The sequence below is a fragment of the Hordeum vulgare genome, chromosome 7H, assembly GCF_904849725.1.
Source record: "Hordeum vulgare subsp. vulgare chromosome 7H, MorexV3_pseudomolecules_assembly, whole genome shotgun sequence".
Classification (NCBI taxonomy): Eukaryota; Viridiplantae; Streptophyta; class Magnoliopsida; order Poales; family Poaceae; genus Hordeum; species Hordeum vulgare.
The window spans coordinates 601,968,603-602,034,120 of NC_058524.1; the positions used below are offsets into that span (position 1 = coordinate 601,968,603).

Consider the following 65,518-nt stretch of genomic DNA (forward strand, 5'->3'; position numbering starts at 1 on the left):
CCGACACCGATACAACCGACGATAGGTGCTGGGGCGGAAACATCATAGTCGCGCCCAAAAGAAACTAAAAAGAAAATACAAAAGGGAAAAATGCCCACATCGGCGGGTCAACCAAAAAGCGAAGAAACCCCGCGACCACTGCACCCACCAACAATCTCCCACCAAGCTCGCAGACTCCGAATCGCCGGTACCAATCAACACCTTCAAGAAGGGACGCGATGATGACGACGATGTTGCCAAGGGTTTCCCCCGATACACGGCGAGGAGAAGGAAAGGGTAGCCCCGACGCCCTCCAGGAAGGTCTGGAGGCACCCTCAGGCGCCATCGCGTCGGTGTCGGCCGGGCCGACAGGGATTTCTCCCGATCCCAACCTTCACTTAAGGCGCGTCGGAGCCCGCCACCATACCGACTACCATCTCGTGCCAACATGATCTAGAAGCTTCCCACACCGCCTCCCCGAAGCAAATATGTGAGGCCTGAAGGAAGGAGGCGCACACATGCCGAAAACTAGGACGAGTAGTACCGTAGACATGCGGGAGGGACCGACCTCCACCACCACCGAGGTAGTAGCCGACCGGACGCAGCAACAGCGACATACCAGCCGCGCGGGTCTGCGGGACCAGCCAGGCCCCACCCATTAAGCCATTGTTGTCGCGATGTAGCAGGCGCGTCAAGGCTCCGCCAGAGAACCAAGCCGGCCCGCCTAAAACCTAGATGGGGCCCAAGGGCCCAGATCTGGGACGGGGGCGACGCATCGGACCAGCACACCAGCGGCTAGCACCACGCCGTCAACGGGCAGCTCCACCACGATAGGCCACCTGGAGAACGCCGGACCGCCTGCCGGCCAAGGCGCACCGCCATCCGGACGCTCCCACGAGCGGGAGGCCAGGACGAGCGGGGAAGGGGGGTCCCGCCGTCGCCGACAGCGCCCGTGCATTGCCCGGCGGCTCCCGCCAGCGGCGGCAGGGAGGGGCTCGGAGGAAGGGAGCTGGCGGCTGGGCGAGCGGCACCGCCCCGGCCGCCGCTCGGGGCGACGTGGGAGAGCGGGGGCATAGGGAGGGGAGGGGGGAGCTGGCGGCGGCGACGGGCTCCGGCGGCGAGGGAACCCTAGCGCGAGCTCCAATGCTAAGTGAAATTTATATCTTAGCAATGCATGCTGCCCATCACAAACACCAAACTACGTATTGGATTTGGACATGAAAATAAACAGATTATTTTGTACTTCCCGCTAGCAGAAACCAATGCTAAGCCTCTGCCCCTTTTAACCAAACCTCAGTAAGACTGTAGGTGTGCTGAAACGGATACATACCACGATAACAAGAGAAGACATAAGATATGGAGAACCAACCGAGCTTTTCAGGGTCCCGGTGTCAGCAGGTCACTCACACACCGACACCGACACACGTATGGTAACGTATGGGGCAACCCAGTCATGCAGGTTGCCTGCCCAGTTGAGTGTGTATATAAGGTTGCCCCTGCCAAGACCGCATGACAACTTATCAAGCAGACAAGAAGGCGTGCCAGGCTATCGGTGCTTGATCAGCATTCAGCAGCCACGCATATAGTCAGTTGAGTCGAGTAGAGGCAGTTTAGCTGGAGCTTGATCGAGAGGGTCAGTCAGTCAGATAGATCATGGAGCTCGCCGGGAGTTGGAGGAAGGCGATGCCTTACGTGGCCATGGTCTTCCTCCAGTTCGGCTACGCCGGGCTCTTCCTCGTATCCGTCGCGTCGCTGCGCCAGGGCATGAGCCACTACGTCCTCGTCGTCTACCGGAACGCCATCGCCGCCGTCGCCATGGCTCCCTTCGCGCTATGGTTTGACAGGTTGATATCACGGATCCGTGAATCATCCTAGCTAGCTTCTTACTGGTTACTGGAATGCATGAATATGTCTAGACGTTTATACTATCTAACTGGCTTCGTGTAGAATGTATTTTGTTGCCCGGGCCCGCCGTTGCACCGTTAGAAAAGCTGTGGTCATGTCAAATTGGTCACTTGTTTCGTTGTACCTTTAGGAGTTCAGTTTTCGAAGTAGTTGAAAGTCATGCTCGAACTTGTGCATAGTAACCCCTTTTTTTTTTGCGAGAGGTGTATAGTAACTTGGTACTAAGTTGGTGGGGCAATTTCATTTTTGCTTGTTGAGCCACATACATGCATGCATACTCTTATGTCGTCAGATGGGACAGTTTCTAGGTTTAAGATTAGCTTATTATTTGTTTTCACGGAATTAAAGGAAACAACAATAAGTTTCCTGAAATGTAATCCACATAATTACATTATTTTGTTGTCTTCTCATATTTCTTTTAACAGATATGTTTGTCGTCATCACCTAATTCATGTTTACATTTTTTTATTACACCGGGCCTTGAAATAACGGAAATCTGTAACACGATAAAGAAAAAATCTCATGTTCATTTTATACATTATCTTTTTGTAATGTTTTGATGCAAGGATAATTTTTCATTCTATCAGCTAGTGGTAGCACTGCTCAGCATTCAGAAACAGCTCAAATAGCCCTAGCACTTCTCTTTGTCCGTCGTTCGTCAAGTTTTCCTTGACAAACCAAGTAAAGAAAGCGACTTCATGTCTACTCTTCATTTGGTGTGACAGGAAAACAAGACCCAAAATGACCCTCTCCGTGTTCTACAAGATCGTTGCCCTGGCACTACTTGAGTAATGATCCAACACTACACACTTCTTGCATAAAAGTAGCATTTTCATGATTTCATTATCTGATACATTCTTACATTTATACTTGTTAAAATCATTCAAGGCCTGTTCTTGATCAGAACTTCTTCTACATAGGAGCCCATAACACGTCGGCGAGCTTCTCTTCAGCGCTCACCAACATATTGCCTGCCGTAACATTTGTAAATGCCATCCTGATCAGGTGAAGCCCGAACCCAACTGATGATCCTATGTTTTACTTTGTTCGTGTTTAAAGAGCTTCTATTTATTAAGTAGGTAATGAAAGAAATTGGACACCAATGTAGGATGGAGAGAATAAACATAAAGGAGCGGCGGAGCCAGGCGAAGATCGCCGGCACGCTGATCACGGTCGGCGGAGCGCTGCTCATGGTACTCTTCAGCGGCCCTGTCATCAACTTCCCATGGACCAAGCACGCCGGAAGCCACGCCGTCACCAACACAGCCAGCCACAGCAGCGGTTGCTGGCTCTTGGGCATCTTCATGATCCTGTTGAGCTGCTTCTGCTGGTCCGCCTTCTTCATACTCCAGGTGACTTCACACTCTTCTTCAATTAGCTTCTGTTCCAACTGCATCCCGGCCTATTTGCGGTGAAGGAATTACTGACGATCATCGATTTGGTTTGCGATCTCCAGTCACACACGTTGAGGAGTTACCCGTCCGAGCTCTCCCTGACCACGCTGATATGCACCACGGGCGTCGTGCAGAGCGGCGTGGTTGCGCTGGTGATGGAGCGTGACACCAAGGCTTGGGCAATCGGGTTCGACATGAGGCTCTTCACGGCCGTCTACTCGGTAATTGTGACCAATTTGAAATCAGACTTACTTTTATGGATGGTTCCGATGGTTAACTCGCTGCTTAATTAATTTCATTTCAGGGCATAATGTGTTCTGGGGTTGCTTATTATGTGCAAGGGATAGTTATCCAAGAACGGGGCCCAGTGTTTATCACCGCCTTTTGCCCTCTATGCATGATCATAGTGACTGTGCTAGGCTCTTTCATTCTTTCTGAGGTGATTACATTGGGAAGGTATGTATATGCTTCACTCGCAAAACAGATATTCTCCAGCATCTGCATCAATTGATGGCTGCACGTTCACTAAAACCACAACACTTATTTGGGATCGGAGGTAGTACTTGTTATTCATCCATTCACAAATTTGTTTTCATGTAGGATCACTGGTGCAATGATTATTGTTGTTGGTCTCTATGCTCTCATTTGGGGCAAGAGCAATGATCATGTGAATCAAGTTGAACGCGATGACAATTTTGAAAAGCCCAACTCTTTTGAACTACCGTTTACTACTACCACCATTACCAAAGCAAGCAACCTTGATCACATTTGACAATCACCGTGGCTGCATGCAGCAAGGAAAGCTTGATGCAGAATCAACTTACAAAGTGATGGCTTGGGCTCATCGATCTCCCCGTGTTTCCTTGGATATATTCCCGTCTCATTAATGTACCAAGATGTAACTCTAGGATGAGATTCTCATATCCACGGAACTGTGTAATAAAGCGTATGTTTTGTTGAGTGCCTCATTGTAAGGGGTTCGTGAATGTTAGAGCATCTCTGACAGCTGCCCTAAGATTGGCACCCGAAAAGGTTTAAAACACCAAAAAGTGAGTTTTAGGGCATCCGATTTTTTCTCTCCAACAGTTGACCTAAAATAGGACACTACAATTGAAATATGACACAAATAATACAAACATGACATCAAATAAATTGTCAAGTGATGTGAGATGAGTGCTCCAAAGGCTGATTGGAATGGGTGTTATATGGCGAAATGTACAAATCCTCAATGTAACAAGTGACGCAAGGTTTTGTTGGCTATGTCACGTCTGAAAATCAATTTCGAGAAGAGCGGGGCGTTTTTCACGGACGGAGAGGTGGAAGACCGTTGGAGAGCAGCTAATTTGATGAATTGCAAGCTAGGTGAGCTGCCCATGAAATACCATGGGCCTTCCATTGGCCGACCGGAAAATCACTATAGAGGAGTTCTCTCCCATGACTCACAAGGTAGCCACCTGAGTACAGCCATGGATGGGCCCATACATTGCATCTAGATGGAGATTGGCATTGGTTAACTTCAGTCCATCTTCTATCCCAATTTTTGCCATGGGCTTCTACTTGCTTCAGGGCGGGGTCCGTGATCAGTTTGACAAAGTCTGCTCTTTTTTCTTCTCGGCCAAGAAGCACGGTAAGAAAAAGTATCACACGGTGAGCTGGCCGACAACTCCCCCAAAGAGGTGGGAGGTCTAGGGATTACTAACACTAAGACATGGACTGGTGCCTGCTTGCGAAGTGGGCTTGGAAGATCCTGAGAGGGTAGGGAGGTTTATGGCTAGGGATCTTCACGAATAAGTACATGAAGGGCAACATTTCTTCTAGGCAAGGTGCGCGACTCTCACACTTTGCGAGGTAGATTAGGAAAGTGCAACACTTGCTCCGCTTAGGAACCAGAAGCTCGTGATGAGCGGCTCGTGAGCTTTTGGCACAACCGCTGGGTGGGAGAGGAAGCTCTAAGATTCTGTTTTCAGCGCCTCTTTGGCATCGCGAGAGAGCCGGAATGTAAGGTTGCCAATGTGTGTGTGGAGAGATGGGTGCCCTGCCGGCCTTTAGATGTACCCCCCCCCCCCCCCCCCCCAATCTTGACGGAGGACAATGGGATGTGTTGGTCACCACTCTTGCTCCATTTTGTCTCTCTCAGGGGTGAGACTTGGTGATTTGGTGACCTGGAGCCATTAATAGAGTTCTCGACGGGCTCGCTGTACAAGGCTACCTTTGCGACTGATCATGATATGTGAAAGGTTAAATTTCCCTCAAGGATCAAAGTGCTCCTATGGCAAGCTACTCATAACCGTATCACTAGAGGTGACCAGATTGTCAAGCGGAACGACCCGAGCGATGGGAAATGTATTTAGTGTGGAGCCCACGAGACTTGCAACCACATCCTTTTCCGTTGTCCAATGGCTCGGTACCTTTCAAGTTTGTTCAGAGAGGCGTGTAATTGCAATTGGGCGCTGGCTGGTTTCGTTGACTTCATTCTCATCGCCTAGGGATTGTTGGGAGAGAATGTAGACTTGAGTGGTTTGGTTTTGGGGCGGCCGTGTGGGACCTTTGGATGTTCAAAACTAAGGCTTTATTTAAGCGATTTTCCTTTCATCACCAGACTGGCATTACCTATAAAATAACCTAGTTATTGCAGCTTTAGAAGACTCTCAGCTCTCGAATGAATGACGCAAGTTGATGTTTAGAGCGGGAGCTCCTACCTGCCACTCACTGCGCCAGGCAGCCGTGCGCCGCACGGGGGGAACCCCGACTGGGCCGGCCCAGATTTGTTTCTTTCTTCTGTTCCTTTTTTCCTTCTCTGTTTATTTATATTTTGTCCATTTTTTCTTTCCTTTTTCCTTCTCTTTTTCTATTTCAAGAAAACATTTTTTGAATTTGAATAATAATTTTCAAAAATCATGAATAAATTTAGAAGCGCGAACAATTTTTTAAAGCATGAGCATTCTTTAAGTCTTGAGATCAAAATTTTGAAAAGGAAAATAATTTTGAAAAAACCTGAACAAATTTAAAAGCGCGAACAAAATTTTCAAGCACGAACATTTTTTAAATTTTGAGAACAAATTTTGAAACCGAGAACAATTTAAAAAAAACGTGAACAAATTTGGAAGGGTGAACATTTTTTTAACTTGAGAACAAAATTTTAAAAAGGAGAACAATTCTGAAAAACCCCGAACAAAACTAAAAGCACAGACGAATTTTTACAGCACGAAGATATGTAGAATTTTGAGAATTTTTTTGAAACTGAGTACAATTCAAAAAAAAGTAAACTAATTTGGAAGCGCGAACATTTTTTTGAATCTTGAGAAAAAATATTTGAAAAGGAGAACAATTTTGAAAAACCGTGAACAAATGTATAAATTACAAATATTTTTTACATTTTGAGAACAAATTTTGAAAGCGAGAACCATTTAAAAAAATGAACAAATTTGGAAACGCGAACAATTTTTTAGATACACGAACATTTCTTCAATCTTGAGAACTAAATTTTGAAAAGGAGAACAATTTTGAGAAACCCCAAAACAAATTCGAAATAGCAAACAATTTTTTAAAGAATGAACAGTTTTTTTAATTGTGAGAACAATTTTTGAAACCGAAAACAATTTTATAAAAACGTGAACGAATTTGAAAGCACGAACAATTTTTTTGAATACACAATTTTTTTGGAAAACATAAACAATTTCTTAGTCTATAAACAAATTTGAAATCAGGAGCATTTTGAAAACATAGAACATTTTTTGAAATTTGTGAACTATTTTTGAAACGGGAACATTTTTTCAACTTGTGCACACTTTTTAAAACAGTAACATTTTTTGAACTTATGTAGTACACTTTTTGAAACTGGAACTTCTTTTTGAAAAATGAAGAATATTTTTTAAACTTCCGGAACATTTTAAAATCGTGAATAATTTTCGAATTGGCAAACAAAATTTCAACAAGTTTTCAATTTGTGAACAATTTTTCTTAAAAGATAAACATTTTTCATAAAACAGGAACTTTTTTATAAAAATGTTAAAAGAAGAACATTTTTTTCAAAATTGTGAACAATTCATGAAAAAAGGAAAAAAAATTGAAAAAACATGCAGTTTTTTTAATACGAGGAAGAAAATTGAAACACAAATATTTTTCAAAATATGAACACATTTTTTGAAGCACGTCAATTTAAATATAAGCTGTGAATATGAGAATATTTTTTGAAATTCAAAGCAAAAATTATAAAATGTCAAACACAAAAATAGGAAAAAGAAAAGGTAACAAAAATGAAGGACAAAATCGAAAAGCAAACAATAACATTTTTTCAAAAAGAAAGAACATATTCTGAAAAGGTCTGACATTTTTCTAAAATCCCGAATATATTTTGAAGCTAGAAATGTTTTTCATAAACAGCAAATATTTGAATTTATAACTTTTTTATAAAATCAAGAAAATTTTATGAATTTCAGGGAAAAAAATTAAAACATGAACTTAGGTTACAAGAATAACCATGGAAAAAAATAAAAAATAAAGAAACAGAAGCAGAAAAAGGAAAAAAAAACGAAACAGAAGAAAAGAGAAAAACATGAAGCATAAACCGAAACGGCCTGCAGAGGAAATTGTGCGTTTGACTATTTAATGCAAAGACTGTCAAATATGGTTTTTCTCGACCTGCCGCATTTTCCGGCAAGGAGTCGCTCGTACGCACAGGGGGTCGCGCGACTGGCCGGCCCATCCTTATTTTGTCTCAAAAACTTTATATTTTATATTTATTTTTTTCATTCCTTTTTTCTTTTCTTTTTGAATTTGAAGAAAAAATATTTTTTGAATTTGAAGAATGAAAATCCAAAATTTGTTTTTGAATTTATGAACGAATTTTTCAAAATGGCAGATTTTTGAAATTTGGAACATTTTTAGAAGCAAGAACATTTTTTGTAATTTTTTGAAAATACCGAATATGTTTCAGAAAATACTGAACATTTTTGTAAAATATGAAACATTTTTGTACAATGAATATTTTTATAAAATCTTAAACATTTTTTGAAGTTATTAATGCTTTTTAAAAATGGCAACTATTTGAAATTTAGATCATTTTTTTAAAAAGTAAAACAGTCTTCAAATTTGAAGAACATTTTTTGAAAGTCCAGAACATATTTGGTAAATACAAAACATTTTTTGAATTTATGAACAATGTTTGAAAAACGACAACTTTTTTCATATCTGGAATATTTTTCAAATCAAGAAAAAAATTAAAAATTTAAGAACAATTTTCAAACACGAAATTGGTTTAAAACTTGAACAAAAATTTAATATTTCGATTTTTTTCTAAAAATGCCAATCATTTTTTTAAAATAACGAACATTCTTTAGAAAGTACCGAACATTTTTTAAAAATTTGGAACATTTTTTGAAGTTATGAATGTTTTTGAAAAAGGTCACTATTTCAAATTTAGAATATATTTTTAAAAGCAAAAAACATTTTTCGAGTTCAAGGAATAATTTTCAAACATGAACTTATTTTACAAAGATAAAATAGCCTTGGAAAAAGGAAAAAAAGAAAAACAGAAAAAAAGAAAAAAGAAACATAAACATAAAAATGAAAAAGGAAAAGAAAGTTAAAAAAAAGGTTCAAGGAACTCCTAGAAGGTTTCCAAAACCGGTGGCTAAGCGTACTCGGCCGGCCCAAGTATCGTATGGGGGGTTGTGCGGAGCCTCGACTTCGTGCCGAACAATGCGTCCAATAGCATATTCCATTTAGATCATCTTAGTCGGACGCCTCAAACCTGCATACATTCTTACAGGTCGTCCGGTCACTGACTGGTCATAGAATTTTGACCGAGACAGGCTTCTTAAGCGGGTCTCAAACGCCCGGACTGACCTGCGCCCCTCATACCTAGTCCAAATATGAGGAGAATATGGGAGAGCCCGGACGCCCCCACCGTAAATTGCCCTAAATTCTTCAAACCTTCCTCCTCCTCCCGTCGCCCTCCAACATTTCCTGCGCCCGAGCTCTCGCTGTCCGGCACCCTTGCTCCCCATCCTCACCACTAGTCGTGATCCGCCGCCATGATGTTTTCTAGCCCGTCCACGACCGTCGCGACGGAGATGCAGTCTGCTTTGTTCGTCGACGTCCCTTACTTCACTTCGTCTTGCAACCGGAGAACGTGCCCGGAATATGCAGCGTCGCCGGTAGCGAGAAAGGGAGGCGAAGGTTGCATCACAGATAGGTGCAGACATCGTCGAGGAGATATCTCCCCCGCCATGCCCGGCTCCCCACACTCCATCCATCCACGCTCCAACACGGATTATGTCGCCCGACACTCTTGGGATGAAAGAGGATGCGACGACCGGCTGGGCCATTCCAGACAGCTTTCCGCCCACACAGAAACCGACGGTCGACGAATGTTAGTCGTCACCGCTCGTCGGGAGCGGATGAGCACGGGCACCGTCACCGTTTGGGTTGCACTCCACATGTTCGACGGAATGACTGAACAAGAACGTGTACATTTCCTCATGGAGTGGCTGTTGGATGGACCCAACGCTGGATGGCTCATTGACGACCCAGAGCGCGAGTTCGACGACGAGCCCGTGCACGACGCCGGCAACGAGGAACTCGCGGTCGCGGCACACCTTCTGCTGGTGTACTAATGCCTGCGCCATGGCTTTCAGTCGTGCCTCCAATCCCGACGCTCCCTGGCCTCACCAACCGCGTGAGAGAGCTCCGCCTCGACAACTCTCCCGCGGGAACGAGCCGGCGCTGAAGCCGCCGGCCATGGCGCTGACGTGCGGCAGGGCGTTGGTCACGGATAAGGACGAGTTCGATTTGGGATTGAATCGAGGTCGCTCCTCTCCATTCGTTTTTGACCAGCACGTCCAAGCGGTGACAACGCAGGCCATGGGCCAAAAGGCCTAACAGGCACAGTCCAAAACTTCTACGTGCAGATCTACGTAGTAGCTAATTTACTATTTAGGCGTTCATACATATTGTATTTTCTAAGTACAGATCTGCCCCTTTAGCATTAATTAAGTGTGCTATAAATATAAGTATGCGATCCTCAGTTTGTCCTTTAGTCAGCTTAACCATGTATTGTGTTGTAAATACATATTCTAGACCTCATGTCTATTAGAATCTCAAATGTGTAATACGACATGGTAATATATTTGCCTTTAGCATATTATAACATGTTATTTGGTACAACAATTTTTGCAGTTGAAACTTTATTTCTTGTAAAATTTCTCATTAATAAATTATGAGATAAAAAATGTGACTATCTCGAATCATACTTCTGAATCACAAGGTAATGGCATCTACTGTATATTACAGTTTGCCCATTACTCTGAGGCATTTTTATACCTCCATAGTGCTCTTTCAAATATATCAAAATTCGACGATCTTCATATATATGGCTTACAAATCACAAGTGTTCCTCTAGAACATATTTATTGTTTACCGAAATAAATTTTACTATCAAGTAAAATTAATCACATACATGATTATACATGCAGGAAATATGGCTGACATAAATGATTTCAAGAACTGCAAATAGATGGAAGTAACTATCTATCATGGGCCATGGATATGAAAATATTCTTAAGTGGACGTAACCATGGCCCTTGCATTGTCGCACCCCCCGAAAATGCTCCAGAAATACCTCAAATGGTAAAGTATGCATCATTGCACTACATAAGGCACCACCTCCATCATAATTTAAAAACTGAATATTTGATGGAGGAGGATTCATTAGCTTTATGGGAATCCCTCAAGGAGAGATATGACCAACAAAGAGCACTAATGTTGCCGGAAGCCCAAAGAAAATGGTCTCTTATAAGGTTTCAGGACTTTAAGTCCGTTGTTGCATATAATTCTGTTCTGCATAAAATTAACTCCAAACTAAGATTTTGCAATAAACAAGTTTCAGATGCGGACTTAATAGAGAAAACTTTATGCACTTTCCATCCCTCGATGAGGATATTGCAACATCAATATCATCAACAGAAATATGCAAAGTATTCTGAGCTTATATACACATTACTTCAGGCTGAGAAGCATGATGAACTTCTCATGAAGAATCACAATGCTCGCCCAACGGGTGCCATGCCTATCCCTGAAACACATGTTAATGCTCATTTTACTAGTAAATTTGGAAACCATAAAAGGACACCCTCATCTTACAATTCAGAAAGTAGACACTTAAATTTCTTGAACACATCCAAGAAATTTGGAAACCATAAAAGGACTACTCAACCATTTCTAGGACATTTATTCATGGTATCAATAGACATCTAAAAATGATCTTATGCGAGTCTCTAATCTCCACAAAACCATGAATTTCTAAATTAATTGCTCAAATTACCAAATTAAGAGCAAATTATCATAGCATATGGGTTAAACGATTTGAATGTCGTTTTCACGAGCATGTATGATTTTTACTAAGTACCTCATGTACATACCCAAAATGGTGCAGCTAAATCCTTTATCAAAAGAATAAAACTAATCATGTGACCACTTCTACAAAAATTTAATATGCCAACATCTTGTTGGAAACATGTCATCTTACATGTCGAGATCTGTTCTAGATCATAGCAACTGCATATCATATTGCTTCCCCTTGCAGTAAGTACGTGGAAATCAAACAAATATTTTCCATCTGCAATAATTCGGTTATTTACCGATATCACCACTCCAACGTAAATGGGCCCTCACATTAAATTTGGGATCTATGTGAGGTATAACTATTTATTTATCCATCAATACAAAATATCTGAAACTCCCATCAGGGAAATTAGTTATTGCCCTTACGCTAACTACATTTAAAATAAGGACATTTTCGGCATTAGGGGAGATACGTACCACAAATAATGCCGAGAAATTAGAAATGTCATAGATATTCAGTCCTCATATTCACGTACTTCAAAATCTGAACCTAAAGTTCAATCATATATTTGCAACACTTTGCAAATCTGCCAAATACATTTACTTATGACAAAGACATCATGAAATCACATTATGCATGCAAGCAATGTGCCATACAAAGTGGAAGTACCTCATACAGCCACTATTCTCCCCAAATGAGAGCTAAAGGGGGAGAAACATGGTCACATGAGAAATGAGTTATCATATGCATCCGCGGAAAAAGAGGAAATTATATCCTCAACTAGTAAATGTCATTCAACCGAAAGTTGAATAACACATAACGGATGCTCATCATCCAAACCCAACATATATGTGCACACAAATTGAATTGTTGGGACATCGAAACACCTTGACTCCATTCTTATGGAAATTCACAAGGAGTTAAAAGATGTAAATATTATTTCCACAAATTCTATTGATTCAACAGAATCATATAACATAAGACTACATATGTCGACATATATTTGTTCTTAAATTGCAAAAAACCTTTAGGGCCCTGAACCAAAGTCCATGGCAGAATGCCTAATGCATTCATATATTGGTTCAACTAGAAGGAAGCAATTAAATAAGAATAACACTGACTTAGCAAAAGAGAGGTATTTATCACTGTAATACATTCTCCTCATAATTATCTTCCCTTTTGGAAGACAAATGAATTTTATTTCATAACAAAACAATGAGGTGGTGAAAAGCGATGTTTGTAGCATAAGGGTTCATGCAGAGACCCGACATCAAATATAATGTAACGTATCCTCTTGGTATAGGTGGAATTACGTTTCGATATTAATATTATTGGCAATTACAAATAAACTCTCCATGCAGTTGATAGACTCGGTGATTACATGCTCATATGGATCACCCAATTCAGTCATCTATATATAAGTCCATTAAAGGCTTGAAAGTCTGAACTTATGAACAAATCGCAACATATATATTGTGTAAAACATCAAAAGTCACTCCATGACTAAAAATAGTCGGAAAAAATATTGTGTGGTACAATCAAACTACCAGAGTTCCTTCTTCAAAAGGATTACTCACATAATGATTGCTTGATTACATGTAGTTTTTAACAAAATCCCTCGCTGGATTCTACATGACCTATATATATATATATATATATATATATATATATATATATATATATATATATATATATATATATATATATATATATATATATATATATATATGTATGTATGTATGTATGTATGTATGTATGTATGTATGTATGTATATATATAGGACAAATTTTATCTATCATCGATGGTAGTTACCACCACTTGTGTTTTGTATGTTGTATGTAGTATCTATCAAATTGGAGAGTATGTATGCGTAGTATGTAGTATATAATCATGTTTAGGTAGTATATATACTATTTGTTGTTTGGTAGTATGTATCATATTTTGTCTATGCTCTTTTTTACATACAAATATATGCGTATTTCACAAATATAATAAAAACTATGGATCAACTTGTAATTTTTTCATGTAACTCACTTTCAAAAATCTTATATATAGTATATGAACATAATAGGAATGATAAATTAGTATATATGCTCCCGCGTAGTAGTATATGGCACACGTGGGGTAACTATTCCTGGGTGGTACCACCGGTGGTAGTTACCACCACTTGCATTTTGTATGTTGTATGTAGTATCTATCAAATCGGAGAGTATATACGCGTAGTATGTAGTATATAATAATGTTTAGGTAGTATATATACTATTTTTTTGGATAGTATGTATCATATTTTGTGTATGTTATTTTTTACGTACAAAAATATATGTATTTCACAAATATAATAAAAACTATGGGCTAACTTGTAATTTTTTCATGTAACTCACTTTGAAAAATCTTATATATAATATATAAACATAATAAAAATTATAAATTAATATATATACTACCGCATGATAGTATATGGAACATGTGGGGTAACTACCCCTGGGTTGTAGGATGTATTTTTCCTATATATATATATATATATATATATATATATATATATATATATATATATATATATATATATATATATATATATATATATATATATATACATACTCATAGTTTCATCTTCAAAGTATATACAAGATATGAAAGGTGTTCGCAATCATATCAAGACGAAAAGTTGGATGAAACCAAATATTATTCAAGTTCATAAATTGAACTTATTCCCTCACAAATACTTGTTTAGCGGCTCACTTATATTCACAAAGTTTTGGAAAAATTCAATATGGATAAATCGTATCCATCCAAGGCAGCAATGGTCATTAAATAGTTTGATATGAAAAAGGATCCATTTAGACCTAGGGATGATGAGGAAGAAGTATGGGGCCTGAGTTCACATACCTTAGTGCCATAGGAACACTAATGTACCTTGCAAATTGTACTAGACCAGACATTGCCTTTGCAGTAAATTTGCTGTCTAGACATAGTGCATCTCCAACAAAACGCCATTGGACGGGAGTAAAGAATATCTTCAGATATTTACATGGTACTAAAGATCTTGGTTTATTCTATAGGAAAGATCAAGAAATGACTCTGATTGGTTACACTGACACTGGCTATATTTCCGATCCCCATAATGCCAGATCGCAAACAAGTTTGTGTTTGTATATGGTGGAACAACTATCTCATGGAAGTCAACCAAACAAGACTTTAATGGCAACTTCCACTAACCACTCTGAAATAATTTCATTATATGAAAGCTTCACGAGAATGGGTATGGCTTCGCAGAGTGATCAATCATATTCAAACCTCATGCGCTGTTGGTTCATTATAATCACCAACCATTATCTATGAGGATAATGGTGCATGAGTTACTCAAATACATATGTGATATGTTAAAAGTAACATCACAAAACATATTGCTCCAAAACTGTTCTTCCCTCACGAATCACAGAAAAATGGAGAAATTGATATTTTGCAAACAAAATCATGTGACAATCTTGCGGATTTTTTACCAAGTCTTTACCAACAACTGCATTTCAAAAATGCATTCATGACATTGGTATGAGACACCTACGGAATTTGCAAAGTTCAGGGGGAGAAAATCCCTAGAACTGAACTTATTAATTATCATCTAATAATAATATATTGGTTTCTCATATCAGGTTTTATTGAGACAATAAACATACGGTATATCAAATTTCTATATTTTCTCCTTATATTTTTCATAGGATATTTGGAGGATGTCAACAAAACAAGATCAAGAAATAATCAATTATTCAAGATTAAGGACTCTCAAGATTATACAAAGATTTCAGCACTCAAGGATATATGAAGTTTCAAAACCAATGAAGCTTGGAACACACCTTGTCCAAGGGGGAGTGTTAGAGACCAAGTAGCAGTTAGTAGCAGTTAGCATGTAGCGTTAGACGTAGGCTAACTAGGCAGTTATTAGACTTGGCGTTGTCCAAACGATGTGTCCATTCAAGAGACATCACGACTGTTCGAAGAGTCGTGATATCATTATAACTGACATTGTAAGCGCATGTTCAGGCAATATAAAAGCATGGACATCAAATCAATACAACAACTCATTCACTTCATTCCTCTCTACTCTCTTCAAGATGTCCGGTTCATCGAGATTGCGGCGACTAGCAGAAGCACCAGGCTGTGTCGAGCGCTAGGAGAGCTCGGGATTCGGGAACAAGAGAGAAAAGCAAACAAAATGATCGAACAGGTACTGTAGCAATTGTGCAGTAATATGTGATTTGGTGGGAGGGCAAATCTGTAAATTTGTGTTGGATGGAAATTTCAGTATAATTTATTAGTAGGCATGGTATTGATGTATCAACATAAACTACTCCCTCCGTTCCTAAATATAAGTCTTTTTAGAGGTTCCACTAGTGGACTACATACGGATGTATATAGACATAGTTTAAAGCGTAGATTCACTCATTTTGCTCCGCATGTAGACTCTTAGTGAAATCTCTTAAAAGACTTATATTTAGGAACGAAGGGAGTACATACGTAGCATAATGTTTTTTTTATAACGACATAATGAAAAAACCGTGAGTTGAAAATAAGTTTTCTGAACCCTGTGCAGTGAATAGTGAGTCTACTTGGTCAGTACTCATTTTTCTCTACAACTGTGCCACACATCTGACGTTTATGTCGGACACGCTGATTAAACCGTCTGACTGGGCTGGGTACAGCGCGGACGCCATCAGATTGAGCATCGGACAGAAATGGTACATAAAACCGTGGTATGTGCAGCTGTTTCGCTTCTTTAGTCCGTAGTATTGTCAAATAGAGGTGAGAGAACATTCAAGTCCGCACGTACAACTTAGCAGGTTCATGAATTGGGTAGGTGGCACTCATTGGCTAAATAACCGATTGGACTAATTATAATGAATATGTGGTTGAATCCGTCTTTAGTATTAGTACTATACAATACAGTTCTACAATATGGTTAATTGAATACGGTCGACTGCAAATTTTTGGTGGACAAAGTGGCAGCCAAGCTCCCTCCTTGGCAATGAAACTGCATCAACTCGGCGGGTCGATCCTGCCTTGTCAGGTCGGTCTTAACTTCACTCATGATCTACTTCATCACCGCGCTTGTCATTCCACAGGGAATCAATGAGAGTGTAACCAAGATTCAAAGGGCTTTCCTGTAGACCGGAACCAATCATGTTTCAGAAGGGAAATGCAACGTAAATTGAAAAACAGTATGCCGCCCATCCACTCTGGGAGGACTCGAAATCCTCGATATGGACAAATTTGTTCGGGTGCTCCATGTGCCTTGACTTTGGTATGCTTGGATGGATTCTCAAAAGGCACGGGTTGGCTTCGAAACTCCGTGCAACGACAAAGACAAATATTTATTCTATGTGGCGACTGTAATCACTGTCAGGAATTGCAAGAGGGCCAGTTTCTGGCACGCTCCTTGGCTTTGTGGTCGAAAGCTGAACGATATCGCTCCGCGCATCTTCGCCCTCTCTAAGCAAACAAACTCATGTGTTGCCAAGGCAATGAGTAATAATGATTGGATTCGTTACATCAACATGGAAGGGGGGGTCTCCGTAGCCCTTATCCAGCAATTTTTTGACCTTTGGTGCAAAATCCAAGAGATCCACCTCATTCCGGACATTGATGATTCCATTCGCTGAAAATTCACCAAAGATGGTTGCTATTCAGCGGACACTTCTTCTCGGATGCATTTTGCGGGTTTGATTAACTCGGAGATGTCGAGAATGGTTTGGAAGATTTGGGCACCCCCCCCCCACAAGATTAAATATGTCTCTTGCCTCGTCCCTCAAGATAGAGTATGAACTTCTCACAGATTGCAACGTAGAGGGTGGCCAAATTGCATCCTATGTCGGTGGTGTAAAAAGGAGCCGGAATCAACGTCTCATCTTCTGTTCAAATGCCGCTATACCATAAGAGTCTGAAACATGATTTATGATTGGATGGGGATGCAAACTGTGGCGCCCTCATGGAGATATATGCAGACGGCCAAGCAATGGTGGTCCACCAACAAGGGACGACTTGGCTACTCTAGAAAGGCGGGAATCTCCCTGCAAATGCTTGTCTGTTGGAAAATCTGAAACGAAAGAAATGCTCGGGATCTTCCGTAACAAGGAATTAGAGCATGGTTAATAGTATAGCCAACTGCTGACTATAAGTCATCTTATAGCCCATCTTATAGCTAGCGTGTACAATAATTAGCTATAAAAGAGTACTATTTTTATCATATATGCCCGATATTTCATTCTCACAAAGCACCTAGGAGCACGTGCTAGAGCTAGCTCTTCATGAAGAGCCCGCTTCCCTTCTCTCTGCTCTTCTCTCTCATCCAACTCAATAAAAATATAGTATTTTAATTCTTACAGCCTGCTGACTGTATCTTATTGTACTTGCTCTCAGCGATCACGGGAGTGATGGCAATAATCAAGGAGGAGGCAAAGACATGGGTCATAGGAGGGGCTAGACTTCTAAGCAATTTAATTCTGGGAGAGTGATTCCTTTTGTTATCATTGGACCTGTGTGGTCCTTGTCTAAACTTCTTCTTATTTAATGAGATGTGGCAAATTAAGGTTTTGCCCCTGTTTAAACTAAAATCTCAACCTAGCATCAACACAGAAATTAAGTTTGGCGCAAACAAGCAACCCACGTTCTCAGCAACTTGTCCGATAAGCCTCTCTACATAAGCTGCCATCTCTTACGCCCACACACATATACACCAGTTAATTCAGAACCAGTACCAAACGGTCGTGAGAAGAACGGAAGGAAGATCCCGTAGCAACACCATCGAGATCATCAATGGTACGTGAGTTGTGGCTAGCGTGAGAACCTACTAGTACCATATTTGCTAGCTGAAGTCCTTACCTTATTTGTATAGGAAACCGTGACGAAAATGGGTCCTTGCGGTGGCGGCGGCGGCACGAACCGGGATATGGACGTCCGTGCCGTCAACCGTATCGTCAGGGTCGTCGTCCGCCACGGCTACGCCATCGACGCCATCTCCTGCCAGTACGAGCGCGACGGTGTGCAGGAGCAGACCGAAGATTGGGGAGGAACCGGCGGAGCCCTCTCTGAGGTAATTTAGTGTCTAGCTTACTACTAGGAGAGCGCAACGGCCTAGAGGTTTCATTGCATGCGTACGATCCATATATACTTACTCGATGCATTATTGACGGTTCATCGATGTCTAATTCTTGAATGTCCAGATCCGTTTGGGCCCGGACGAGTACTTGACCGGCGTCAAAGGCCACATCGGCAGTTTCATGTTCGTAACTTGTCTGAAATCGCTGACGTTGGTGAGCAACCTGCGCAGCTACGGGCCGTTTGGGAAAGAGGATGGCATGGAGTTCACGCTCTCGGCGCCGCCCGGCGGTAGGATCATCGGCTTCCACGGGCGTTCCTGGTGGCTCCTCGACGCGATCGGCATCTACGTCAAGGCTTGGAACTTGCCCCCTCAAAAGACCAAAAAAGACGGGGAGCGGAGCTGACAGGCATCATCCGGCCGGGAGCTGCGCGTTGACGACTGTGTACGGGATTACGCGGCGGCCCCGATTTCTTCTTCCCTCGTTTTCCTTTGCTTCCAGTGTTGTAAATTGTAATTGTAAGCCGTGTACTGTCTAAATAAAAAGTGTCAGGATCGTGCAACAAGTGCTTCTCTTCTTGTGTCGTTTCCACATGTGGATCGCGAGCCCTTTTTGCATTCTTTCTATGTCTATTTGTCGTACATGTATATTTCGCATCGGCATAATATATTTAGTATTCAGCGACTTTATCAAATTTTATGATTATTGGATTTAAATATGAATTATTGTGTGAACTATGTCATTTGCCTATTTTAACAATTGTATACTAGTACATTATTGGAGTGTATATTTTATCTAGCAATACTTTACGTGTCAAAAGGATAAATAGGACGCAATGAAAAATATGGTTAAAATAGAGACATGTCCGTGTCTGTTTGTGGGGGGCGTTGGGTGCAGCAGATAAAAAGCCCGCATGAAAGTATCCGGCCTACCCCTAAAATGGAAAACAACCATAAAATTCGGACACTATTTGAGGGGCGTCGTTGAAGTTACCTTTAAGCAACTCCAGTGACACCCCATTTGAAACCCCTTTTATCCTTTTCTAATCCGCTTTAGTTGTTTTGGGGGTGTCACGCGGCCTGTCCTTCCGGTGTACCCAACGACGCGTTCCATTTTGGAGTGGGACTACATGCCCATTTTGACTCATTTTAAACCAAAAGTAAAATTAGCTAAACTTAAATACATAAAATTGAAAGTCAAAATATAGCCCACATAGTCCAAACAATTGAAAACATTACATAAAAAATTAAAAAAACTAATAACTATGGTTTTTAAACTCTAGGCTTCATTGTCGGACTAGATGACAGTCAACGGCCCAAACGTCATGGTGGCGGGCGGTGCCACCTTCTATGTGGACGCTTGTTTTGCCGCACCAAAAAATATTCATGAGATTCGAAAAAAATAATCATGATAATATAGAGTTGCATCCTATTTTGACCACCCGCAATGTGGCATCTCTCCAACATCGATGGGGGATCATTCTAGGAGAAGTGAACAAGTACGTTGGCTGCTACGCACAAGTGACCAAACGGCCTCAAAGTGGGATGGAAGTAGCAACTCATGTAAAAACTCAATTGCCTCATCTTATTGTCGTTTCAATCTGCTTCTTGTGCTAATATGTATGTTTCTTGTGCTCATATGCTAGACGGCGGTGGCGGACACTTTGTATCATGAGGTCAAGAGGAAGCCATTTGCTTTTAGCCATTACTGGCTATTATTGAATGGCAAGCCAAAGTGGACACAAGTTGTCGCCGATCTCAAAGCCGGCAAGAAGAGGAATGATGGTTCAAGCTCCCACCAATTCATTGGGTTGGACGATGAGGTTGTCGTCATCAGTGAAAGAGCTACCGCGCCAAAGCATAACCGACAAGTCATAGGAAACAAGTGGAAGAAGGCAAGGATCTCCAGTGACGCCTCTGCTACTAAATTTTCATCCACATGGACGGGCATTTTTTCAACAAGGGGGGACAAGAAAGAGGAGAGATATAAGCTCATGTTGGATGCGCAAAAGGAGAGGATGGACTGGGACCAGATGAGAGGAGAGAGGAGGCTTGAAATCGAGAGGGAGAAGATCGAGTTGGAGAAGCAAGAGGCGGCGATCAAATGGGAACTCAAGAAGGCCAAGACTTTTGGAGAGATTGAGCTAGAGAAGGAGAGGTTGCAACTCGCACGGTACACGAAGGATGCGAAGATCATGTTGGCGGATGAATCCGTCTTGGACGAGCATGCCAAGAAATGTCTTGCGGAGAAGAACAAGGAAATCAACGACCGTAGGGCTCCGGAGGCGGCAGGAAATCAACGACCGTAGGGCTCCGGAGGCGGCAATGGCGGTTGCAGCAGCGGATCGGGCGGTCGGGATGCAGGCAGAGCAGGCTGTCCGGATGCAGGCGGAGATGGTTGTCCGGATGCAGACGAAGATGGCTGTCCGGATGCTCACGGAGATGGCTGCCTAGGCGAAGTCGGACAAGCTGGACGACGCATGGATGAACTCGTCCGACCAGTGATCGGATAAGCACCCATGTCGCTTGGACATTGATTTTATTTTGACATGTCCAGTTTGTTGAACTATGATTTCATTTGCTTTTGTTTTGAACTGTTGAATTCAGACAATTTATATCGGATGATCGACATGCATGGATTTGAGGATTGCATTTGATGTATGTGGATGTGCGGTGCAACATATGAGGAGCCGGCTGGCGCTGTCTGCGGACGCACACGCGGACGTATAGGGACCGGATTTGCCAAGTCCTGCTGTAGATGCTCGTAGACCCAATGTGTATGTTAAAAGATGATGGAAATTGATGTTCCATGAATTGTTCTATCTATATCATTGAACTATGAATTAAGTTGTCTTGACAAACTTGGACCATCCGGAATTGGAATCATCCTGAACTGGAATCAGAAAAGCCAAATTTATGGTAGTGGCTAAAATTGTTTATGAACTGCATTTTAAACTTTCATTTAAACATCCAGAGCAAGGAATTCTTTTGGATCAGTCCACAAATTCAAAACAGCCCACATTCATTTCAGTTAAACATCACAAGTTTCATTCAAATCTTATGATTTGTACAATGTGAAACCACGGTCTGAAACCAGCTTGGAGGTGACACGGCAGAGGTGACACAGCTGGATAACCACGGGAGGAGCAAAGACTTGAGGCAGGTGGGGAGGTTGTAGAATCAGAAGCACTTCTATGGCATCCTCCTCTGGAGATGACCTCAATCTAGACCATGACAGGTTTGGCATCTCCTCATAATCCTTATTCTGTAGTTGGGCTTCTGCTGCATTCTCCTTGCTTAGCTTGCTGATAATATAGATCTTCAATTCACCAAGCTTGTTAATATTCTTCATCAACCTAAAGCCCCTGCTCATCAGTGGCTATAAAGTTCTTCACGAAAACTTCTGGACCTTGAATTGCGTTGAAATCCATCTGATTCAAATCTCTGTAAGCATATTAGACTACTGATGAAGTCATCTGGCAAGCTTTCTAGCATGCATTTCTCTAGACGTAAATCTGCAGATTATAGAGCCGACGGAACTCGGTGGGGAGACTCTTGGAAGGTGAAGGATGCTTCAAGTTGCCATTAGCAGCTGGTAATTCATTAACAGAGACACAAACAATCACATGCACACACACGAGTTGGCTCCACCAATTTTCTCAAATACTAGTTGGAGAATATTGCAATGGACCATTAATGTATGAAATGATATAATTCTACTGCATTGTAAGTAACATCTAAGGCCCGGGTAGATCATTGCTCGTTTTACATAGTACGATTTATCTCTCTAGATTTCGATCACTCGCATGGAAAGAACCACTCCGACCTGGCGCTTTCTAGCTGGTGACCTCCGCCTAGTGAAACTAGACTAACAGTACATGTGTTCATGTCATACACGCAGTAGCTGGGAATACTGACGTGACGACACTCATGGCACTTGCACGAGCTGGCACCGGCGACGGTCCTCTTCAGGTGCCAGTCAACGCCCAAGATGTACACACAGTTCCCCCGTGGGAATCTCGGATGGCATTGCTCTGGCGATCCAAAAGCCCTGCAGCAACTCGTGCTGAGGAACAGAACTTGGCCTCCCAGGTCCTTCACCTCCAACCATTGAACCTTGGGCAAGCACGCCTCGAACACCTGCAGATTCATTGCCCTCCGTTGATCATCAACCACGACACACATGGCCTTTCTGCTCCACCGTACCATCAGTAGTTTTTTCTTATCAGCTGACACGACCAGGTGGCAGACGGTGTTGTTCACGGGTTGAACGGATGGGCTCATCTTCATCACATGCTCGCAGCGATGGCGGGCGAGGTCATGGGAGAAGAGCTCCCCTGAGTGCGTGACGGTGAAGATCTTGCCACGGTAAGATGCCATGTCCACGTAATCATCACCAGTAAGCAAACGGCCTCCGCTCAGGTCGGCCGGCCAGAGGGGCGCAATCATGAAGGTCCCTCCGTCAAGAATCGTCACGAACGAAGAACACATGACGATCTTTGATGGCTCCTTGCAGTGCCACAGGATCTCGATGAGGGCATCCGATGCGTGGAAAGGGTTGCGAAGGTACAAGCACCATCCTCCTCCACCATGGATATTGTCATGGCAGCAGAGGATCCAGCCGCCGGAGGAGCCGTGGCAGCAGCGGCCGAAGCAGAGCACGTTGCCGTCGAGGCTCTGGTAGGTGCCAGGACTGAGGTTGAGCCATGGCGTGGCGCCACGTGTCGGCAGCTGGTGCTGCACAGCAAGGCGCCAGGAGCGGCACACGGCTCCGAAGCTGAGATGGTCGGCGTGCGAAGTGAGACGGCCGAGGATGAGGCCGGCCAGATCCGGAGGGAGGTCCAGCCAGGGAGAAGGGGCCTTGCCGCGGATAAGACCGGCCCGATCCGGAGGGAGGTCCGGACAGGGAGAAGGGGCCTTGCCGAGGATGAGACCCATGGTCGATCAATCAGGCTATCGCCTCTTTCTTATTGCAATCAGACCCATGGTCGATCAATCAGACCCATGGATGAGACCTAGGGTAACTTCGCCATCACCATCTCTATCCAATTCCTCAAAGAATCGCTTCCCTGCAGCAACCATAAAATACCCCGGTGAAATCTTGCTCTAAAGGATTGCAGTGCATAGTCCAAGTAGCATTTACTAAAATTGTAAAATGATAAGATGGCACGGTGTATTGACTGCTAATGTGCAAGTAAAGCTCACAATTCCATGGGGCTGGCTGCTAATGTGCAAGTAAAGCTCACAAGCCTAAAAACCATTTTCTACGTAAGCAGAGCAGAAGAATCTCGTATCAGATATCAAAATCACACAATTAGCACAGATCCTCAATCTGCATACTGGAAGGTCGTCTATGTGAATAAGACAAGTGTGCAGTTCCCAGCAAAAAAAAAAAAAGGAGAACTGCACAGTTAAGACTAATATATACTCCCTCTGTTTCCTTTAGATATCCCACTACGGACTACATACGGATGTATATAGACATATTTTAAGGCGTAGATTCATTCATTTTGCTTCGTAGTGAAATCTCTAAAAAGACTTATATTTAGGAACAGATGGAGTACATCATTGGGAATCAACAGTTATCATACAGTTCTTCCATTTGGAACCATATAAGTTTCTGACAATTACAAAATCATCAGCCTATACACCATATAGGCAAAGTAAGCATAATGCGAGGAATTCCCGGAGCTGGAAAACGGTGTTACTATACCTTGGATTTCTGAATACCGGAAGAAGTCGAAGTCCAGCTTCTTCTTGTCTGGATGGCTGTCCAGTGAAGTCGAGAATCTGCCAACCAACCGGTTGTGGAACTAACTCAATGGGATGTTGAGCAACTGTCCGGCAAACTTGTGTGATGGCTGTGCACTATGAGCACCACCGTACGCCAACCCCGAGGCTCAGACACCACAAATCAACTCTCCGATCCTTGTTGCTCTTCTAAAATGGGGAATTTGGGGGAAGATATTAGTTTACTTGTGCATATATAAAGATCAGGCTATTGTCCATCACTGCCTGCGTTGACTACCTAGGCTGCATGCAATTCGCATAATATCCATCACTAGATGTAATAAGGAGCTGAACAAAAACAGTCTACTGCTACAAATGGGGAATTTGGGGGAATTACCTGTGCTGCCCTGCTGCTGCAGGACTGGCCTCAAAAAAATAAATCTGTCCGGCGGGCAGGGATCGGATATTGGAGCCTCGTAGTTGGAGGAGAGCGACGCAGGGCTCGTCCGCTCATGCGCCAGCAAGCAGTTGGCCGGCAGCACGACGGCGCGGTGCCGCGGCCGCACGGATGGTAGAGAACCTACCTGGCTCGGGGGGGAGGAGAAGGTGCGCTGCTGCTCCGCGAGGTGACGACCGACGGGGGCGGCTGGTCCGCGCGACGGCGGACGGCTCGCTCCGGTGGCCGGTGCTCCCCTGGCTCCGTGGTCCCGCGGCGCGGCTACACAGTCCTGCGGCTAGATTGATGCTTCGAGACGGGGGAGGGGGATGGGGATGCCGTCGTGAGTTCTTTTTTATTGTTGGGCGGTAGTGTGGCGACCCTAAAAAAAGAAGTAGAGTGGCGACTGGCGAGGAGAAAAAGCAGTGGGGCAAAAAAAAAAATTGCTAATCTAGATTTTGATATTTCATTTTTATCACTCCTAGATTTTAACAATTATCATAATTGTTTTATTTTATTTTTATCACTCTTAACTTTTGACAATTATCATTATCGCCACCCTGAACTTTTGTTTTTTGCCACAAGGTGACAATTGTGATACTTTCTCTGTCCTAAAATAAATATCGTTGATCTAGTGTAAATTTTATATTAATTTAATGCTAAATCTTACACTTATTTTGAACGAAGGGGGTAACTGTTAAAAGCTAAAAATGCAAAAGTGAAATATCAAAATCTAGAGTGGGATAAAATATATTAGCAAAATCTGAAATGGCAAAAACAAAATTTTCCCAAAGCAGTGAGATGGGAAAGCAAGCACTGTTGTTGCCAAGCCGCTAGGCCATACAAGGAAAACTGTTGTTGCGAAGCCGCTGGCCGCTGGGCCATACAAGGAAAACTGAATGAGCCCAGATATAAAGCACATATATACACCAGGAAAAGTGCCATTGCTTGAAGGGAAGCTCACAAAGTTAAAAGTAGAATGAGACGTTGTTATTCTAACATACTGACCCGTCATATACCTCCAGCTTCATTACGAGGAGCACAAGAACACACCGCCCATCAATATCAACAGGGTCATTTCTACCCGCCAAAGAAAAACATGGTCATTTCCAAGTATTCGGCCCGATGCAAAAATGCAAATGAAGCCTTGAAATTTTATAAAAGAAATTGTAGATAAAGGATACTTTCACTTACATTATGTGTTATTTTATACAATATTCACATATATATACCAAATATACAATATTCACAAATCTAGCAAATATACCAATTATCTTCCTCAAACAATTCAACCCCAAAACAATAAACATGTAGTGGTTTATTAATTAACCAGAGAATTGATGCACATGTATCGAATGCTCATTAGTCATTAAATTATTGAAAGAAAAAATAGCCTAAAATAAAACTGCTTTGGCTTGGACGTACCTGATGGACATGGATTGGTCGCTGATGCCTAAATTAGAAACCCTAGTCGATCTGGCCTTAGCCATGGCGTTTAGCCAACGGTTGCCTCCTACTTTGCTTGGGGGCGTTGGCCCTTACTAGTTACGGCTGATTCCTCTGGAATTCATGGCGGGAGTTCTGATGTCCTTGTCGATGACAATTGTTAAATCTTCGTGTAAGTTTCCCTAGGGACCGGCGCCCTAGAACCGCAGTCGCTATCGTTGAACCTTTGAATAGATTTGAAGCACCTAACACCAGTAAGCATGAACAAGCCGGTGGGAAGTCTTCGTGCAAGTTTTCTTAAGGACCAACGCCATGGAGCACGCAAAGAGAAACCTTAACCTCACTGCCTCAAAGAGACGACAAGAATCTATGTCGGAGCTCCATCAACTACGTCTAGATGGATGAAATTGCGGAGGACCAAAGCCTGGAAGATAAATTCAAAGAAGAAGCGACGCCTTCCACCCGAGGACCGCATCTGCGAGAACCAAAAAAACCTAACATACACTACTAACCAGATGTCTACTACACAACTTTATTCTTGTAAACGTTGTTGGGCTTTCTAGCGCAGAGTTTTGTAGGACGACAACAAATTTCTCTTAAGTGGATGACCTAAGGTTTATCAATCCATGAAAGGTGTAGGTTGAAGATTGTCTCTCTTAAATAACCCTGTAATCGGATACAAGCAATTTCTTGTGTCCCCAACACACCAAATACAATGGTAAATTGTATATAGGTTCGCTAATTCGATGAAGAGATGGTGATACAAGTGTAGTATGAATAGTAGATATAGGTTTTTGTAATCTGAAAATATAAAAACGAAAAAGTAGGAAGTGGCAAACAACAAGCAAAACGTTATATCAACGCTTAGAAACAAGGTCTAGGGTTCGTACTTTCACTAGTGTAATCTCTCAAAAGTGCTAGCATAATTGAATCATATAACCATCCCTCAACGTGCGACAAATAATCACTCCAAAGTTCCTATCTGGCGGAGAATATAAGATGAAATTGTTGTAGGTAGTAAAACCACCTCAAAGTTATCATTTCCGATCAATCTATTGAGCCATTTTTATAAGTGTCACAAAACAAGCCTAAAATTCGTACTAGAATATCACCTATGATACGTGTCAATCAACTCTAATGTCACCTAAATATTCCAACGTCATCACAAGTATTCGTGAGTTAATCATTTGACATGCATCAAACAATTTTAGATTCATCACGTTCAATCCAACACAAAGAACTTTAAAGAGTACCCTAAAGTTTCTATCGGATAAAGTAGGACGAAAACGTGTACCAACCCATATGCATAGATTACTCTCAATGTCAGCATGGGAATCCGCAAGTTGATACCAAAACAAACATCAAGTGACTCAATAGAATAGCCCATTGTCACCATGGATATCTGCATGCAAGACATACACCAGGTGTTCTTCAATCTAAAGTATTCAATTCAACATAACAAAGCCTAAAAAGGAAAGATTAATATCATCACAAGATAAAGAGGAAAGAACATCATATGATCCAACTATATTAACAAAGCACGTGGTACATCAAGATCGTGACACATCAAAAACAAGAGAGAGAGAGAGAGAGAGAGAGAGGGGGAGGGAGAGAGAGAGAGGGAGAGAGAGAGAGGGAGAGGGAGAGAGAGAAGGGGAGAGGGGGAGAGAGTGAGAGAGGGAGAGGGAGAGAGAGATCAAACACATAGCTACTCGTACATACCCTCAGCCCCGGGGTGAACTACTCCCTCGTCGACACGGAGACCGTCGGGATGATGAAGATGGCCTCAAGCGATGATTTCCCCCTCTGGTAGGGTGCCGGAAAAGGGCTCCGGATGAGATCGCTTTGCGGCGGTGGAGCGGAAGTTCTTTGTTTAGTTCTCGGGTTTTTGGTATTTATAGGAATTTTTGGCGTAGGTTTCACGTCAAGGGAGGCCAAGAGGCAGCGACAAGCTCGGTGGGCGCTCCGTAGGGGGGGGGGCGGGCTTGTGGACACCGGCCACCCCCTGGCACTTCTCCATTACTCTGTGGATCTCTTTTGTTCCAACAAAATCACCAAGAAGTTTCGACCAATTCCAATAACTTCTATTTTCTGCATAAAAATAACACTACGATAATTCTGCTGAAAACAACATCAGTTTGCGTTAGTTCCATTTAAATCTTATAGAAGTGCACCAAAACTATATAAAACTTGGATAAATATGGCATGAATACTTCATAAATTATCGATACGTCAGAGGCATATCAGGCGTTGAGATTACCCTTCCCGCCACCGTCCGCTGGAGTTTTGCACGCACAGGGGAGGTGAAGCCTGGAGTGGAGAGTTTGACCTAGCTTCCAAGGGACAAGGGAGGAAAAGATAAAGAAATAAGCGGAGGATATTGAATGTGGTAGACAAAACCTTTAATGGGAGATCATCACACGTGCACCAATATTGATGGGTCCAACCAAAGGTCAAACTTGAGATTTTTCATCTTTGAAGCTCTGCTTTGAGCCAACACCTCCAACAAGGTCACCACCATGTTAACATTGCTTGACCTATCCAAAGAAGAAAGATCATGGTTTTCACTCGGATAATGTGCCTAGTTTTCATAAAAATGATCATTGTTAGCAACCTCTCTACCAACTACCGCATTCTTATTAGCTAAATCCAGGCATTGACAGAGCCCCAACGCCCTCACCCCACCGTGCGGTGCTAGAGAAAACATCAGGAGTAGGCCGTGAATCTCATTGCCCGCATGTGGCCACTGCCATACCACCTTCAAATCCATGTCGGAGAAGGAGAGGGCCGGTTGACGATGGGTTACAACCACATCAAAAGAAATTCAAATCCGCCCAATGCCAAAGAGTTGGTCATTACTGCAAGCTCCTCGTCCTAATATAGCTTTATTCAGCGCATGTCGTGTTGCTGCTGGGGAAGAGGGGTTGAGAGGAAATGGGTCGAGTAATATTCTTTGAAAGCCTAAAACTACACGAGGGTTAGGAACCATGAGACTAGGATCTCACGGATCATGCGATATCAGAGGCCTTCATGAATCATCGCATGTCGCATGGTGGATGTGCCGAGGAACGGAAGTTGAATCATCTATAAATTGATAAGAGTTGAACAATCTTCTTCGAACCGGCTAAAGCATCCGGGAAACATAATCTCTCCCTAATAATAAAGCATCGATGGCTTCTATCGTCCGTCGTCGGCACTTTTGCACAAAAGTCCCTCCGCTTATGGGTATTCAACCCGCAATCCCTATGTAACTGGAAGAAAACGTTTTGTCATCTAGTCCCCTCTCCTCCCTCCCTCCCTCCCTCCCTCCTCCACCCATCCAGGTCAGTTTCGCCGCTTTGCTCCTGCTGACGGTTCCGTGAGAGCGACGCGGGGCGAGGCTACCACCAACCAACCACGGAGTGGGCCGACGGAGCTTTGATGCGCCAGGCGCGGCCTCCCCCCGTCCTTTGATGGGCAACGCATGCGGAGGTTCCCTTAGATCCAAGTACCTGCACAGCTTCAAGCACCCCGCCTCCCAGCACCACGACCCCGACCGCGACTACGACCACAACACCAACACCAACCCCGCCACCGTCGTCGACTCCCGGAAGAAGCAGCCCGGCACCAAGACGGACGGCCACGCGGCCCCCGCGCAGCCCACCACGGCCATGAGGCGTGGCGGGGTGGGCGCCCCCGCCGACCTCGGCTCTGTCCTCGGCCACCCCACGCCCAACCTGCGCGACCTCTACGCGATGGGCCAGAAGCTGTGGCAGGGCCAGTTCGGCACCACCTACCTCTGCACCGAGCTCGCCACGGGGGGCGACTACGCCTGCAAGTCCATCTCCAAGCGCGCTCCGGGCCTACAGATCGAGCGGCGCTGGATCGAGAGCAGGACGACGACTGCAGGGATGCGAGAGGGCGAGGAACAGCAGGGAAGCAACGGAGGTCGGTGCGAGGCGAATCATGTCGGGATCCAGTGCATATTGTAGGCCGGGGGGGCTGCATGACTACCTGCTCTGGCAAGGGGAACACGACGGTGGTGGTGGCGAGGAGGCGGAGGCAACCGTTGTCGTCGGGGCAGGGAGCTCCTCTCCTCTGCTTTGGGCGCGAGGCGGATGAAACACTTGGGCTACAGAGCTGCGTGGAGGGACCAGAGAGTGGTGCGGGTGCTGGATGCGACTTGGTACAGGTCCCCGGTGAGATGGCGATGGCGTAGAGGGGATCTGGACACCGGCGGGTCCTTGGTCGACGACGCTCGGGCATCAGGCGACCATGGTCGTCTCTCTGTCGAAAAAAAAAAGACATAGAGAGCTCCTAGAGAAAAGAAGCATGGGAGAGAGAAGAAAGATGGAGGAAGAAGGGGAGGGATCACAGAGGACGCGGAGGAGGACGCGTGACTGAGGAAGCAGCAGGTTGTTGTCGTCCATATCACACAGCGCGCGATTTCTTTGTGGTCTCTAGGCTAGCCACATGTAATCCATCAACTAAATGTATTATATTCTTATAAGTGCAACCAGCGTTCAAATTTATTTGATTTTGAATTAACAAGGTTGACTATACATTATGTGTTCTCAATACCTTGATTTGACCATCGTAGAATTGCTAATCCGTTGGAGCGCACCGACACTTTCTTACTCTAGATGAGGAGCCATCAACCATGCCCCGATGACCCGTGGTGTGTAGATGTGTAGACAGTACGACGAGGATGTTTTAACGGACGAGGAGGAGCTTGCGATTTCTAGACTCCTCCTGCCCGACATGCCGACACACTAGGAGTACTAGGGTCCGATGTTTTATTTGTACATGCTCCCGGTGCAACGCACGGGTTCTTTTGCTAGTAGTCCTAATGACGAATCTTTTTTTTTTTTTTTGAGAAAACCCAATGACGATTCTATTTGTTACTTCCCGTCGCTCTTATATTTCTTTATGGAGGGAGTAGTGTTGAGTTGTGATTTCTTAAAGACACCACTGATTTTATTCATATCGTGCAAAAACATGATGTTGTTTTAGAGATCTTAGTGCATTTGGCACACAGAGAGAACAAAAATATGCCATAGCCCATAGGCCAGGCCGAGACGTGTTCTCCCTCCCTCGCTTTCCCCCTGTCAGCTCCCTCCCCTTTCCCATCATCCTCGGGCGGTCTGGCCAACAAGGTCTCCTCCCTCCCTCCCTCCGCCCTCGCTCGATCCGAATTTCCGGCCCCTCCTCGCTCGATCCCCGCCCCCGCTGCGGTCGCCGATCGGCCATTCGCGCCCGGCCTCCCCTCGCCGCGGGGCGCTCGCTCGGAGGGCTGGGGTGCAGCCGAGGCGGGCGGCAATGCCGGAGCCACCGGCGGGCCAGCGCTTCTCCGGCCTCCGCAGCGCCCGGTGGCGCACCGATCTCGGCGTCCTGCCCGGCTCCCCCGACGTCCCCACCAACGAGCTCCGCCGCGCCGCCGCCGACTCCCGCCGCAGGTCAGGCCCCACCGCTTCTTGCAATGCTCTTGCTCCCGGCCGGCGAAGGTTCAGTTTCTTGAAACGCTGAGCTACAGCATACAGTGCTCGCTCCCGTTCTATGCCCCCTGTGTTGTCGTTAGATCAACCGAGCCTTCTACTTTGATCGGCGCGTATGAAAAACACAAGATCAAAATTCAGGCACCAGCCCGGGTTTTTTCGGGAATGGACTGTTGCTATCCTGTCTCGGTGTTTGATACGGCTCGATGTTAACGAACCCGCCGTCATGGTGCTGGACTGTAGTGAAGCTACGTGCATATACGCTTCACATTTGCTAATCATCGCGAGAAGTTACATTTCTCTGAGCATTCATTTATTTAATTATCGTTTTCAAGGAATTTGTAAATCATTTGTTATTCTATACTAGGGGCAGAATATGCAAGTTTGTTAGCTTCGAGGGTTTAGACTCCTGGCTTCCAATTGGTGTTTGTTGTTGTAGGTATGCTAATTTGCGGCGGCGGCTGCTGATAGATCCCCATCTCTCCAAGGATGAGGACGGCGCTCCTGATCTTGTTGTGGAGAACCCACTATCACAGAACCCAGGTGGGTAAGCTTTTCCTCAGCTTGACATTGCTTGCGACACTGGGCTTTCGCCTGAAAAGCTTCCACTTAAATGCTTGTAGATTTAGGCTGTTACATCGGATACTCTGGAGCACCTTGCTCATACCACAATAGTTACTGAAATAAAATAGATGATGATCTGTCACCATCTGTCTGGTTAAATGGTTGATGCTAGATGATTCAGGGGAAGGCAGGGTGGAATAAGGAGGATAAAGTGGTAAGGTGTTAATTCAGATAGGCCTTTTTTCTGAGTTGCCAACAACCATGACTCACCGCAAGCTCTCAGCTCATAATAGACCGGTTACAACCAACAGAACATGCTGTTGTTTTCTAAAGCAGTTATTCATTTTCTTTGCTCCACATGTATCCTCGGCAATGCAAGAAAGAGACATCTTTCACACGTTCTCTGCATTTTTCATGAAAAGCGCGACAACATTCAGTTGCAGCAGCTTTTTTTTTTGTTCTAATCATTTTGTGCCTCATGAATGCAGAAAGCACTTGGGGTCAATACTTCAGGAATGCAGAACTGGAGAAAATGCTGAACCAAGATCTGTCCCGACTCTATCCTGAATTGGGAGAATTTTTCCAAACAACCACATGTCAGTCCATGCTTGAACGGATACTGTTAGTATGGAGCCTTAGATACCCAGAGTATGGATATAAACAAGGTATGTCATCAGTGTGTATTCAGCTATTGTGCACTTCTCATATGGCCTAACATTCAACTAAGAGAATTGGTTCATAGGCCCCGTATTTACTAATATTGAATGCGGAGCCATTCTTTTCAAGATATTTTGCAACCACAACCTGTTTGTTAAATAACTGTAATATATTGATGGCAACTGTAGTTTCGATGACACGAGCATATTGAACTTAAGTTTGTTTGTTAAATTAAGTAGCACCGTTTTTGCTATAGATGCACATCTTTCCCACATGTGTAACTCGGCATGCTATTTTAGCTGCTACATTATTTTTGTACTTACTAGGGGCTCCTCATGTACCCTCCTAATTGCACTAATACCTATCTATTTTTGTTGCACAATTGACAACAGAAATCACTTCTCACTTACAGGAATGCATGAACTCTTAGCTCCTCTGCTTTATGTCCTTCACATTGATGTGCAGCACTTTAAACAAGTTAAGGAGCTTCATGAAGAGCTTCTTGGTGATGATTTTGATGGCCAGACATTTCCAGATAGGTTTTTGCTGAACAGGAGTGACAGGACAAACAGTTCTGAGGGTAGTGCAGCTAAAATTAGAAGTTTGGATGAGCTTGATGCTGGTACTAGGGACCTCCTCTTGATAAATGATGCATATGGAGCAGAGGGTGAGCTGGGTATCATTTTATCTGAAAAGTTTATGGAGCATGATGCCTATTGTATGTTTGAGAATTTGATGAACGGGGTGAATGGTGCTCAAGGTGTGGTCGCTATTACTGACTTCTATTCTCTCAGTCCTGCAACAGAATCAAGTGCGGGTTTAACACCTGTAAGGGAGGCATCATCTGCCATATATCACTTGCTTGCTAGTGTGGATTCCTCTCTTCACAGTCATCTCGTAGAGTTGGGAGTAGAACCTCAGTACTTTGCACTACGATGGCTTCGAGTCCTATTTGGTCGTGAATTTACTCTCGACAATCTTCTGTTTATTTGGGATGAAATCTTCTCTTCGCCAAACCATTCATACTGTACAGACATAAAGAATCGGGGAGACTATCAGTTTAAGGTTTTATGTTCTCCCCGTGGTGCCCTGATTTTGTCAATGGCAGTCTCAATGATGCTTCATCTCAGATCCTCCTTGCTGGGAAGTGAGCATGCGACTTCTTGCCTGGTGAGATTGTTAAATTTTCCTCAAGATGTTGACTTGAAGAACTTGATTGAGAAGGCCAAGTTATTGCAATCGTTAGCTTTAGAAGCGAACCTTCCGTTGTCTCCTCTGACAGGAAAATCTCCCTTGACTCCACCCAATTATTGGGAAGAGACATGGAAGATGCTTCAGATGTCAGGAGACAAACGAAGTGGCAGTTCAACCTTTAGGATAAAAGGAAGGGGATTTTTAAGAAGAAGTGTGTCTAACACGGAATCAAATGTTTCCAGAACAGAAGGTGCAAATGTTGATATCAGCAATTCGACTTCAACTAGCCAGCCCGAGCCTATTGTTGATGAACCGAACGCTACTGATATAGTTCCTGTCAATTTGATAAACAGTTTACCACCCATGCCTACAGAACACCGAAAGGATTGTGTTAGCCAAGGTACTGCAGATATTGTTAGAAGTACCTCAAGCAGTCTATGTGAGGCAGGCTCGCATGATGGTTACCATACAACTTCTGCCAAGATTAAAGATCGTATTGGAGCAGCTCGTGAGTATTTATCGAGGAATAGGCCTCCATCGTCTCGGCGTCATACTGATCATGACCATGATACCCGTCATGAGGAAGAACCATGTGTTTCCCATGATGCCAAGGTGGTTAATGAGCCAGATCCACTCTCTTTGCATAATGATAATACTTATGAACCCAGTCAGAGTGATGGTAAGACTGATGAAGCAGTTACTACAGATCAAACATTGGAATCGGTGGGTTATCAGATAAATCAAGAGCATAGCATATGTTCTGACATAGGCCCAAGTTTGAAGGTGGCTGATAAGGAGTTGGTTGGAACATTAAGGTCTTTTGGTGAATCAATGGTTCAAAATATTCAGGTAACCATGCTTGACTAAAGCTGCTGATCATAAAATTTGAAGTATGTTACTGCAACCTGAACTTATTGCGACACATCAGTGTTGTTTTCGTAAAGAGTCAATGACATATATAGCTCATACCTAATTGAAGGTTTTGCTAAAGCTCCTACTTTATGTTGTTGCTCTATAGATCTATATTCTGCTAATTTTAGATACTGGTGGATTCATTTTTACAGTACATTTCATATATAAATCCCATGTTGAGTCTCCTATACAGAATAATAAAACTGAATTGTGTGTGTTGTTAAGTTTAGGAACCCAAAGCTCAGATCATGAATTGTTTATTCAACAGGTTATTGAACTACACTTTCGACCAAATTTACACATGGCATCAGTGCAAAATGGTCCCAGAAGCACAGAGCAAGCCAAGGCGCTTGCAGCCATCGAGGAACTCAAGAAGATCAGTGATCTTTTACGTCGTGTTTAACTAGTGCAACATCTATCTGCTCTGGATCTTAACTAGTACAGCATAACTATGTCTTTTGTACACATTTAACTTTCATTTGACAAGACCTCCAAATCAATTGTTGAGTGGTGCAAAAATACATCTTTTCCTAAGTAGTGTGTACATGATCCATGTAACATGATAAAAAAAACATAATTGTATAGCTGATCAAATCTTGGCTGGCTGTAAATTATGACTACATTTGATCAAATCTTGGCTGGCTGTAAATAATGACTGTACATTTGATCAATTATTTGCTGGATGTAAATAATGAATGTACATTTGATCAAATCTTGGCTGGCTGTAAATAAGTGGGGCTACAATCATTTTCTCTATTGCTCGCTTTTCTTTTGCCTGCTCTCCACCAATGTTGGATTTGCAAAAAATTGTCAGTGTCCATTTCATATTCTTTCTTTGGAAAGCCATATGGTGCTTTGCTTCATTATCAAAGGGTGTTGCATCTGTCTATCCATTGTACTGGCTTTTGTTTTTGTCGATATTAATTAGATCTAAGATGCCCTTGGGTGATTTTATGCATGTCATCCCGAGCGACTTTTCGTGGCAACTTTATTTGACGCGAGCCGGCAACTTTAGTTGTTAAAACATGGCAACTTTGTTCCAGTTCATTTCTTTTACAGAAAAGTTTGTTAACCTCACGTGAACTAAAGTTGCTATGAAAAACGTTCTGATTGCCATGCTTGAAATCCGAACGTTCGGGATTTATCATGTCTGAAAAGAAAATGTGTCACAGTGTTCATTAGCATCTGAAATGAGGAATCTGGGGATTTCATCGAGCCAGGGACATGATTCACTTAATCCAAAGCACTTGCTCTCATAATACATACGTGGGCTATCAAATGTATATTAGTGAACAGAGTTCCTTGTGAATTGTGATCCTACTGTCAATCTACATGGCATTTCTTTTATTACTAAATTCTGTACCAAAAAAATGTGTATCTGATTCTTGGGGGAACTAAGAACCTGCTGGTGGTGGCCAATGTGGCCACATCAGATTATTTGGAACTAAATTAAGACACTAGTGCTGACATACATTATAGCCATTTGTTTTGTACATATTGAGCTTGTTTATCTGAACACCTATGGCAAGATAGATCGATTTAAATCATTTAACGACTCTCCTGTAAAAAAAAAAAAACGTTTATGCCACTTTCACCCAAGCCACATCACAGATTCACATGCTACCACAAGGCGCAGCAATGAGACCAGAGAGTCACCAGGATTACAAAAACTGGGATTAACAAAAAGAAAATGAGGCACCGATCAAGGACAGTGCCTTTGTACCAACTGAGCAAGTCCACATGGATAAATTCAGTTCAACAACCAAAAGTTGATACGATGCTGCGATTTTTCTCATTCTACAAGTACAAGTACAGATGCTCCCGCGTATGCCAAACAATTTCTCTCATTCCTCTCCCAGCTACGATGCTGATTCTGTCGTCCTGCAAGCAGTGGATGCAAAGGTCAACACTGTCCAAAATGATTGCAAGATGAAGCATGACGGATGACACCGAAAGATTCTGCTGGAACAGAAGTTGCAAACCCTGAATTTTGCGCCGACCAAGCTAGTTGAGAAAAGCTATTGAAATTCATTGTATAAATCAAACTAGACAGAATATACATCTCTTAGTGATCTTGGAAGCATGGGAGGGACATTGGCATGGTCTCCCAGCTCCAACAACCTATGTCGAATATGCAATCATAGATAAACAGCAGGTCATCCACATAAAAGCTCTCAATAAGTGGATGCATCAGGATAGTTCCTACAGGATTACCCCTGAGAATGAGTAAGCTGAAAAACACTCAAAAGACCAACACACAAGGACAGGTACAAAAATGAATTCTCAGAAGGCTCCGATTCAAGTAAACTCAGCCTCCTAGGTAAACTATAGGTAAATGCAGTTGAGGCGTGACTAAAATCTCAAGTTCTCAATGTGTCTTGTCGCACACAAACCAAAAGCTGCTGAACAACACAGTTGTTCTAATTCTACAGGATCTGCCAGGGGATAACAACAATTTAAAAGGGCTAATACTCACTCCAGGTGTTGACATCATCACATGGCCAAAGAGGAACCTATTAATTATTATGCTCATCAAGAAATCCAGCGGCGGAAAGCCTCTTCACCAGCAACCTACCACTTATAACCAGAGTTCCGACCTTGCGGCGTATTTACACTCGACTTACTCAGGTAATGCAACAAAATGAATCTACTATAGTGCGGAATTGGAAATCCAATCTGCAGGGCACAGTAAAATCCAAGCATCCAATTTCCCCGCCCCTTAATCGACCGATCAAAACAGTGGGCATAGATAAGCAGTCGGTCAAGTCTAGAACAACACTTACAGGAAAACAAAAATTTCAGACTTCCATGGATGCACTTCGTAGCTGAAGATAGTAAACTAAGGTAGTTTTGCATTGGTAACAAGCACCAAAATCACGGTTCCCACTTGGACAAACTGAAACATAAGCCCCATGGCCTTAAACCAAAGTTAAAATCTCTACACAGTTATTAATTACTGAACCCAAAATCATACGGTACACAATAGGAAAAAAACTTGTTACAGTAACGCATAGCACGAATCACACAGCCAGATGATTTATTTCCATCAAAATAACCAACGGAATCAGTCAGTTCCTAATAAAACTTCAAACGCCCAGAAAGCTTACCGTCCATGCCGACGAGCCACGGCGGGCTCAGGCTCAGGCGACGGCGACGGGCTGCGGGGCGGCCGGCGGCTTCTGCGGGGGCTCCTTGGCGTCGGCGAAGTCCTCCTCGTTGTAGACGACGGTGAGGAAGAGCGAGCAGGAGGGGCAGCGCGCGATCTCCTCCCCGAGGCGGAGGTCGGCGAGCGTGATCTGGAAGAGGTCGCCGCAGGGGCAGGGGTACGTGTACGCCGCCAGCTCCTCGCTCCACTCCATGTCCTCGATCTCCACCTCGTCGTACGCCGACATCGTCGCGCGTCGCCGCGGTGGCCCAAACCCTAGCTCGCCCCCCCGGCAAAGGTTCTCCGATGGTCTCGCGCCGCCGCCACAAGCGCGTGGAAAGAAGGAAGGGAGGGAGAGGCCGCGTGCGAGGTGGGAGGAAAAGCGGGGGACGTTTCCCTGCTATGACCTTGCTTATCTTGTTATTTACAAGAGACCACAACTTTAAGGACCAAGGCGAAAAAATATTTTTTTAAGCTACTACTCCCTCCATTCCTAAATAGCGTAAGATATGTCAGGGATTACACTAGTAAATTACATATAGATATATAAAAATATATTTTAAATTATAGAGTCATTTATTTTAATTTATATATAGTTTATAGCACTGTTGGAAAAGGCAGTGCCTAGGCGCTAGGCAATGGCCAAACGCCTCGCCTAGGGCATACGCGAATCCTAGATAGGACATGCAAGAAACTTTTAACGAAGAGAGAAATCACACCATATTGCACTAATGTGTCAAACGTGTCGTATTTCAATGACAGTAGCTGATAGTTAACTTATATGTATGCTTTTAATTAAGATAATATACATATAATAACTATAAATACATCCTAATATTAGAAACTATGTTACCGCCTAGGCTACGCCTAGGGCGTTTATGGACCGCCTAGGCACTAGGCACAGGTCAACCGCCTCGCTTACGCCTATCGTTTTTTCCAACCTTGGTTTATAGTAAAAAAATTTAAAAGATCTTATATTTTTGAAAATGAAGATGGTAGTATTATTAGTCGTAAAACAAAATTTTACTAATAAATTGCTACAAGACCCCAAATCTCTAATCTGATGGCAAAATAACAACATTAACATAATTTTGTGGAAACTTTGATTTTTTAGGTGAGATTCGGTGATATAGACAAATAAAAGTTAGGATGGTAATTCTCACAAAATGCTCATATAAATGTGCTAGATTTTTCTCATACTAGTTTTTTTTGTAATTTTCTTGATTTTCTCTTCTTTTTTTCTGGATACTTAGATTTTATATCCAAATTTGCTCAAATATGGACTAATCCACACAATGATGATTCCCTCAAATCGCTCTTCGAACGAGTGAAGTTTTCCTACAAGAATTATTGAACAACTATTATATATCCTTTTTGAAGAGTTGTATTAAAAACTTTTGAATTTTAAAAAAAATATTCTGAACATGCTTGGGCTCATGTTGACAAAGGGAAAAATTTTGAAGAATTGTCATCGCGCGACTTGACAAGTGGGTGCGGTCTATTTTGTATATGTTTGGGTATTGTGACAATCACAATCACCAACATAAATTAGTGACTTTATGATTTAAAAAAAAAAATCAAATTGTGGTATTTTTACACAAGTCTTGTTGAAGTTACGTTTTTTTATAAAATTTACTACACTAAGAAAGAAAGGCTCTCAGGGTTTAGGGTTCTCCTGCTAACTCCCGCCGCTGATCTGCTTTATCTCATGTGGCCTTAAGGCCATGGAGACATGATGGATCTTGGCCCCTGTCAACGGGAGGGGTCATGCTTAGGTGTATTTCTAATGCGTTTAGGATCCATGCTCTACTTAGGAAGGCGAGGCGACAACAATTCCATGGAGATGAAATGTGATTATATCCATCTAGCACTCATCCCGACGATGCGTCTCATGTCATAGGTCTTGTGAAGGTGTGTCTCCTACGATTCTCACGTTTTTTGCTTGGTGTTTGTGTCCGGTTGATCTGCGTGGGTACGGTCGTCTATGTTCATGTGCCGATCCACGCTTATTTCCATCGTCCGCGGTTGTTGTTCCGGTGTGCTGGTCCTTAGAGGCCTTAATACAATGACTTCTCGACCACTTATTATAACAAGGTTTGGTTGACTTTAGTGAAGGATGTGCGATGATGACGGCGGGCCTTCAGCTCGCTCTAGTATCGCAGTCGTCCCTAGGTAGTTTACATATATGGATGTAATTTTTGTTATTTTACTTTTGGTGTTCTTTTGTACTGTCATGATGTCCGATGCATACTTTCATTGATGACCTAAAACTTTTTATATTTATTTTGAATAGATATATATAACTTTTTTCTTAAAAAAATCACTACAGTTAAGTTTACAAAAAGAGATCCCCGGGGGTAAACGCGTCAAACCCGTCAAACAGTCGGCGACACCGACTGAGTGCCCGAGGTTTGGTCTTTTCCGGTGGGCAAAACCGTCTTAAAGAAAAATTAAGCAGCTCCAAGTTCCAACCCGAGACGGAACCGTGCCGACCTATTTGCGGATAGGCCCCCGAGCCGACGTCTATATTTACCACCCACCACCCCCTCCCCCCACCTTCCCAGACCTTCGCGAGACCACCACGCACGCACCCCACCCCACCCCACCCCACCCACGCGCGCCTTCCACCGGTCACGGCAAGCTCCCCTCCGACCACCGCGGCGTGACCATGGCGCGGGCGCTCACCTCCCGTGCGGCGGCGACCCTGTCCCAGCGTCTGTTGGCCCGGCCCGCGGCGGCGGCCCTGGGCGGCCGCCGCGCCAACCACACGCGGCGCCCGGGCGCGGGGGGCGCGATGGTGCTGGAGCTGGACGCGGCGGGGGCGTCGCCGGCGACCGGGGAGGGCGCGGGCGCGCTCAAGCGGCGGCTGGAGGAGGCCATCGACGGCGCCATGGCTCGCATGTCCGAGCCCGAGTGGGCGCCCTTCCGGCCCGGCACCTCCTACTTCGCGCCGCCCCGGCCCGCGGGCGCCGCCCTCGGCCTGCTCGAGCTCGTCACCCGCGGCGGCGGGATCGGGGTGCTCCCGCCCATGCTCTCCGACGACGAGGCCCGCGCCGTCGCCTCCTCCTCCCGCGGCTACCCCTGCTCCTCCTACTTCGTCGACGGTGAGCGCCGCCCCCAGATCCCCCATTCCCCTCCTTCCCTTCCCTTCCCCCCCTCTCCAAGTAACAATACTAAAATAAATAAATAAATAAATAATTCCCGAAACGCCTCAGAATAGGCACAAGGACAGCCTGTAGGATCCACAACAATTTGGAACCTAGTTTTGCTCTGCAATCCAAGATCATGTTCTCCCCTGTTTTAGAAATTTACGGTAAAATTCAATTCTTCCGAGCTTATTGATCGAAGTGGTTGCTGCGGCAAAATTGACAAGGCCTAAGAGTCAAGTGCATTTCATCTCTAGTTTCCATCCTGTCAACAAAACAAAACCAGATGGTTGACTTCTTGAGCTCTTGGAGTGACATTTATCTTTGCAAATAAGGTGTCAACAAAACATACATCGATTGATCATACAACTTGCTTGTGTTGCATCCTTGCTTAAACCTGGATTCATCGTTATGCAGGACGCTTCCCGGATGAGGAGGCGGAGGGATTGGTAGAGGATGCAGATCTAGCCGAAGAGGATTGAACTGGAACCGCTAGTTTCATTGCACTTGGTGAAGTGGGGGATCAAGAAAGACCCGTCTGTCTTATGTTTTTAAAATTACTTATCTATGGTTTCCGCTACTGTACATATGTAGAACACATGGATTCGTGGCCTTTCACGAGGAAATAAGAACTTACTGAATTCGTGTAACTTTTTCTTGTCAAGTGCAACACTCATCAGTATTGTGATCTTCGGTACCGCGTCTTGGATTACCTACCTAGACTTTTTCTAGATTGTGTGATGATGATGATGATAAACATGCTGAAGTGTTTGCTGATACGTGCTCGATAGTCGAAATTGTGTCATGACATTCAAACGATTGTATCATTTCCCAAACATGTTACACAATTTCCATAAGGTTTACAGTATCAACAAAGTTCAAACTATACAAGTTGCTCCTCAGAATTAGAAGAGGAGTATATGACTGACCGAAATTAGAGTACCATACAACAAAGATTGTGCATTCCAGGCTAAATCTGAAGATTGTTTTGCTTTGGCGGATTCGCCATCGTGACAAGGGCGCTGAACGGATCTCCGAACGGGTTGGATAATCCAGCGTTCACGGCATACTGAGCCTGCTGCTGCTGGTATGTTTGGGGTGGCGGCATCGACATCATTTGATGTTGTTGCTGCTGCATCTGGAAGTAGTCATGCTGCGGTGCCTGGTAGTACTGCTGCTGCTGCCCCATCATGGCGAACTGCACATTCGATGGCGGTGCGAAGCTGTTGGACATGGCGAACGGGTCGTTGGGGTCAAATGGGTTCACTGTGACGCCACCGGTGTAGGTCACGCTGGCGATTTGCTGCCTCCTTGCCTCATCTTCGTATAGGCTGTCTAGCAGCAGCTTGTCGAACCCTCCGGGCTGCTGAGCAAATTTAGATAAATCAGTGAAATTGCATTCAGTTATATGCTGCGTTTGGTATTGTGGTGCCTTTTCAAAAGCACTTTTTTTATTTCTGATTTTGGGGATTGAGTGATTTCTTTACTCCTTTGAATAATTTCTGTCTTTTGGGGATTGAGTTTTTTTTTTACTAATTTGAATGTAACAGAATAATATCACAAGTATCGATAAAATTGCTCATAACTAACTAGATTCTGCAGCTCAGCATATCACAACTCAACAAAAATGCAAACTGAGCCATAGTCTTACTAGTGAGCTGTGTAAAATCTTATGAACAGATTGAATCTAAAGATATAGCAAAATATACATACCAATTGGCTGACAGCTGGTTGGCTTGTGTGGTTACTTGGTGCAGTGACCAGTGCCATTTCCCACCCAGCTTTGTCCATGGCAAACAAGTCTAGAGGGGCCGAGGCATTGTTCTCACTCCCTGCATTACTCACAAAGTCATGATGCGGTATTTAGCAGCAGATACAACCTTAAAGATTATAAACAATTCTAGAAATATAAAATAGCACCAATGCAGATGAAACTTATTGGATCACGACATAACTGCTACTTGTGGTTTTGCTGATCACATCCAGTACATACCTGGTTCCACGATAGCAAGAGCAAGTGCGTTGCTTTGTTCGAGATCTGCAATCATGGGGTGCAATTCCTCATCCAAGTTCTGCGAGCGGCATGGGAGCAAGCGTGTAAGATTCAAAGAAGCAGGCACTGATTTGGCACGAAGGCAGAACATAGTGAATCAGAATTACTAATAGATCCCCAGTGGTTGGCGGCAATGGTGGGGGTTCATCTTCTTCTGAGAGAGCGATATATTGTGGCTCTTCTTCAGGTGCAGGTTCTGCTGGCTCTTCTTTCTCCTCTTCAACCGGTTTCTCGGCTTCCAGTGGAGCTTCATCTTCGTGGTCACTAGGTGAACTCTGCTAGCAACAGCAAGAATTAACAGAACAATAGTAGATTTATGTTGAGTGTCTTGATTTCCTTTTTGTTTACAATTTTACTGACAGTGAATGCACTCACCGCACTCTTTCTCGTGATGCTGACACGGGGTGCTTCTCTGATGTACTCCTCCATAGTTACAAGGAATGAAGAAGGTGGCTGCATATCAGTAACCCATCAACATATATCACTATGTATGTCCAAATCCTCTCACCCAGAGATTTAGTGCACATGAATTGATTGACGTGTATAATCAGGAGTATCCAACAAAATAATAGTTGCGAATACAACTATATGGCATGGCCAATTGGGAGCTATTGACTGCTATATACATTAATACTCTTTCTGTATATTATCTTAAGACATGGATGAATATTGAATGGATGAATGAGCACACCTGCCTCAAAGTAGGAAACTGGAAAGTCCTGGCGAGCTCAAGATGTTTGCAGTAGTCATAATATGCAGAAAGCTTTTCTGCCTGTGAAATAGGCAAAATCAAATCATGGAGTCACATGAACTGGTTAGTTTACCAACAATATAGAAGAAGAAGAAAAAACCCTGACTTCCTGTACCTGCTGTCCAGCTCTTTTATAAATTTCAAGGGCCTTGATAGCATCGGTTTTTGCCATATCAAAATACTATCCAGACAAGAGAAAAAGAACTGAACTTATGTTCAAAAATTGATTATGGGCATACACAGAACACGTAGGATGACATCCACAAGAATTGTATAGAATACCATATCAACAAGATTGATGATGCCGTCATTTATCGAACAGTATATTTTGAAGCTCTCCTTCAAAACCTGAGGCCCATAAAACGTCCATACGAACAATAAGAAATACATACTATTTGTGAACTAAAAGGAGAAAAGCATAACAAATTTGGTACTTACAAGGGCTAATGCATATTGTACAAGGTGATTTGTGCAGGCTGCACTTTCAGGCTGCGAGAGTGAAGAAGATGAACAAGAGGAAAGAATGGTATCAAAGAAGTGCGATCTTCCTATAATCAAACCTGGCAAGAAATAAGCCGGAGTAGTAGTTTCTGCAATGCAGGCAACTGATCTAAAAGATCTGCGCACGGAAGGGTTCTTGTTCTACTGTGTGCCTGGGATAAATGTGCCAACATTGCCAGTCATGACAGCCAAATCAGTAAATCATAATGGGTATTGAGACTGTATGAGAAATCATTATCTACCTTGCCAGAAGCCTGCGGTAATTTCATCAGACGATCGGCTTCGACGTCGTATTTTAGGATCCTAAAGCATTCGACGCGTTCATGTAGGTAGAATGCATACAGGCGAACCCAAGCAGAGCAATCCCAAGCTGACAAAAGGGGGTGGAGGAGAGCGTTACATCAGATACCGAAATAGAACAGCGGGAGCTTTCGTTGGTTGCTGCAATTCAGAATGATGCGCAATAGAACAAACCTAATGGGCTCGAGTCATCCCTGAAATTTGGAAGCTGCAAAATGTTTCCTCTGTATGAGTAGCTCAGGAAGTCATCTTTGAATGTCCCGTCGCCTTCCCTCAGTAACCTATGTATCACTATCAATGTTTTAAGTGCAACCTGTAGCAAACATTATTAGTCAAATGCACACCCTTTTCTACGCACCAAATGAATGCTCCTTGCTAGTTATTCATGCATCTCACAACGGACAAAAAGGAAAATTAGGAGAACCAAGAGAGAAAGGATGGAGATGATTGAATCAAGGATCATCGATCAGCATAGATAAACAAATAAGCGAGGAACAAGACCCACTATCCAGTTCTTGGTCTTGGACAGTCTCCTGGCTAATGTACATATGGAGTAGGCGACGTCGGCCCGCGGGCGATTCACCGAGGTCGAAAACATTATCCCTGCAACATCCAGCAAAAAAGATTTTACCAAGGCCGCATAGATGCTGCATTGTATGGTGAGGGAGGGAGGGAGGGGAAATCACTCACTCCTGAAGTGCCGCTCCTTGGGCGGGCACTCCACGTGGTTCGTCGCCTTCACGATGGCGATATCCAAATCCTGCAAAGATCAGAAATTCCCCGGGGCGCGTTAGCAATCGATGTGTCAACAATATGCGGGATAATCAGAGGAATGAAATGCAGGTCGGGAGGAGACGCAAGGGGAGGCGTTGGTGGCAGGATGGGCGGGGCTGACCTTGTACTCGCTGTTGAAGTTGGCGAGGCCAACCTTGGTGGAGTCCTTGAGGGCGCCGTAGGCCTTGCGCCAGGTGCCGGACCCCATGGCCGCCGTCGTCGCCCTCGCCCCGGCTCCGGCCCCCGCCACGCCTCGCCGCGCCCGCGGTCCAGCTTCGGCAGCCGCGCACGCATGCACGACGGACGATGGAAGTTAGCCCGGTGCGCCAATTTTAGCAAGGGGGCGCCAATGGAGGGAAGAGGAGGGAGGGGGGAGGGGAGGCGCGCGTTGGCCAAAAAAAAAAAAAAAGTTGTGCGGAGGGAGGAGCCGGATACTTCGGCACCAACAGCGCGCGCGAGGAGGGAGGCATCGGGCCGGAGGAGTCGGGGGGCGAGCTGGAGCTGTCGGGGCGGCGGGTGCGCCGCCGATTCGCCGGTGACGAACAGTCGCGTGGCATGTCTGCTCTGAGTAGTGAGTCCTGATGATTGGGCATCACCAAATTTCTGTCAGATCCAACACAATGTGTGTTTATATCTCATTTATAGATAACTAGCAAAATGGTACCACGGAAGAAAAAAAACATAATCTCCAATGATGGTGACCACATTATGTTCATATATCATCGTTTAATTTAAAAAATTTGTGCACAAACGCAAAAAAATGTTTCTTCTTTTAAATTTATCACAAGTTGAAGCAATCTTTACATTTTCAAAAAATATAATGAAGCAATCTTTACATTTTCAAAAAATATATATCATGGTTGTCAAAAATCTTGGTAACTCAAAGATTTATTCTGAATATCAATAATTTTTTTTAGAAAACATAAAAGGAGAACACTACATAGCGGCGCCGCATCTATGTCTTGCGGTGCAGCGGCCCAGCTAATCATCCTTCTAATGTAAAAATAGTGCTTTACTAATTAAATTACTTTAAAAAGCATTGCCTACCGCCAAAACCCTTGTCATGCAAATCCAATGATGTCATCAGATTTGGTCTAAAATGACCGAATTTTAAAAAGTTTTATCTCTTAAACCGTTAATTAAATCGATGATCCGTTTTTATCGTTGACTTTGTTTCGACGAAATCTTCAAAACTAGATCACATGTCGATATGTTTCGACAACTTTTTTTTGCTCGGATTTACCACATTTGATGCACTTACTTGTCATATTAGTAACTACTTACTTGTCTGATAAAATATAACTTAATCACCATATTTTTAAAAATTGTGTATAAATATGACGTCTTGACATAATTAAACTGACAATCACAAGCAACTTTTTTTTGGATGATTACGTGCAAAAATATGACAAGTCGACATATTTAAAACCGACGACCACAACAAATCTTTTTTGATAATCGTTTGTAAATATGACAACTCGGCATAGTTAACCTAGCAAGCACACAAAATAATTTTCTAGTAAAGTTGTATGTAAATATGACAAGTTCACCTATTTAAATTAGCAAAACACAACGTGTGACAAAATTATTCACATAGCTTGCCAACAAAATTACACCAAATTACCGGAATTAGTTTTCATATTATGAGTCACTTAGTGGCCAGATTAAAAATAACTTACTTGCCTACTATTTTTACATTTTGGTTGTCTAGTGTTTAGTTGTGTCAAGTTGCCATCTTTAATTCATGTAGCTTGCCAGAAAAAGATTACACACTAGTACTTGTCATTTTTATTGTGTCGAGTTGCAATCTTTAATCCATGTAGCTTGACAGAAAAAAAAATTACACAATGGTACTTGTCATTTTCATTGTGCCGAGTTATTATTTTATTCATATAGCTTGCAAAAATAATTACATCAAATTACCAGAATTATAAGTTGTACTTGCTTAGCTAGTTAGTTATGTTTCTAAAAACTGCACATCTAGTCATATTAAAAATACCTACCTACCAGGTTTAAACCTTTGTAATCCTATACTATAGGCTATGATCGTGTGGCTGTTGCGAAGAAAAAAAGAAAAAAAAAACAGCATCCAGTTTCATGCAAAAGAGAATAGCACTAGCCACGTGCCTGCCTGCAAACGTGTAAAGTGTAGTGCACTGTAGAAGGCTATAGGCAGCGTATTGTGTACCATTTCTCTAACGAGGTTGTTTAGAAAATAAGTACAACTCACATGGCACCTGCTTGCATGCAACCCGAGCGGCTGCACGGGACCGCCAGCATGCGGCGCTTCTATTTAGATTTTCCCAACATAAAATAATAATCCGATCCATCCAACAGTTAATTCTTCAAAATTCACACAGGTATATTGTCACAAAGACTTAGAAGCATTAATGTTTCACTACATACATTAGATCTTTCGTGAACAATTTTATAAATATGGGAACGATTTTAAAATCGAGAACATTTTTAACAATTTACAAACATTTACTAAAAATCGTGAATATTTTTTATATTTCGAACGGGTTTAAATATTTTCTTTTAAATTGGCCACCAATTCAAGAAAAGACGAACATAATTGTTTATATTGGAGGATTTATTTTAAATTCACAAACATTTTTTGAAATGCATGAAGTTTTTCTGAATAAACAAACATTTTTATAAATCAGTAATATATTTATTAAATTCATGGACATTGTTTTGGAATTTGCAAAAAAAATAATAAAACCGCCATAAATCAGTAATATATTTATTAAATTCATGGACATTGTTTTGGAATTTGCAAAAAAAAAATATAAAACCGCCATAAATCAGTAAAATATTTATTAAATTCATGGACATTGTTTTGGAATTTGCAAAAAAAATATAAAAAACCGGTGCTTTTTTTGAATCCACAAAATTTTATGTTTTCGTCAGCATTTTAATTCAAAATTCCAATTTTTTAATATGCAAAAGTTTTTGTAATTATAAACTATTTAAATTAGAAATAAAATAAAATGGAATGGAAAATTTGAAATAAAAAAATAGAAACTATCAAAACAGGCATTAGCTATTTTTAAAATTTTAGGACATTTTTTAAATGCATTAACATATTTTGAATTAGAAAGCATTTTGTTAAATGACTTTAATAATTTTTAATACATGGAATTGTATTTGAAATCATGGACTTTTATTATTGTACAAACATTTTTCTAAAATGGCAAAATTTTATTGTATATGCGATCATTTTTTACAAAACCCCGAGCAGTTTTTGAAGTCACAAACATTTTATTTTTTAAATATGTTGATTTATAATTTTCAGTTTATTAAAAATTGAAAGATTATTTGAAGTTCTAAATTATGTAAAATAAAAAAATAAAATGGAACTGAAAATAAATAAGTAAACGGAACTAAAAGCAGGCGTCTGTGCATGGGTTGGCCCATACGGTGTGCTGGATATTCTTCCAGCATGCAGAGCATAATATAGGAGGTTTTTACATGGGCCGGCCTAGTCCAGGATTTTTGGCTTTGCGAAACGTTTTATATTACTTACCGGTGGCATGGTGAGTAATTTATGCAAACTTTAGGGGTAATTTTCATGACGGACGACCAGAAACCGTATTTGCTTTATTATTAGGGAGAGATTAATCTCTTTATAAACTTGGTAAACAATAAAACTATTTGACTTTGTAAAAATTAAAACACTATATATTTTAAAATGGATGGATTGAGTACTAAAGGACAGATTGAGGCATCTAGCTTTCAACCATAGAAAAACTAGAGTTGAAAACCGTTCATAGAAGAGTTTCTCGCTCGATCACTATTGCTTGGAGCGACAACCTATTTCCTTCGATGTGGCTCGTCTAAGAATGGAAGAAAAGAGGCCTTGCATGTGCTCGAATGGTTGGGGACGAGTTAGCAAAGAAGAGGACGTGCTCCGGTGGTCAGGAATGTTAGGGAAGGGCTCTGATGGTCAGGGAGGTTGGGGGGTCCTGGTGGAGTCCTATGCGGGCCAGGAAGGCATCGACTAGGACGATGACGGTGGTGTAGGGTGGTTGCGACCGAGGAGGAAGGCGGTCGGTGCCCAGCGTCATCGGGTGCTCGTGGCAGATAAGATTAGGGATGACTATTGTGGGGTGAAAGTGAGAAGGGCATAAGTCATCACGTGGGGTTGGGGTGGTGGAACCAGTATGGAGACATGATTCATTTGGTGGTGTTAATGTCTCCAATATTTCCCCAACTACTCTAGCAAATGGAAGAGCTTTCCTAATTTTTCAAACTTGCACTGCGTCGGCAACCAACTTCTCCTTCTCGACTTTGCGCTTGAAGGAGTTGACAACTCAAGGGCTACTGAACTATGCCCTATTTTCTGTGCCTCCAAAGCAAAAAAAAAGAGTGCGACCTTCTCTTCTAGTAGCTGCAAGAGATGGCGCGAAGAGTTGTTTCAAATTATACGAGATCATGAAGTTGACCCTCGTGATTAAAGAGGTACCAATCAAGGTCATTGGGAGACTTGAGGATTTTCCAGTAGCCGGTCCTAGAGTCACAGTGAACTTGCTGTTGGAATTATGCCCTAGAGGCAATAATAAATATAGTTATTATTATAATTCCTGTATCAAGATAATCGTTTATTATCCATGCTATAATTGTATTGAATGAAGACTCATTTACATGTGTGGATACATAGACAAAACACCGTCCCTAGCAAGCCTCTAGTTGGCTAGCCAGTTGATCAAAGATAGTCAGTGTCTTCTGATTATGAACAAGGTGTTGTTACTTGATAACTGGATCACGTCATTAGGAGAATCACGTGATGGACTAGACCCAAACTAATAGACGTAGCATGTTAATCGTGTCATTTTGTTGCTACTATTTTCTGCGTGTCAAGTATTTATTCCTATGACCATGAGATCATATAACTCACTGACACCGGAGGAATGCTTTGTGTGTATCAAACGTCGCAACGTAACTGGGTGACTATAAAGGTGCTCTACAGGTATCTCCGAAGGTGTTAGTTGAGTTAGTATGGATCAAGACTGGGATTTGTCACTCCGTGTAAACGGAGAGGTATCTCGGGGCCCACTCGGTAATACAACATCACACACAAGCCTTGCAAGCAATGTAACTTAGTGTAAGTTGCGGGATCTTGTATTACGGAACGAGTAAAGAGACTTGTCGGTAAACGAGATTGAAATAGGTATACGGATACTGACGATCGAATCTCGGGCAAGTAACATACCGAAGGACAAAGGGAATGACATACGGGATTATATGAATCCTTGGCACTGAGGTTCAAACGATAAGATCTTCGTAGAATATGTAGGATCCAATATGGGCATCCAGGTCCCGCTATTGGATATTGACCGAGGAGTCTCTCGGGTCATGTCTACATAGTTCTCGAACCCGCAGGGTCTGCACACTTAAGGTTCGACGTTGTTTTTGTTGGAAATATGCCCTAGAGGCAATAATAAATTAGTTATTATTATATTTCTTAGTTCATGATAATCGTTTATTATCCATGCTATAATTGTATTGATTGGAAACACAATACTTGTGTGGATACATAGACAAAACACTGTCCCTAGTAAGCCTCTAGTTGACTAGCTCGTTGATCAAAGATGGTCAAGGTTTCCTAGCCATAGGCAAGTGTTGTCACTTGATAACGGGATCACATCATTAGGAGAATCATGTGATGGACTAGACCCAAAGTAATAGACGTAGCATGTTGATCGTGTCATTTTGTTGCTACTGTTTTCCGCGTGTCAAGTATTTGTTCCTATGACCATGAGATCATATAACTCACGGACACCGGAGGAATGCTTTGTGTGTATCAAACGTTGCAACGTAACTGGGTGACTATAAAGATGCTCTACAGGTATCTCCGAAGGTGTTCGTTGAGTTAGTATAGATCGAGACTGGGATTTGTCACTCCGTGTGATGGAGAGGTATCTCGGGGCCCACTCGGTAATACAACATCACACACAAGCCTTGCAAGCAATGTAACTTAATGTTAGTTGCGGGATCTTGTATTACGGAACGAGTAAAGAGACTTGCCGGTAAACGAGATTGAAATAGGTATGCGGATACTAACGATCGAATCTCGGGCAAGTAACATACCAAAGGACAAAGGGAATGACATACGGGATTATATGAATCCTTGGCACTGAGGTTCAAACGATAAGATCTTCGTAGAATATGTAGGATCCAATATGGGCATCCAGGTCCCGCTATTGGATATTGACCGAGGAGTCTCTCGGGTCATGTCTACATAGTTCTCGAACCCGCAGGGTCTGCACACTTAAGGTTCGACGTTGTTTTATGCGTATTTGAGTTATATGGTTGGTTACTGAATGTTGTTCGGAGTCCCTGATGAGATCACGGACGTCACGAGGGTTTCCGGAATGGTCCGGAAACGAAGATTGATATATAGGATGACCTCATTTGGTTACCGGAAGGTTTTCGTGCATTACCGGAAAAGTTTCGGGCCCATCGGTAGTGTACCGGGAGTGCCGGGTGGGGTGCCGGGGACCATCGGGAGGGGTGTCACGCCCCAAGGGGTCTCATGGGCTATGGGAAGAGATAAACCAGCCCCTAGTGGGCTGGAATAAGTTCCCACTAAGGCCCATAAGGTTTGAGAAGGAAAAAACACAAGGTGGAAAGAGTTTCCAAGTGGGAAGGTGGAATCCTACTCCAAGTAGGATTGGAGTAGGACTCCTCCACCTCCAATTTCGGCCAAACCTTTAGGTTTTGAGGCTGCCTCCTCCCCTCCCTCCCACCTATATATATGGAGGTTTTAGGGCTGATTTGAGACGACTTTTCCACGGCAGCCCGACCACATACCTCCACGGTTTTTCCTCTAGATCGCGTTTCTGCGGAGCTCGGGCGGAGCCTTGCTGAGACAAGGTCATCACCAACCTCCGGAGCGCCGTCACGCTGCCGGAGAACTCTTCTACCTCTCCGTCTCTCTTGCTGGATCAAGAAGGCCGAGATCATCGTCGAGCTGTACGTGTGCTGAATGCGGAGGTGCCGTCCGTTCGGTACTAGATCGTGGGACTGATCGCGGGATTGTTCGCGGGGCGGATCGAGGGACGTGAGGACGTTCCACTACATCAACCGCGTTCTCTAACGCTTCTGCTGTACGATCTACAAGGGTACGTAGATCACTCATCCCCTCTCGTAGATGGACATCACCATGATAGGTCTTCGTGCGCGTAGGAAATTTTTTGTTTCCCATGCGACGTTCCCCAACAGTGGCATCATGAGCTAGGTTCATGCGTAGATGTCTTCTCGAGTAGAACACAAAAGGTTTTGTGGGCGGTGATGTGCGTTTTGCTGCCCTCCTTAGTCTTTTCTTGATTCCGCGGTATTGTTGGATTGAAGCGGCTTGGACCGACATTACTCGTACGCTTACGAGAGACTGGTTTCATCGTTACGAGTAACCCCCTTTGCTCAAAGATGACTGGCAAGTGACGGTTTCTCCAACTTTAGTTGAATCGGATTTGACCGAGGAGGTCCTTGGATGAGGTTAAATAGCAACGCATATATCTCCGTTGTGGTGTTTGCGTAAGTAAGATGCGATCCTACTAGATACCCTTGGTCACCACGTAAAACATGCAACAACAAAATTGGAGGACGTCTAACTTGTTTTTGCAGGGTATGATTGTGATGTGATATGGCCAACGATGTGATGTGATATATTGGATGTATAGATGATCATGTTGTAATAGATAATATCGACTTGCACATCGATGGTACGGCAACCGGCAGGAGCCATAGGGTTGTCTTTATAACTAACGTTTGTGCTTGCAGATGCGTTTACTATTTTGCTAGGACGTAGCTTTAGTAGTAATAGCATGAGTAGCACGACAACCCCGATGGCGACACGTTGATGGAGATCATGATGATGGAGATCATGGTGTGACGCCGGTGACAAGAAGATCATGCCGGTGCTTTGGTGATGGAGATCAAGAAGCACGTGATGATGGCCATATCATGTCACTTATAAATTGCATGTGATGTTAATCCTTTTATGCACCTTATTTTTCTTAGAACGACGGTAGCATTATGAGGTGATCTCTCACTAAAATTTCAAGAAGAAATTGTGTTCTCCCCGACTGTGCACCGTTGCTACAGTTCGTCGTTTTGAGACACCACGTGATGACCGGGTGTGATAGACTCAACGTTCACATACAACGGGTGCAAAACAGTTGCGCACGCGGAACACTCGGGTTAAGCTTGACGAGCCTATCATGTGCAGACATGGCCTCGGAACACATGAGACCGAAAGGTCGAGCATGAGTCGTATAGTTGATATGATTAGCATAGAGATGCTTACCACTGAAACTATTCTCGACTCACGTGATGATCGGACTTGAGATAGTGGATTTGGATCATGTACCACTCAAATGACTAGAGAGATGTACTTTTTGAGTGGGAGTTCTTAAGTAATATGATTAATTGAACTAATTGTCATGAACATAGTCTAATGGTCTTTGCGAATTACGATGTAGCTTGCGCTATAGCTCTACTGTTTTATATGTTCCTAGAGAAAATTTAGTTGAAAGTTGATAGTAGCAAACTTTGCAGACTGAGTCTATAAAACCGAGGATTGTCCTCGTTGCTGCACAGAAGGCTTATGTCCTTAATGCACCACTCGGTGTGTTGCACCTCGAGCGTCGTCTGTGGATGCTGTGAACATCCGACATACACGTTTCTAATGAATAGACGATAGTTCAGTACAAAATACTTAATGGCTTAGAAGCAAGGCGCCGAAAACGTTGTAAAACGTCACGGAACATAAGTGATGTTCTAAAGAGATGAAATCGTGATTTCATGCTTGTGCCCTTGTTAAGAGGTACGAGACCTCCAACAAGATTCTTTGTCCACAAAGCATAGGAGAAAAGGCTCAATCATTGAGCATGTGCTCAGATTGTCTGAGTACGACGATCGCTTGAATCAAGTGGGAGTTAATCTTCCAGATGAGATAGTGATAGTTCTCCAAAATCACTGCCACCAAGCTGTGAGAGCTTCGTGATGAACTATAACATATCAAGGATACATACAATGATCCTTGAGCGATTCGCGATGTTTGACACTGCGAAAGTAGAAATCAAGAAGGAGCATCAATAGTTGATGGTTTGTAAAACCATTAAGTTTCAAGAAAGGCAAGGCCTAGAAGGGATACTTCGTGAAACGGCAAAACAGTTGCTGCACTAATGAAGAGACCCAAGATTAAACCCAAACCCGAGAATAAGTGCTTCTGTAATGAGGGGAACAATCACTGAGGCAGAGCAACTCAAGATACTTTGTAGATAAGAAGGCTGGCAAAAGTCGAAAGAAGTGTATTTGATATACATGATGTTGATGTGTACTTTACTAGTACTCCTAGTAGCACGAGGGTATTGGATACCGGTTCGGTTGCTAAGTGATTAGTGACGCGAAATGAAAGCTACGACATAAACGGAGACTAGCTAAAGGTGAGGTGACGATACGTGTTGGAAGTGTTTCCAAGATTGATATGATCAAACGTCGCACGCTCCCTCTACCATCGGGATTGGTGTTAAACCTAAATAATTGTTATTTGGTGCTTGAGTTAAGCATGAACATGATTGGATCGTGTTTATTGCAATACGATTATTCATTTAAAGAGAATAATGGTTACTCTATTTTCTTGAATAATCACCTTCAATGGTTTATTGAATCTCGATCGTAGTGTTACACATGTTCATGATATTGGTGCCAAAAGATACGAGTTGATGATGATAGTACCACTTACTTCTGGCACTGCCGCTTGAGTCATGTTAGTATAAATTGCATGAAGAGGCTCCATGCTGATGGATCTTTGTACTCACCTGATTTCGAATCACTAGTGACATGCGAATCATACCACATGAGCAAGGCCTTGTTTTCATTGAGATGAAATAAGATAGTAACTTGTTGGAAGTGATACATTTTGATGTATGCAGTCCAATGGGTGCTGAGGCACGCAGTGGATATCATTATGTTCTTACTTCACTGACGATTTGAGTAGATACAGGAGTATTTACTTAATGAATCACAAGTCTAAAATGTTGAAAAGTTCAATTCCGTTTCAGAGTGAAGTTCGTCGTAACAAGAGGATAAACTGTCTACGATATGATCATGGAAATGAATATCTGAGTTACGAGTTTTGGTACACAGTTAAGACAATGTGGAAATTGTTTCGCAATTCATGCCACCTGGAACATCATAGTGTGATGATGTGTTTGAACGTCATAGCCACGCACTATTTGGTATGGTGCATACTATGATGTCTCTTATCGAATTACCACTATCGTTTATGGGTTATGCATTAGAGACAACCGCACTCACTTTAAATAGGGCACCGCGTATTTCCGTTGAGATGACACAGTATAGACTGAGGTTTAGAGAAATCTAAACTGTCGTTTCTTGAAAGTTTGGGGTTTCGACACTTATGTGAAAAAGTTTCAGTCTGATAAGCTCGAACCCAAAGCGGATAAATGCATCTTCATAGGATATCCAAAACAGTTGGGTACATCTCCTATCTCAGATCCGAAAGCAAAGTGTTTGTTTCTAGAAACGGATCCTTTCTCGAGGAAAGGTTTCTCTCGAAAGAATTGAGTGGGAGGGTAGTAGAACTTGATGAGGTTATTGAACCATCACTTCAACCAGTGTGTAGCAGGGCGCAGGAAGTTGTTCATGTGGCGCCTACACCAATTGAAGTGGAAGCTGATGATGATGATCATTGAGCTTCGAATCAAGTTACTACAAACCTCGTAGGTCGACAAGGTCGCGTACTGTTGCAGAGTAGTACGGTAACCCTGTCTTGGAGGTCATGTTGTTGAGCAACAGTGAACCTACGAGTTATGGAGAAAGCGATGGTGGGCCCAGATTCCGACAAATGGCTGTAAGCCATGAAATCCGAGAGAGGATCCATGTGTGAAAACAAAGTGTAGACTTTGGTAGAACTACTTGATGGTCATAGGACTATTGAGTAAAAATGGATCTTTAAAAGAAGACAGACGATGATGGTGATAAGTCACTATTAAGAAAAGCTCGACTTGTCGCAAAGATGTTTTCGATAAGATCAAACAGTTGACTGTGATGAGACTTTCTCACTCGTAGCGATGCTAAAAGTCTGTTAGAATTATGTTAGTTGTTGATGCATTATTTATGAAATATTGCACGTAGGATGTCAAAACATTGTTTTCTCGACGGTTTCCTTGAGCAAACATTGTATGTGATACAACCAGAAGGTTTTGTCGATCCTAAAGATACTAGCAAGTATGCAAGCTCCAGTGATCCTTCAATGGACTGGTGCAAGCATCTCGGAGTTGGAATATACACTTTGATGAGATGATCAAAGATTTTGGGTTTGTACAAGGTTTATGAGAAACTTGTATTTCCAAAGAAGTGAGTGGGAGCACTATAGAATTTCTGATAGGTATATGTGGTTGACATATTGTGGATCAGAAGTAATGTAGAATTTCTGTAAAGCATACAAGGTTGTTTGAAAGAAGTTTTCAAAGGAGTACATGGATTACGCTACTTAAACGTTGAGCATCAAAGATCTATGGAGATAGATCGAAAGCGCTTAATAGAAGTTTCAAAAAGATGCATGCCTTGACAAGTTTTTGAAAGAGTTCAAAATAGACCAGCAAAGAAGGAGTTCTTGGTTGCGTTGTGAGGTGTGAATTTGAGTAAGACTCAAAACCCGACCACGGCAGAATAAAGAGAATAGACGAAGGTCGTCTTCTATGCCTTAGCCGTAGAATCTAAAGTATGCCATGCTGTGTACCGCACCTGAAGTGTGCCTTGACTCAAAGTATGTTGAGAGGTACAGAGAGTGATCCATGATTGAATCACTAGCAGCGGTCGAAATTTATCCTTAGTAACTAATGGACTAAGGAATTTTTCTGGATTATGGAGGTGGTTGAAGAGTTTGTCGTAAAGGGTTACGTCAATGCAAGCTTTGACACTAATCCGGATAACTATGAGTAGTGAAACGGATTCGTATAGTAGAGTAGATATTTGGAGCATTTCCGAATAGCACGTAGTAGCAGCATCTATAAGATGACATACAGATTTGTAAAGAACGCACGAATCTGAAAATTTCAGAACCATTGACTAAAACCTCTCTCACGAGCAAGACGTGATCAAACCCCATAACTATATGGGTGTTGGATTCGTTGGAATCACATGGTGATGTGAACTAGATTATTGACTCTAGTGCAAGTGGGAGACTGTTGGAAATATGCCCTAGAGGCAATAATAAATTAGTTATTATTATATTTCTTAGTTCATGATAATCGTTTATTATCCATGCTATAATTGTATTGATTGGAAACACAATACTTGTGTGGATACATAGACAAAACACTGTCCCTAGTAAGCCTCTAGTTGACTAGCTCGTTGATCAAAGATGGTCAAGGTTTCCTAGCTATAGGCAAGTGTTGTCACTTGATAACGGGATCACATCATTAGGAGAATCATGTGATGGACTAGACCCAAAGTAATAGACGTAGCATGTTGATCGTGTCATTTTGTTGCTACTGTTTTCCGCGTGTCAAGTATTTGTTCCTATGACCATGAGATCATATAACTCACGGACACCGGAGGAATGCTTTGTGTGTATCAAACGTTGCAACGTAACTGGGTGACTATAAAGATGCTCTACAGGTATCTCCGAAGGTGTTCGTTGAGTTAGTATAGATCGAGACTGGGATTTGTCACTCCGTGTGATGGAGAGGTATCTCGGGGCCCACTCGGTAATACAACATCACACACAAGCCTTGCAAGCAATGTAACTTAATGTTAGTTGCGGGATCTTGTATTACGGAACGAGTAAAGAGACTTGCCGGTAAACGAGATTGAAATAGGTATGCGGATACTAACGATCGAATCTCGGGCAAGTAACATACCAAAGGACAAAGGGAATGACATACGGGATTATATGAATCCTTGGCACTGAGGTTCAAACGATAAGATCTTCGTAGAATATGTAGGATCCAATATGGGCATCCAGGTCCCGCTACTGGATATTGACCGAGGAGTCTCTCGGGTCATGTCTACATAGTTCTCGAACCCGCAGGGTCTGCACACTTAAGGTTCGACGTTGTTTTATGCGTATTTGAGTTATATGGTTGGTTACCGAATGTTGTTCGGAGTCCCTGATGAGATCACGGACGTCACGAGGGTTTCCGGAATGGTCCGGAAACGAAGATTGATATATAGGATGACCTCATTTGATTACCGGAAGGTTTTCGTGCATTACCGGAAAAGTTTCGGGCCCATCGGTAGTGTACCGGGAGTGCCGGGTGGGGTGCCGGGGACCATCGGGAGGGGTGTCACGCCCCAAGGGGTCTCATGGGCTATGGGAAGAGATAAACCAGCCCCTAGTGGGCTGGAATAAGTTCCCACTAAGGCCCATAAGGTTTGAGAAGGAAAAAACACAAGGTGGAAAGAGTTTCCAAGTGGGAAGGTGGAATCCTACTCCAAGTAGGATTGGAGTAGGACTCCTCCACCTCCAATTTCGGCCAAACCTTTAGGTTTTGAGGCTGCCTCCTCCCCTCCCTCCCACCTATATATACGGAGGTTTTAGGGCTGATTTGAGACGACTTTTCCACGGCAGCCCGACCACATACCTCCACGGTTTTTCCTCTAGATCGCGTTTCTGCGGAGCTCGGGCGGAGCCCTGCTGAGACAAGGTCATCACCAACCTCCGGAGCGCCGTCATGCTGCCGGAGAACTCTTCTACCTCTCCATCTCTCTTGCTGGATCAAGAAGGCCGAGATCATCGTCGAGCTGTACGTGTGCTGAACGTGGAGGTGCCGTCCGTTCGGTACTAGATCGTGGGACTGATCGCGGGATTGTTCGCGGGGCGGATCGAGGGACGTGAGGGCGTTCCACTACATCAACCGCGTTCACTAACGCTTCTGCTGTATGATCTACAAGGGTACGTAGATCACTCATCCCCTCTCGTAGATGGACATCACCATGATAGGTCTTCGTGCACGTAGGAAATTTTTTGTTTCCCATGCGACGTTCCCCAACAGTTTTATGCGTATTTGAGTTATATGGTTGGTTACCTAATGTTGTTCGGAGTCCCGGATGAGATCACGGACGTCACGAGGGTTTCTGTAATAGTCCGGAAACGAATATTGATATATAGGATGACCTCATTTGATTACCGGAAGGTTTTCGGAGTTACTGGGAATGTACCGGGAATGACGAATGGGTCCCGGGAGTTCACCGGGGGGGGGGGGGGCAACCCACCCCGGGGAAGCCCATAGGCCTTGAGGGTGGCACACCAGCCCTTAGTGGGCTGGTGGGACAGCCCAAAAGGGCTCTATGCGCCAAGAAGAGAAAATCAAGAGAAAAAAAAAGGGAGGAGGTGGGAAGGAAGGGGGACTCCCTCCCACCAAACCAAGTCCAACTCGGTTTGGGGGGGGGGAGTCCTCCCCCCTTGGACTCGGCCGACCCCCTTGGGGCTCCTTGAGCCCCAAGGCAAGGTCCCCTCCCTCCCACCTATATATACGGAGGTTTTAGGGCTGATTTGAGACGACTTTTCCACGGTAGCCCGACCACATACCTCCACGGTTTTTCCTCTAGATCGTGTTTCTGCGGAGCTCGGGCGGAGCCCTGCTGAGACAAGGTCATCACCAACCTCCGGAACGCCGTCACGCTGCCGGAGAACTCTTCTACCTCTCCGTCTCTCTTGCTGGATCAAGAAGGCCGAGATCATCGTCGAGCTGTACGTGTGCTGAACGCGGAGGTGCCGTCACTGGTGCCATTGCCTTATCCATGCTATAATTGTATTGAATGAAGACTCATTTACATGTGTGGATACATAGACAAAACACCGTCCCTAGCATGCCTCTAGTTGGCTAGCCAGTTGATCGATGATAGTCAGTGTCTTCTGATTATGAAGAAGGTGTTGTTGCTTGATAACTGGATCACGTCATTGGGAGAATCACGTGATGGACTAGACCGAAACTAATAGACGTAGCATGTTGATCGTGTCATTTTGTTGCTACTGTTTTCTGCGTGTCAAGTATTTATTCCTATGACCATGAGATCATATAACTCACTGACACCGGAGTAATACTTTGTGTGTATCAAACGTCGCAACGTAACTAGGTGACTATAAAGATGCTCTACAAGTATCTCCGAAGGTGTTAGTTGAGTTACTATGGATCAAGACTGGGATTTGTCACTCCGTGTGACGGAGAGGTATCTCGGGGCCCACTCGGTAATACAACATCACACACAAGCCTTGCAAGCAATGTAACTTAGTGTAAGTTGCGGGATCTTGTATTACGGAACGAGTAAAGAGACTTGCCGGTAAACGAGATTGAAATAGGTATGCGGATACTGACGATCGAATCTCGGGCAAGTAACATACCGAAGGACAAAGGGAATGACATACGGGATTATACGAATCCTTGGCACTCAGGTTCAAACGATAAGATCTTCGTAGAATATGTAGGATCCAATATGGGCATCCAGGTCCCGCTATTGGATATTGACCGAGGAGTCTCTCGGGTCATGTCTACATAGTTCTCGAACCCGCAGGGTCTGCACACTTAAGGTTCAACGTTGTTTTATGCGTATTTGAGTTATATGGTTGGTTACCGAATGTTGTTCGGAGTCCCGGATGAGATCACGAACGTCACGAGGGTTTCCGGAATGGTCCAGAAACGAAGATTGATATATAGGATGACCTCATTTGATTACCGGAAGGTTTTCGGAGTTACCGGGAATGTACCGGGAATGACGAATGGGTTCCGGGAGTTCACCGGGGGGGGCAACCCACCCCGGGGAAGCCCATAGGCTTTGGGGAGACACACCAGCCCTTAGTGGGCTGGTGGGACAGCCCCAAGGGGGCCTATGCGCCAAGAAAAATAAATCAAAGGAAAAGAAAAAAAAAAGAGGAAGGAAGTGGGAAGGGAGGGGGACTCCTCCCACCAAACCAAGTCCAACTCGGTTTGGGGGGGGGGGGAGTCCTCCCCCCCTTGGCTCGGACGACCCCTTGAGGGTCCCTTGGACCCCAAGGCAAGGTCCCCCTCCCTCCTCCTATATATATGGAGCAATTAGGGCTGATTTGAGACGACTTTCTCACGGCTGCCCGACCACATATCTCCATAGTTTTCCCTCTAGATCGCGTTTCTGCGGAGCTCGGGCGGAGCCCTGCTGAGACAAGATCATCACCAACCTCCGGAGCGCCGTCAAGCTGCCGGAGAACTCTTCTACCTCTCCGTCTCTCTTGCTGGATCAAGAAGGCCGAGATCATCGTCGAGCTGTACGTGTGCTGAATGCGGAGGTGCCGTCCGTTCGGTACTAGATCGTGGGACTGATCGCGGGATTGTTCGCGGGGCGGATCGAGGGACGTGAGGACGTTCCACTACATCAACCGCGTTCTCTAACGCTTCTGCTGTACGATCTACAAGGGTACGTAGATCACTCATCCCCTCTCGTAGATGGACATCACCATGATAGGTCTTCGTGCGCGTAGGAAATTTTTTGTTTCCCATGCGACGTTCCCCAACAGTGGCATCATGAGCTAGGTTCATGCGTAGATGTCTTCTCGAGTAGAACACAAAAGGTTTTGTGGGCGGTGATGTGCGTTTTGCTGCCCTCCTTAGTCTTTTCTTGATTCCGCGGTATTGTTGGATTGAAGCGGCTTGGACCGACATTACTCGTACGCTTACGAGAGACTGGTTTCATCGTTACGAGTAACCCCCTTTGCTCAAAGATGACTGGCAAGTGACGGTTTCTCCAACTTTAGTTGAATCGGATTTGACCGAGGAGGTCCTTGGATGAGGTTAAATAGCAACGCATATATCTCCGTTGTGGTGTTTGCGTAAGTAAGATGCGATCCTACTAGATACCCTTGGTCACCACGTAAAACATGCAACAACAAAATTGGAGGACGTCTAACTTGTTTTTGCAGGGTATGATTGTGATGTGATATGGCCAATGATGTGATGTGATATATTGGATGTATGAGATGATCATGTTGTAATAGAAATATCGACTTGCACGTCGATGGTACGGCAACCGGCAGGAGCCAAAGGGTTGTCTTTATACTAACGTTTGTGCTTGCAGATGCGTTTACTATTTTGCTAGGATGTAGCTTTAGTAGTAATAGCATGAGTAGCACGACAACCCCGATGGCAACACGTTGATGGAGATCATGGTGTGGCGCCGGTGACAAGAAGATCGTGCCGGTGCTTTGGTGATGGAGATCAAGAAGCACGTGATGATGGCCATATCATGTCACTTATGAATTGCATGTGATGTTAATCCTTTTATGCACCTTATTTTGCTTAGAACGACGGTAGCATTATGAGGTGATCTCTCACTAAAATTTCAAGACGAAATTGTGTTCTCCCCGACTATGCACCGTTGCTACAGTTCGTCGTTTCGAGACACCACGTGATGATCGGGTGTGATAGACTCAACGTTCACATACAACGGGTGCAAAACAGTTGCGCACAGCGGAACACTCGGGTTAAGCTTGACGAGCCTAGCATGTGCAGACATGGCCTCGGAACACATGAGACCGAAAGGTCGATCATGAATCATATAGTTGATATGATTAGCATAGGGATGCTTACCACTGAAACTATACTCAACTCACGTGATGATCGGACTTGAGCTAGTGTAAGTGGATCATGAACCATTCAAATGACTAGAGAGATGTACTTTTTGAGTGTTAGTTTAGCGAATAATTTGATTAAGTTAAACTCTAATTATCTTGAACATAGTCTAAGTCCACTTTGAATATATTTGTGTTGTAGATCATGGCTCACGCGAGTGTCATCCTGAATTTTAATACGTTCCTAGAGAAAGCTAAGTTGAAAGATGATGGAAGCAACTTTGTAGACTGGGCTCGTAATCTTAAGCTAATCTTACAAGCTGGGAAGAAGGATTATGTCCTTAATGCTGCGCTAGGAGATGAACCACCCGCTACGGCTGATCAGGATGTTAAGAACGCTTGGTTAGCGTGTAAGGAGGACTACTCAATAGTTCAATGTGCAGTCTTGTATGGCTTAGAACCGGGACTTCAACGTCGCTTTGAGCGTCATGGAGCATTTGAGATGTTCCAGGAGTTGAAGTTTATCTTTCATAAGAACGCCCGGATCGAGAGGTATGAGACCTCCGATAAATTCTATGCTTGCAAGATGGAGGAAAACTCATCTGTCAGTGAACATGTGCTCAAAATGTCTGGGTACTCAAACCTTCTAGCTGAGCTGGGGATTGAACTCCCGCAAGAAGCTATCACTGACAGAATCCTTCAATCACTACCGCCAAGCTATAAAGGCTTTGTGTTGAACTACAACATGCAAGGGATGAACAAGTCTCCCGGCGAGTTGTTTGCGATGCTGAAAGTCGCAGAGTCTGGACTCCGTAAAGAGCATCAAGTGTTGATGGTGAGCAAGACCACTAGTTTCAAGAGAAACGGCAAAGGCAAGAAGGGCAATTCGAAGAAGAGCGGCAAGCCTGTTGCCAATCCGCCGAAGAAACCCAAGGCTGGACCTAAGCCTGAAACAGAGTGCTTCTATTGCAAGGGTATGGGTCACTGGAAGCGCAATTGCCCCAAGTATCTGGCAGATAAGAAGGCGGGCAAAGAAAAATCAGGTATATTTGATATACATGTTATTGATGTGTACTTAACCGGCTCTCGTAGTAGTGCCTGGGTATTCGATACCGGTTCTGTTGCTCACATTTGCAACTCGAAACAGGAACTGCGGAATAGACGAAGGCTGGCGAAAGACGAAGTGACAATGCGCGTAGGAAATGGTTCCAAGGTTGATGCAATCGCCGTCGGCACAGTGTCACTTCAGCTACCATCGGGATTAGTCATGAACTTAAATCATTGTTACTTAGTGCCTACGTTGAGCATGAACATTATATTTGGATCTTGTTTATTGCGAGACGGTTACTCTTTTAAGTCTGAGAATAATGGTTGTTCTATTTCTATGAGTAACATCTTTTATGGTCATGCACCGAATGTGAGAGGATTGTTCATGTTGAATCTTGATAGCGATACGCATATACATAACATTGAGACCAAAAGAGTTAGAGTAAACAATGATAGCGCCATATTTTGTGGCACTGCCGTTTAGGTCATATTGGTGTAAAGCGCATGAAGAAACTCCATGCTGATGGACTTTTGGAGTCACTTGACTTCGATTCACTTGACACGTGCGAACCATGCCTCATGGGCAAGATGACTAAAACTCCGTTCTCCGGAACAATGGAACGTGCAAGTGACTTGTTGGAAATCATACATACCGATGTGTGTGGTCCAATGAGCGTAGAGGCACACGGCGGATATCGTTATTTCCTCACCTTCACTGACGATTTAAGTAGATATGGTTATGTCTACTTGATGAAACACAAGTCTGAAACATTTGAAAGGTTCAAGCAATTTCAGAGTGAAGTGGAAGATCATCGTAACAAGAAGATCAAGTTCCTACGGTCTGATCGTGGGGGTGAATATCTGAGTTTCGAGTTTGGTGCTCACTTAAGACAATGTGGAATTGTTTCGCAGTTAACACCGCCTGGAACACCACAGCGTAATGGTGTGTCCGAACGTCGTAATCGTACTTTGTTAGAGATGGTGCGATCTATGATGTCTCTTACTGATTTGCCGTTATCATTTTGGGGTTATGCATTAGAAACAGCTGCATTCACTTTAAATAGGGCACCATCAAAATCCGTTGAGACGACACCATACGA

General features: G+C 43.5%; 7 protein-coding genes across 11 annotated transcripts; 4 read left to right on the top strand and 3 right to left on the bottom strand.

Annotated features, from left to right (window-relative positions):
* The first annotated feature begins 1,493 nt into the window (after positions 1 to 1,493).
* Positions 1,494 to 4,322, top strand: LOC123412974 (WAT1-related protein At4g08290-like). Its single transcript, XM_045105923.1, has 7 exons — positions 1,494 to 1,823; positions 2,610 to 2,672; positions 2,773 to 2,889; positions 2,993 to 3,236; positions 3,341 to 3,499; positions 3,583 to 3,734; positions 3,879 to 4,322. Exons 1-7 carry the CDS (start codon positions 1,633 to 1,635, stop codon positions 4,048 to 4,050), a joined length of 1,098 nt encoding a protein of 365 aa, XP_044961858.1. The 5' UTR covers positions 1,494 to 1,632; the 3' UTR covers positions 4,051 to 4,322.
* Positions 4,323 to 18,340: 14,018 nt separating this feature from the next.
* LOC123412206 (jacalin-related lectin 19-like) lies at positions 18,341 to 19,189 on the top strand. Its single transcript, XM_045105144.1, has 3 exons — positions 18,341 to 18,433; positions 18,510 to 18,707; positions 18,838 to 19,189. The coding sequence occupies exons 1-3, from the start codon at positions 18,431 to 18,433 to the stop codon at positions 19,117 to 19,119; spliced, it is 483 nt and encodes a 160-aa protein (XP_044961079.1). The 5' UTR covers positions 18,341 to 18,430; the 3' UTR covers positions 19,120 to 19,189.
* A 2,527-nt stretch (positions 19,190 to 21,716) lies between these two features.
* On the bottom strand, positions 21,717 to 25,240 carry LOC123410006. Of its 3 annotated transcripts, none has more exons than XR_006612956.1 (3): positions 24,841 to 25,240; positions 24,427 to 24,653; positions 21,717 to 22,157 (listed from the first exon to the last, which is right to left on the bottom strand). XR_006612956.1 is itself a non-coding variant. In XM_045102875.1 (3 exons), the coding sequence occupies exon 3, from the start codon at positions 23,649 to 23,651 to the stop codon at positions 22,512 to 22,514; it is 1,140 nt and encodes a 379-aa protein (XP_044958810.1). In that variant the 5' UTR covers positions 23,652 to 23,782; positions 24,427 to 24,653; positions 24,841 to 25,218; the 3' UTR covers positions 22,284 to 22,511. The 3 variants fall into 3 exon arrangements, 2 of the variants coding, with proteins under 2 accessions (XP_044958810.1, XP_044958811.1); XM_045102875.1 differs by lacking the exon at positions 21,717 to 22,157 and adding an exon at positions 22,284 to 23,782 and having other exon boundaries at positions 24,841 to 25,218; XM_045102876.1 differs by lacking the exon at positions 21,717 to 22,157 and adding an exon at positions 22,284 to 23,782 and having other exon boundaries at positions 24,427 to 24,746; positions 24,841 to 25,212.
* Positions 25,241 to 31,406: 6,166 nt separating this feature from the next.
* LOC123407305 (TBC1 domain family member 5 homolog B-like) lies at positions 31,407 to 35,882 on the top strand. 2 transcript variants are annotated; one of them, XM_045100409.1, is made up of 5 exons: positions 31,407 to 31,760; positions 32,239 to 32,342; positions 32,852 to 33,028; positions 33,433 to 35,063; positions 35,395 to 35,882. In XM_045100409.1, the coding sequence occupies exons 1-5, from the start codon at positions 31,624 to 31,626 to the stop codon at positions 35,527 to 35,529; spliced, it is 2,184 nt and encodes a 727-aa protein (XP_044956344.1). In that variant the 5' UTR covers positions 31,407 to 31,623; the 3' UTR covers positions 35,530 to 35,882. The 2 variants fall into 2 exon arrangements, with proteins under 2 accessions (XP_044956344.1, XP_044956345.1); XM_045100410.1 differs by lacking the exons at positions 31,407 to 31,760; positions 32,239 to 32,342 and having other exon boundaries at positions 32,936 to 33,028; positions 33,413 to 35,063.
* An 833-nt stretch (positions 35,883 to 36,715) lies between these two features.
* Positions 36,716 to 38,660, bottom strand: LOC123407306 (diphthamide biosynthesis protein 3). Its single transcript, XM_045100411.1, has 2 exons — positions 38,234 to 38,660; positions 36,716 to 37,007 (listed from the first exon to the last, which is right to left on the bottom strand). The coding sequence occupies exon 1, from the start codon at positions 38,516 to 38,518 to the stop codon at positions 38,267 to 38,269; it is 252 nt and encodes an 83-aa protein (XP_044956346.1). The 5' UTR covers positions 38,519 to 38,660; the 3' UTR covers positions 36,716 to 37,007; positions 38,234 to 38,266.
* A 2,249-nt stretch (positions 38,661 to 40,909) lies between these two features.
* LOC123410799 lies at positions 40,910 to 42,067 on the top strand. Its single transcript, XM_045103740.1, has 2 exons — positions 40,910 to 41,375; positions 41,835 to 42,067. The coding sequence occupies exons 1-2, from the start codon at positions 40,940 to 40,942 to the stop codon at positions 41,897 to 41,899; spliced, it is 501 nt and encodes a 166-aa protein (XP_044959675.1). The 5' UTR covers positions 40,910 to 40,939; the 3' UTR covers positions 41,900 to 42,067.
* Positions 42,068 to 42,205: 138 nt separating this feature from the next.
* On the bottom strand, positions 42,206 to 46,391 carry LOC123410798 (putative clathrin assembly protein At5g57200). 2 transcript variants are annotated; one of them, XM_045103739.1, is made up of 15 exons: positions 45,918 to 46,391; positions 45,713 to 45,782; positions 45,528 to 45,625; positions 45,197 to 45,335; positions 44,965 to 45,092; positions 44,782 to 44,874; positions 44,660 to 44,710; positions 44,504 to 44,569; positions 44,337 to 44,402; positions 44,162 to 44,242; positions 43,846 to 43,923; positions 43,578 to 43,745; positions 43,411 to 43,489; positions 43,131 to 43,249; positions 42,206 to 42,780 (listed from the first exon to the last, which is right to left on the bottom strand). In XM_045103739.1, the coding sequence occupies exons 1-15, from the start codon at positions 46,002 to 46,004 to the stop codon at positions 42,388 to 42,390; spliced, it is 1,716 nt and encodes a 571-aa protein (XP_044959674.1). In that variant the 5' UTR covers positions 46,005 to 46,391; the 3' UTR covers positions 42,206 to 42,387. The 2 variants fall into 2 exon arrangements, with proteins under 2 accessions (XP_044959674.1, XP_044959673.1); XM_045103738.1 differs by having other exon boundaries at positions 42,206 to 42,783.
* Between the last annotated feature and the right edge of the window lie 19,127 nt (positions 46,392 to 65,518).

Coding starts and splice junctions, on each gene's coding strand:
- LOC123412974 (XM_045105923.1), top strand. CDS start 1,633: ATGGAGCTCGCCGGGAGTTGGAGGAAGGCGATGCCTTACGTGGCCATG. Junction 1,824..2,609: donor TTCGCGCTATGGTTTGACAG/GTTGATATCACG, acceptor TTGGTGTGACAG/GAAAACAAGACCCAAAATGA. Junction 2,890..2,992: donor GTAAATGCCATCCTGATCAG/GTGAAGCCCGAA, acceptor ACACCAATGTAG/GATGGAGAGAATAAACATAA.
- LOC123412206 (XM_045105144.1), top strand. Junction 18,708..18,837: donor CCGGCGGAGCCCTCTCTGAG/GTAATTTAGTGT, acceptor TTGAATGTCCAG/ATCCGTTTGGGCCCGGACGA.
- LOC123410006 (XM_045102875.1), bottom strand. CDS start 23,651: ATGGGTCTCATCCTCGGCAAGGCCCCTTCTCCCTGTCCGGACCTCCCT.
- LOC123407305 (XM_045100409.1), top strand. CDS start 31,624: ATGCCGGAGCCACCGGCGGGCCAGCGCTTCTCCGGCCTCCGCAGCGCC. Junction 31,761..32,238: donor GCCGCCGACTCCCGCCGCAG/GTCAGGCCCCAC, acceptor TTGTTGTTGTAG/GTATGCTAATTTGCGGCGGC. Junction 32,343..32,851: donor CCCACTATCACAGAACCCAG/GTGGGTAAGCTT, acceptor TCATGAATGCAG/AAAGCACTTGGGGTCAATAC.
- LOC123407306 (XM_045100411.1), bottom strand. CDS start 38,518: ATGTCGGCGTACGACGAGGTGGAGATCGAGGACATGGAGTGGAGCGAG.
- LOC123410799 (XM_045103740.1), top strand. CDS start 40,940: ATGGCGCGGGCGCTCACCTCCCGTGCGGCGGCGACCCTGTCCCAGCGT. Junction 41,376..41,834: donor CTCCTCCTACTTCGTCGACG/GTGAGCGCCGCC, acceptor ATCGTTATGCAG/GACGCTTCCCGGATGAGGAG.
- LOC123410798 (XM_045103738.1), bottom strand. CDS start 46,004: ATGGGGTCCGGCACCTGGCGCAAGGCCTACGGCGCCCTCAAGGACTCC. Junction 45,093..45,196: donor GGATGACTCGAGCCCATTAG/GTTTGTTCTATT, acceptor CCCTTTTGTCAG/CTTGGGATTGCTCTGCTTGG. Junction 44,711..44,781: donor TCCGGCTTATTTCTTGCCAG/GTTTGATTATAG, acceptor TCACTCTCGCAG/CCTGAAAGTGCAGCCTGCAC.